The sequence below is a fragment of the Dasypus novemcinctus genome, chromosome 1 (genome assembly GCF_030445035.2).
Source record: "Dasypus novemcinctus isolate mDasNov1 chromosome 1, mDasNov1.1.hap2, whole genome shotgun sequence".
Taxonomy (NCBI): Eukaryota; Metazoa; Chordata; class Mammalia; order Cingulata; family Dasypodidae; genus Dasypus; species Dasypus novemcinctus.
In genome coordinates, this window is record NC_080673.1 from 205,055,238 (window position 1) to 205,124,742 (window position 69,505).

General features: G+C 59.6%; 1 protein-coding gene across 2 annotated transcripts; it reads left to right on the plus strand.

The window, feature by feature from the left end:
* The first annotated feature begins 393 nt into the window (after window positions 1-393).
* Window positions 394-24,302, plus strand: CPZ (carboxypeptidase Z). 2 transcript variants are annotated; one of them, XM_058301309.2, is made up of 11 exons: window positions 394-496; window positions 5,636-5,668; window positions 6,999-7,373; window positions 10,607-10,819; window positions 12,306-12,502; window positions 13,133-13,294; window positions 13,766-13,924; window positions 17,415-17,550; window positions 18,606-18,745; window positions 23,144-23,243; window positions 23,869-24,302. In XM_058301309.2, the coding sequence occupies exons 1-11, from the start codon at window positions 409-411 to the stop codon at window positions 24,228-24,230; spliced, it is 1,965 nt and encodes a 654-aa protein (XP_058157292.1). In that variant the 5' UTR covers window positions 394-408; the 3' UTR covers window positions 24,231-24,302. The 2 variants fall into 2 exon arrangements, with proteins under 2 accessions (XP_058157292.1, XP_058157293.1); XM_058301310.2 differs by lacking the exons at window positions 394-496; window positions 5,636-5,668; window positions 6,999-7,373 and adding an exon at window positions 9,694-9,842.
* Window positions 24,303-69,505: the final 45,203 nt, after the last annotated feature.

Genomic DNA, 69,505 nt, shown 5'->3' on the forward strand with positions numbered 1-69,505 from the left:
CCAGGCCCTTTGGGGTGCCATTCCATGGGGCTCGCCGCCACTGGGTCAGCACTGGGGTCGGTGGCCTCAGCCTCGGGACCCCAGACCCACCCTGTCCCTGAACCCAGCTTCTAGGCAGGAGCAGCCGGGAGTCCTGCGATCAGCTCCTCAGAGCCCTCGGGTGGGAGATGGGGAAACTGACACGCGCGGAGGACGGGACCCCCAAGGGCAGGTCCGGGGGCGGCGCCCCGGCGGGGAGGCCGCGGCTATCTGCCTCCCTCCTCCTCCTCCCAGCGCCGGCCTGGGCGGCCTTTGTAACCCGACTCCGGCTGCTTGGAGGCGCCCCCCCTGCGCCGGGGGCGGGAGCCGAGAGCGCAGCGCCCCGCGGCCCGAGTGCCACATCACGGGGCCCTCCGCCGCGCTCCCACCATGTCGCCGCGGGCGCCGCTGCTGCTGCCGCTGCTGGCCGCCCTGGCCGCCGCCGGGCCCGAGTGCGAGCTCGCGCGGGACCCCGCCGGTAAGGCCCGCGCTCGCCCCCGGCGCGCTCCCCGCGGCCCCGCGCCTGCGCCCCGGGCGGGGGCGTGCAGGGGTGGGTGCGTGTGACCCCGGCTGTCCGCCCCAACCCACCGAGGCTGGGACTCCCGGCCGCACGCAGCGGGCGCGGAAGGGCCGTGGAGAGGCACTAGCCCTGGCGGGGGGCCTCTGTGGCCAGGACACGGCCGGGACGGGGGTCCCAGCGACAGGTGCCAGGAACGTCCCGGGTCCTCCAGGAGCGGCGCGGCCCGTGGGCAGCTGAAGGCATCGGCCCCCTGATGAGGACGGCAGGGTCCCCGGAAGCGGCCAGAGGGCCTGGGGGGTGGGGGCTACTTTCCCCGGGGAGGGGGCGGGTGCTCCTGGAGGGCTGGGGGCGCGCGGGCGACCCAGGGACGCTCGGGGGCGCGTCTGCTCACAGCGTGGGGTGTGAGGCGGCGCCGGCGCACAGCCCTGGGCTCCTGCGGGCTCACACCTGCCCGGGGGACCCCAGCGAGTCCCCCCGCCCACGGAACGGGGCTCGGTTTCCCCGGGTATTTAAAGGCGGGGCGCCGCTAGTGCGCCGCGCTCTCCGCCCTTATCGCCTGCAGACATCTGCGCTCCAGGAGGGCGGGGGTCCCTCGGGGCGGGGGCCGCGCCGTCGGGGTGCTTTGTGGATACCCGAGAACCTGCTGGGAACCACCGGGTGGAAACGCGAAGCCGCCGGCCCCTCTCGGACGAGCCGGTGCCAGCCTTTTCCTTGTCTCTCCCGGCCGGCTTCCCCTGTCCCCTGCGCGGCTGGCAGTTTCTGGGGGCGCGTGTAGATGTGTGTGCGGACGAGCCGTGTGCGGGGCAGGTGGGCGGGCCCCCCTCGGACCCCCGGACCCCGGAAATGTCTGGAATCAGGGGCTCCACAGGGTCCTGGGCCCCTGCCTCCGGGAAGCTTTCCCTGACCTGCCCCCTCCTGGGGAGAAGCCCAGCCGCCCCCCTCTGAGCTGGTGTGAGCCCCCCGCAGGGAGGAGAGGGTGCTCGGCCCTGGCGCTTCTCTGCATGGAGCTGTGTGGGCACCAGCGACCGTCACAGCCTACGCCCTTCACCCGGGCCCCTGTCTGTCCTTCCGGCCACACTGTGAGGTCTGTGGGCGTCCAGGGCCCTTTCCAGAGCGACGTGGCCAGGACTGGACAGCTCGAATCCAGGCCCCCGTACCCGAGGTCGGCTCCCTGCCGTGCCCGTCGCAGGGGCTCGGAGCACGTGGGGCCCCTCTCCACCTGCCTCGTCCCCTGGTCTAGCAGAGGACTCTCACGGGGGTCAGCCCGGGAAACCTGGAGTCTGCGGCGACTCTAATTCTCCCGGGGCCAGGCGGGTTTGGGTTCAAATCCCGGCTCCTCTACCGTTAGCTGTGCGGCCTCGGCATGGCCTCGTTCAGGTTTCTCATCTCTTAGAGGAGGGCTAAAGGCCCCCCCCCCCCGGGTCCTGGCCAGAAGGGACAGTCCACTGTTGGCTTAGAGGGAGGGAGGGACCGAGGCTTCCAGACTGGACCTCAAGGTTGGAGAAGGAAATGCTGGCCACAGCGCCCCCTCGTGGCCCAGGGCTGCCACAGCCACGTGTGCGCTTCCAGAAGCTTTCAGAGCAGCGCCGGCCAGCCCAAACAGGCCGCGAGCCGCGTCCGTAATTTAATGTCTTCCAGTAGCCACGTCTAAAAAGCAGTTTAAGAAACAGGTGGACTCTATTATTGCTTTTCTTTTTTTAAAGTTATTTGATCTTTTTTTAAAAATGTATTTCTATCCCCCCCCCCGCCCCCGTTGTCTGCCCTCTGTCCATTCGCTGTGTGTTCTTCTGTGACTGCTTCTATCCTTATCAGTGGCACCGGGAATCTGTGTTTCTTTTTATTGCATCGTCTTGCTGTGTCAGCTCTCCGTGTGGGTGGTGCCATCCCCGGGCACGCTGCACTTTCTTTCACGCTGGGCGGCTCTCCTTACGGGGCACACTCCTTGTGTGTGGGGCTCCCCTACGCGGGGACACCCCTGCGTGGCACGGCACTCCTTGCGCGCATCAGCACTGCGCATGGGCCAGCTCCACACGGGTCAAGGAGGCCCGGGGTGTGAACCGCGGACCTCCCATGTGGTAGACAGACGCCCTAACCACTGGGCTAGGTCTGCTTCCCTCTATTATTGTTTTGACAATAAATTTTAGTTAACTCCCTAGAGCTGCCATATTGTCATTTCAACCTGTAATCAGTACAAAAACTACTACTGCGCTGCTTTACAGTTTTCAAGCACAGAGTCTTTGAAGCATGGTGTGTGTTGGACACACTCCTTGAGCTTGGACGGGCCGCGTTTCAGGGGCTCGACAGCCACCGTGGCCTGCGGCTAGCTTGCTGGACAGCGTGGCTCGAGCCCCTCGAGGACGCCGTCTTCGCCCTTTCTGTGCGTTGAAGGCTGCGGGGGCCGGGTCTCCCTGGGGGCCTCTTTGAGTCTGGGGGAGAGGCCCGGGCAGTGGGTGAATAAACAGGCACCCACATGTCTTGAACTTTGGCGTTCTCTGGCCACCAGGGCAGGTGGGTGCTGAGGTGGATGGAGAGGGGACCTCGGCGGTGTTGGTCCGTCACCTTAACGTACGGATGGAAGTCAGAGGCCAGGGGGCCGCCCGCATCATCATGTGGCTGGCTAGGTGGCCTTGGGCAGGTTCCACAACCTCTCTGGGCTGTCCTCTCCGTCACTTGCTGCCTCCAATGCAGCTGGAGCAGCTTGATTCCCCTGCAGTCCCCGCCCCTGCCCCTGAGCTCGCCCGGGATTGTCAGGCTGTCCTGGCGTGGGGATGGCCCCTGGCCACCCTCTTGTCGGCACCCTCAGGCACCGTGGCGTGGGGAGGGGCGTCCCAAGGGGCAGCCCCTCCTCTTCCTCGCTGTGCCACCCCCAGCTGCGGCTGGCTAAGCTCTTCCTGGCACCAGCCCTGCCTGGCACTGCCCCATCCCATCCTCAACCCATGAAGTGGCTTCTTCTTAGCGCCGAGACACGGGGCAGTCCGTGAAATAGGGAGACTTGGGCCATGTGACACCATGGGGCGGGGGCAGCTCGGCAGTTCCTTGCGATGGCCCAGGCGCCTGTGCCGGCCGAGAAGCAGAGGTGGGGCTTGCGTGTGCTCCCCATTTCCCGCCCGCACACCTCCCTGGGGACAGGCCCTCCCGCTCCTGTGGCGGAAGATCTGAATGCGGCAGGGGACCGAGCCCAAGGCTCCTGGGCTCCCCGCCTGGGGCGCAGCCTCCGCTCGCTCAGGGCTCAGAGCTCGCGACGAGAGCCCGGGGTGGGCCGAGCAGTGCCCCAGGGAGACAGACCCGCAGAGCGCCTGGTTTGGAAAGGGGTGCCGGCAGGGGCGCTGCGCGGACGTGCCGTCCTCGGTTCCCACCGCCGCCACCCAGGGGTCCGCAGCTGCACAGGGGGCGGATGGAGCAATCCTGGGACCCCCGAGGACCACGAGGGCCGGCGAGTCACCCGAGGGTGCCAGCGAAGGCGCTCGGGCCCTCCAGGCCTGCTGCTGATCACAGGCGGGGGTGCGCCCCCGGGGAGGCCGTCGGCGTGGGCGCGGGCCCCTCCCTCCCAGCTTGCACGGCGGCCCCCGGGGGCCCAGGGCTGGGCGCCCTGCAGCTCTGTCGGCTCAGCGCCCAGACGCAAAGGGGCAGGGGTCTCGTGCCAGGGGCAGCTTGGCATTCCTTCACGCCGGGTCTGGAGCCCGTCGCGAGTGCGCAGGTGAGCTCTTGTTTACGGGGCTGGAGCGTCGGCCTGCGCCCGCCCTGCGCCGGGGACTCACTGCGCATCACCTAGAACCCTCAGAGTATCCTTGGAAAGCGAATGTCATGGACCCGGTGCCAGTCAGGGAAACTGAGGCACAAAGAGCGACCTGTCCAGGTCTCCTGCAGTGATGGGTGGGTTTGAACCGAGAGCCCCGGCCTTGGACGCCCCTTCTCGCCCCTGTAGCCCACGCGCCTCACGGGCAGAGCTGTCCTTTAGGGTGGGGAGTGGGGGTGAGCCCAAGGGAAGCGCACCTGCCCAGCCGCCGGCTCCGCGCTGCAGAAGCGTGTGCGCCTGTGCGACATTTTCATCACCAGTCGTGATGGTCCTTGCACTTCTCCGTCCCACACGAGCTTTGTGGGCAGAGGGCTCAGGGGTTACGGCTCATCAGCCCACGGTGGGGAAACTGAGGCACGAGGAGGTGCCCGACAGGGGCGACTGGCTGGCCGTGGCAAGTCCACGACCCGGTCCCCTGCATCCTGGGCCCGCTTGGGGCACTGTTATCGGCGTCCCGTTTTCCTGCCCCCTCCCCTGAGAGCTCCAGATCAGTTCCTGAGAGCAGCCTGGGCCCTGCCACTGGCCGCGCAGGCTGGACTCGGCCGCCTTTCCCCTCTGCTCCAGCCATCGCCCCCGCCCCCGGCCTCCCCCACATCTGCGGCGCTTCTGCACCTGCCGGCTCACCCGCTCCGCGGCCCCCGGCCCCGGCCCCAGGCCCGCCCTCTGCTCCAAGCTCAGCTGAGCTTTCGTCCTGGCGCGACTTCCCTCTCGGCGCCGGCCCCCTCTGGTGCCCGCAGAGCCCAGGGGACCCGCTGCCCGTCGAGGCCTCAGCGGGGCCCCCAGGGGTCCGTTTCCTTGGCCCTCCCGGGGGGTCTTACTGTGGGCCCACATGCCTGCGCTTTGGGGGCACGGCTGCGAGGATAGTTTCATGTGCTGATTTTTTTCCTGGGGAAAGGGTCCCCGGCTCAGGAAATGGGGAAGCAGCCCACCCCGGGGAGCGCTCCTGAGGCAGGGGCTTGCCCGGCTCCTGGGGGGAAACTCGAGCAGCGTGGGGTGCCGGGGCCCCCTGCCGCCAGCTGCTCAGCCGTGGGGCTTGGGCTCGGGCACGGGGGGGGGGGGCCTGGTCACAGTGCACCCCCCGGGGGCAGCCCGGCACGCCGCACCAGCGCCCGGGACCCTCCCGGGACTCGGTCTCCTCTTCTGTGAAGCAGGGGTGGGGCGGTGAGCGTCGCGGAGCCCAAGGTGGTGGCGAGGCGTGGAGGGGAAGCTCGTGGGGGGCCGTGCAGAGGCGGCGGACGCTCCGTGAGCTCGGGGTGTGCTTCCGGGCGGCCTGGTGGCTGATGCCTGTGTCTCTCTTCCAGGTGATTGCCGCAGGAAGCCAGCTGCACACAGCGGTACAGTACCCGGACCCTCCCGGCTTTGCTTTTAGGAGGGACGCGGCCCCCGCGTGCGGCAGAGGCCTTTAGGGAGAGAGCCCCGGTTTCCGACGGGGGTAATGAGGGCGCGGCCCCCAGGCGGATCTGGCGCAGGAAAGCCGAGCCCCCCTCCGCAGGGCCACCCACCCGCCCCTGCCCCCCGCGCCGCAGGGGTGCCCTCCCCATCAGGCCTCCCTGCCCCGTGCCCAGGGTTGGCACGCGCGGCGCCCGCTCACTGGCAGGGGTGGCTCCGCCATCGTCCTGCGGCTCAGAGAGACCCTCTTCCTTTCCAGGCTGCGGGGTCCACCTCTGTAAAACGAGGCGGGGGGCGGCTCTGATCTCATGAAAATTTTGAGGGCTCTGAAACGGGTAGACCCCTCTGGCTGCTGCCGGGGCCCGCGAGAAGCGGCTGCCAGCTCTGGGCCTATAGCATATTCCCAAAGGAGGGCTCAGCTTAAAAAAGCAGGGGACAGTTTCCCAGGACAACAGTCAGTGGCTCCTACAGAAGGTTCTGAGCAGAGAAAGAGCAGGAACGACCTGTCCTTTGACACGGGAAAGTGGCCAAATCTTACGAGCCACATCTTGGGACGCTGAGTCCCCAAAGTCTGAACGAGGATCAAGGAAGTGGCAGGAGGGAGGAGAGAGTGGCCACAGCAGTGGCAGGGCCCCACGCCACATCAGAGGGGCTAGAGGCCAGCTGCTGGTCAGCCGAGGCCCCGAGTGGGGACAGTAGAATCCGTCCCACGTCCCCTCCTGGGCTGGGAACAGAGCGTGTCAAGGCCCAGTGGCGGTGAAGCCCCGCCCCCTGCACCTGCCCTCGACAGCTCCTGGCGAGGGCAGCGCGGCGCAGGACTGGCCCCCGCCGTCCCGTTCAGACACCAGCCCACACTGGCCAGCTAGGGGTCAGCGGGCTCCCCCAGGGACGAGCGACGGCCCAGCCCGTGCACCACAGGGGGGCTGGACGGCGGCGCGGCCGTGCCTTCTGCAGGGCTCGTGCATGTCTCTGCCAAACTCGATGTGCCAGAGAGGAGACCCAGGGTCACTTCCCGCGCATCCCGCGATGCCAGGCTGGCCTTCCGGTGCCTGTTTTGCAGGAAGCTGAGGCTCTGAGTGACCTGCCCCCACTCACCTGCCACGAGCACCTGAGCCTGGCCAGGCCTCGGCGCCCCGTCGGGGTCTCCCCCAGGCCCCGGCTGCCCCCAGAGGAGCCCTTGCCCCGGCCCCCGGCCCCCGCAGCCCCCCACACTCAGCTGCACCTGGCCCGCGGGTCCTGGCAGAGGCGGTGACGGGCGGCCCCGCCTCCCCGCAGCCGCATGCGTGGACCTGCAGCTCAGGACATGCAGCGACGCCGCCTACAACAGCACGGTGTTCCCCACGCCGCTGGAGTACGGCTCCCGGGCCGCGGTGGAGGCCAGCTCCGAGTACGTCCTGCTCGGCGTGCTGCACCACCTGCTGCAGGGCCAGTGCAGCCCCGACCTGCGGCTGCTGGGCTGCGCCGTGCTGGCCCCCCGCTGCGAGGCTGGCCGCGCGCTCAGGCCCTGCCGCCACGTCTGCCAGAGCCTGCGCGAGGTCTGCCAGCCCGCCTTTGACGCCATCGACATGGCCTGGCCCTACTTCCTGGACTGCAGCCGCTACTTCGCCACGGAGCAGGAGGGCTGCTACAACCCGCTGGAGGGGCTGCACCGTGAGGAGGGCCGGGGCTCAGGGCCGCGCGGTCAGGAGGGCGGGGGGCTCGGGGCTGCACAGTGAGGAGGGCCGGGGACTTGGGGTTGCACCGTGAGGAGGGCGGGGCTCGGGGCCGCGCGGTCGGGAGGGCGGGGGGCTTGGGGCTGTGGGGTCAGGAGGGCTGGGGGCTCGGGGCTGCACAGTGAGGAGGGCCGGGGACCTGGGGTTGCACCGTGAGAAGGGTGGGGGCTTGGGGCCGTGGGGTCAGGAGGGCCGGGGGCTCGGGGCTTTGTGGTCAGGAGAGCCAGGGGTGTTTGGGACTGGATCATCAGGAGGGCTGGGGGGGCTTGGGGCTGCATGGTTAGGAAGGCGGGGGAGGGGCTTGGGGCTGTGTGGTCAGGAGGGCTGGGGGCAGGCTCAGGGCTGTGCAGTCAGGAGGGTGGGGAGAGCTCGGGGACATGTGGTCAGGAAGGCTGGGGGGGCGGCTAGGGGCTGCACAGTATGGAGGGTTGGGGGCCTTGGGGCCGCATGGTCAGGAGGGTTGGGGGGCTCAGGGCTGTGCAGAGGAGGGCCGGGGGGTTTGGGGATGTGTGGTCAGGAGGGCGGGTGGGGGACTCGGGGGACCCAGCGGTGTTGAGCTGTCAGGTGTTGTGGTCCGTTTTGACATGGAGCCGCGTGACAGTGCAACCCCCCTGCATCACCCACTGCTGTGCCGCACATGAGCGGAGTGAGAGGTGGTGCCCCCGCCCCCCTCTTTTCCCCACTGACGACGCCGGGCCGGGGTGCATCAGGACGGGGGGCTCCAGCTCCCTACCGCCGAGCCTGGGCACCGGAGAGGGGGTGGGAGGGGCCTGGAGGGGGAGGTGCTAAGTCAGAGACGGGCAAGGGGCCTCCCCAGGCCCCCAGGGGGAGACGCCTGGGCTGGATGCGGTGGGGTGCCTGGGCAGGGCCGGGGGGCCTGAGGCTGACCCGCCCCCTCCGAAGGTGCCGGCTGCACCCTGAGCCTGGAGGAGGCGGCTCCCCCAGGAGCCCGGCCTCTGCACCTGCGGCAGGCGGGCTGAAGGAGCACAGCCGGGGACGTGGCCGGGTGCACCTCCCGGGGTGGGCCCACGTGCGCAAGGAAGCAGGGAGCGGGCACAGGGCGCGGGCGCAGGGCCACCGGCCGGTTTCTCCTGAGGACGAACTGGTGGAGGCGGAATGGGAGGCCCTGGCCTCTGGAGGTGGCCGGCAGGTGCTGGGGGTGGAGGTGGGGGGGCGCAGGCCTGTGCGGAGCTGTGCACCCGGCCGTGCACCCGGGCAGGGGCGCATACAAGGGTGTCGTGGGTGCCCACCCTCCGGAGGCCGCCCGCAGGCTGTCCAGGAGGCTGCGGTGAAGCGCCGTCCAGGGCCTTCGCCGCTGCTCACCCGCGGCCACTGGCGGGTCATGCGCCCGCTCCCTTCGGCCCCCGAGGACCCCGTGTCAGGGCTCACCCCTGTTTCCTGGAGGAGGGGGCACAGGCTCCGGGAAGGCAGACGCGGCTGCGTCTTCAGCCCCGCGCTCGCTGCGCGGTGCATCGATGTGTCCGGTGGCCACCCAGCTCTTGAGAGCCCCCTGGGTACCTGGCTCCACACTGGACACGGCGGATGGGAGGGGACCCCGGGATGTGCTCTGGGAACAGGTCCAGCTGGCCTCCCGCTCGCCCCGCGCGCTGGCAGTGTGGGGCTCAGAGCTAGTCTGGCAGCTGCTCAGAGCCTCAGGCTCCTCCTCTGAGAAGGGGTGCCTGACTCCGCGGGCTGCTGTGCGATGCCGCGGGCAGTGGACAGGGGCTGCCCACCAGGAGGGCTTTCCTGGGGCAGGAAGTGGGCAGTGGGGGCGAGGGGCAGGAGAGGAACAAACCCAGACGGCCCCCCGGGGCCCAGCCCGCCCGCCCGCCCGGGGAAGCCGGGGGGTCTCCCAGAGGCAGGGAGGTTATTTTGGGCACCTCCGCCACCAAATTGCTGCTTCCATCCGCTCTCCTTCCCCTCGAAAACCATTTTGAGCTGCAACCAAACCACAGGCCAAGCCGAGACGTGGGGGAGAGCGTTAACTCTTCCTGCTCCCCGGGGGGAGGGCGCCGGGCTGGGGGGTCCCCGGGTGGGGCGCGAAGCTCCGGAGAGAGGATGGGAGGCGCAGGCTGCGGCTGCATCGTTAGACGTCCCTGCCGCGCGTCTAGGAGCTTCCCTGTGAGGGACTGATGAAGTCAGACAGCCCTGCCCGCCCCTCCCTCCTCCCTCCCTCCTGCCCCCCCCCCGCCCCCCCGTTGAATCAGCAATCACACAAAACACTTGGAAGGTGCCGCTCTACGGAGTAGGGGAGAGTAAGGAGCTTTCGGAAGGTCTTGTGACTGATTCAAAACGATGTTGAAACTCTGTGCCATGAAGTTCAGTAAACAAAGCAGACCGGAAACTGCCTTGGTACATGGTTACAGCGAGATGTTCAGGATGGAGCAAGAAAGACAGAAGAAACAACGTAATGGGTTTTTTTTTTAAAAGATTTAGTTTATTTATTTCTCTCCCTTCCCCCCTCCCCAGTTGTCTGCTCTCTGTGTCCATTCCCTGTGTGTTCTTCTGTGTCCACTTGCATTTTTGTCAGTGGTCCCAGGAATCTGTGTCTCTTTTTGCTGCATCAGCTCTCTGTGCGTGCGGTGTCACTCCTGGGAAAGCCATGCTTTTTTTGCATGGGGCGGCTCTCCTTATGGGGTGCGCTCCATGTGAGGGGGCTCCCCTACATGGGGACACCCCTGCATGGCATTCCTCGCGTGTGGCAGCACTGCGCGTGGGCCAGCTCCACACGGGTCAGGAGCCCTGGGTTTGAACCCTGGACCTCCCATGTGGTAGGTGGGTGCTCTATCAGTTGAGCCACATCCGCTTCCCCCAGCGGGTTTTGGGGTTGAAGGCACTGACCTGTGTTATGCTTCATATTCTACTGTCCTGCATTTTAAAATGTTCCAAATTTGCCCACAACGGCGTCGGGCGCTAGCATCCGCTGGGTGTTTGTACCAGCTGTCGACCTCGTTCTGAGTGTTACAAAGGAAAGTTTAATTAGAAATGTAAATGGGAGTGGCTGGAGGGCTGTGGGGGCGACACGGGGACGGGACCCCCTCGCAGCGTGGTGGGCTGGGAGCTGCGCGGCGCTGGGAGGGGTCAGCCGGCCTCGGGGGCCTCGCGGGGCGGGGGCAGCCGAGCGGCTGGGGCGGGCAGCGGCACCCTGACCCAGTACCCGACCCTCCCCAGGAGACCGGGAGGCGGAGGACGCCCTGCCATCGGGGCTGCCACCCACCTTCATCCGCTTCGCCCACCACACCTACGCCCAGATGGCGCGCGTGCTGCGGAGGACCGCCGCCCGCTGCGCCCACGTCGCCAGGACCTACAGCATCGGGCGCAGCTTCCACGGCCGGGAGCTGCTGGTCATCGAGTTCTCGGGCCGGCCCGGCCAGCACGAGCTGAGTGAGGCACGGGGCGGCTGGGCGGGGGGCGCGCTGGGCCTCGGGGTCTCCAGCTGGCCTGGCCCTCGCCAAGCCCTGGGTGTGGGCGGGGGTGCAGGCGCTGCCCCAAACATGGGGCAGGGGGCTCTGGGGCCTGGCGAGCCGCGGGACGTAAACACGGGCCCCTGAAGAGCCGTTCGACCTGTGAGTTTGCGGAGACTGGATTATTTCTCGGGTCCTCTGAGAGGACCCAGCAGGTGTAAAATGAAGGAGGAACCTAAGTTCAAGAGAAACCTAAATTCAAGCCTCCCTACGGCTTGCGAGGAGGTGGCTGCATGGCTGGGGAGCCTTGGGGAGCCCGGGGAGCCCCGACGGAGGAGCGGGGGCCCTGAGAGGACGGCAGGAGCTGGGCTTTGCCCCTCTGCCATGAGAATGTGTCTTCACGGCCTTTTCTTCACTCATGGACCCCAGGAAAGCACGCGCAGGGCTGGGTGGCCTCAGCCACGGGGTCTCCGGGAGACCTGGGCAGTGAGAGGTCAGCGTGACATCGTGCAAATAAAGCCCTTACCCCTTCAAAAGCCCAAGTCCCCTTCAGTTCACACCGGGTGCAGCGGTCCCGTTTTGAACTGGGAGGGAGGACCGTGGTCAAGCGGACGCTTGTCCCTCCGGGACCGTCTCTCTGCAGGGCCAGTCGCACAATTTAACTTCCCTGCAGTCGCAGTTTGCTAAACTGCGGACGAGCCGCTCGGGCTGGCTGCGCCGCTGCTGGAAAATGGTCGGAATGTCCTGCGTCCGGGGACGGGTGCAGGGCCAGGCAGGGCACTGGGCGAGAGCACGAGGCCAGGGGCCAGGCTCGCGGGTTGGATCGGCCCAGCCCTCCCTGGCTGGGCAGACTTGCGGCTCTCCTGGTTTCTGTGCCTCGGTTTCCTCCGTGGCGGCGAGGATGATGATGCAAACCATCAGGGCTACCAGAGCTGAGTCCCGGCCTCCTCGGCCTTGACCCCAGCTCACCCTGACCCTAGAGCGTGGGGTATGCCAGACGGGGGCTTCACTTCCCCAGCCGCGGGTCCCTGCAAGCAATGGCAGGCTCAGAGAGGTGAGGCGACTTGCCCAAAGCCACACAGCGGGCAAGGCTGCCAGGCCCTGGGCCCATGCGCCTTCCCACAATTCATTCATTCATTCCTTCATTCATTCCTTCATTCCGTGCCAGCTGCCCTCCCATCCAAGCACACAAAATGAACGTCACCAATACCTTATGTTATGTTCCATTATTACTATATATATAATACATAAATAATATATAATAATATTATTATTATATTGTCCTTGGTTCATAATCAGGGTTAAACAAAAGAAAAGAACTGAACAAAACGATGACCTTGACAAAACCCCCACGGGATTACAAGCCAACCCCAGCCCAGCGCTCCGGGCCCTTGCTGGGGGGGGTCCCCTGGGCCCTGGGGGTCCCTGGGTCTCAAGACGACGCCCCGGGTCTCTTGTCCCCCCAGTGGAGCCCGAGGTGAAGCTGATCGGCAACATCCACGGCAACGAGGTGGCGGGCCGCGAGATGCTGCTGTACCTGGCGCAGTACCTGTGCTCCGAGTACCTGCTGGGCAACCCGCGCGTCCAGCGCCTGGTCAACTCCACCCGCATCCACCTGCTGCCCTCCATGAACCCCGACGGCTATGAGGTGGCGGCCGCCGAGGTGCGCGCCCCCCCCCCCCCCCCCCCCCCCCCGTCCTCCCAGCCCCTGGGCGTGGCCTCCCCTCCCGCCCGCCGCTGGGGCCCAAGTACACCTGCGCTGGGGACTGCGTGCTCAGCCGGCCCCGCCCCCGGCTCGGAAGGCACACGGGGTCGCCCTGCGATGGGCTAGGGCGCCCATGGGTGGGTGGGGAGGGGGGAGGAGTGCCTGCGAGAGCGCGTGCATCAGCTGGGCAGTGGGGGCCCTTGGAGGAGGGGGTGGCGCGCAGACCCCCCGGGAGGAGGGGAGCGAGCCATGCGGGGAACCGGGGAGGGGACGTGGGGGGCCCTGAGCAGGACCCAGCGGATGAGGTGTTGGCAGAGCAGCGGCGGGGCGGGGAGTGATGGGAGGAAGGTCAAGGTGAAGGTCAAGGGGCAGCCATGCTCCCGAGGTCGTCAGGCGGAGCTGGAGAGGAGCCTCCATCCAGCCCTGCGGCCCCTCTCCGGGCAGTGGGGGGCGGTCAAGGTCAAGGCACCCCGGGTGGCCACGCTCCAAGGTCATCACGCAGAGCTGGAGAGGAGCCTCCGTCCAGCCCTGCGGCCTCCGTCCACGCAGTGGGGGGCGCCGCGGCCCCTAACGGGGGTGTGTTTTCAGGGTGCCAGCTACAACAGGTGGATGAGCGGAAGGGCAAACGCCCAGAACCTCGACCTGAACCGCAACTTCCCCGACCTGACGTCCGAGTACTACCGGCTGGTCAAGGCCCGGGGCGCCCCCAGGGACCACCTGGCCATCCCCCAGGACTACTGGTCGGGCAAGGTGGGGGCCCCTCCCCGCCCCCAGCGTCAGGGTGGGGCTTAGCCTTAGCTCCATGCCTCAGTTTCCCCCCCTGAGAACTGGCGCCCACTCCCCCTGGGCTCTAGGAGCTCCCTGAGGGGGGCCGAGGCCATGGTCGAGCTACCCCGGCCATTCGGAGCCCCGGCCTGGGTGCTGCCTCGTCACGGAGACCTTTTCCCCCGCCGTCACGCACGGCTGAGGGCCCGCTCTGCGGCAGGCACGCCCGGCAGAGCAAGACAGAGGGGCTCCCCTCTGTCCTGGGGGGGCCCCTGCCGCCGACCTCGCCAGAGGCCCCAAGGAGGCTCCCGGTCTGCCTGGGAGTCAGGGAGGACTGCCTGGAGGCGGTGACGGCCCCTGAGGCAGAACCCGGATGGAGGGAGGCTGGCGCAGGGGTCCCGGAGGAGGCCGGGGACCCCGTGGTGGCCCTGAGAGCCTCTCCTCTGTCCCGCGCAGGTGGCCCCCGAGACGAAGGCCATCATGAAGTGGATGCGCGCTGTGCCCTTCGTGCTCTCCGCCAGCCTCCACGGCGGCGACCTGGTCGTGTCCTACCCCTTCGACTTCTCCCAGGACCCCGAGGAGAGGAGGATGTTTTCCCCCACGCCCGACGAGAAGGTAGGGGGCGGCGTGGGGGCGCGCGAGCGGGGAGCTCGTGGGGTCCGAGGCCCCCGGGGCCCGCCCCTGTCCTGCCTGTGGAGCCCTGCACCCGGCCAAGGCCCCTCCTCCAGGAAGCCCCCACCCCGCCCCGAGCCGCCGCACCCCACCTCGCAGCGGCGTCGCGCCCCGGTGGCTCCTAGGCGGGGCCACGGCCGAGCCCCCTCTGCCTCCCAGGGCCCCCACTCGCGGCCGGCCTGGCGGGGGCTGGCGGCGGTCCACGTCCAGGCGGGTGAGGCTGTGCGCGGCCGGCAGAGGGCGGTGCTGCCGCGTCCCGGCCCCTTCCTCCGGGCGTCTGCACCGTCGGTGTCGCGGGGTGGGCTGGGAACTCTGGCACCTCCAGTCACTGTCACGAGGCCTGGGGCGGCCGCAGCCACACAAGGAGCTGGGATGCGAGGGTGCGATGAGGGCGGGACCCCTGCCCACCTGCCGTCCCCCTGTTCCAGGCCCCCCTGAGCCGGCCCCCTGCCAAGAGGGCTGCAGCCACCCCTCCCGTGACAGACGCGAGCACAGGGAGGAGGGAGGTGGCGGTGGGGACGGCGCCCTGTGCGCTGGGCTTGGCTGGCGCCCCCAGGCCGGCGCGCCCTCCCCGGCCCCTGTGCGCTCTGCGCTTCCTCGCCACTGCCCAGCCTCGGGGCTCAGGGGGGGGCTGGGGGCCAGGGCCCTGCCGCGCTGCACCCCGGCGCCTCGCCCAGGCTTTAAGGGCGGGAACCGGGGGTGGTCGCGGGGCCCCCGAGAGCCCTGGCAGCTCTGGCAGCACCACCCGCTTGCCGTGCCCGCACCCACTCCCGCGGTCTCCCACCCATTGCTCCTTAACTGCCTGCACTCAGTCATCCTCTCCTCGCCCTTCCTCATTCACTTAGTCACTCCTTCATCATCCCCGTGATCACGCACCCCTCTCGCTTGTTCACTCGTCCACTCATTCATTCATTCCCTCTTTCATTCATTTGCTCTCATTCACCCAACCATCCCTCCATCCACCCACCCAACCATCCGTTCACCCACCCATTCATTCCCTCACCTCCTCCTCATTCCCTCACCTCCTCACTCATTCACTTACCTCCTCATTCATTCACTCACCTCATTCATTCTTTCACCTCCTCACTCATTCATCATCTCCTCATTCATTCTCTCACCTCCTCATTCATTCCCTCACCTCCTCATTCACTCACTCACCTCCTCATTCACTCACCTCACTCACTCACTCACCTCATTCATTTCTCACCTCCTCTTTGATTCACTCATCTCGTTCATTCACTTACCTCCTCTTTCATTCACTCATCTCGTCACTCATTCACTCGCCGCCTCATTCATTCTCTCACTCGCACACTCACTCACTCCTGCGTCCAGCACATGCCAAGGGCCTGAGGCACGCCAGGTTCTGTGCTCAGAGCTCAGGAAATGCCCCTGGGGTGGCTGGGGCTCTCCACGGCAGGCCTGGCCCGGCCCCCTGTGCTGCCAGAGCGGGGGCAGCATGGGGCAGCAGGGCCCCTCTGCCTGCGGCTCAGCATCTCCGAATCAGACCCAGGGCTAGCGGTGTCCCTAGGGGAGCAGTTTCCTCAATGAGTCCCACCAGAGCTGGAGAAAAACGAGAATCTTCTCCCCCAGCCATCAATCAGCGATCGATAATCCTTCCCCCGCAGCCAGCGGTTGTCTCTGTGGAAACCAGAGTCCCTAGAGAGGTGCTGGGTGGGGGCAGTGGGAGGAGAGGGGCTGGCCGTGGTGCCCCCAGGTGACCCCTCCCCACACCTCCTGGCACCCCCGACCTCAGGCAGGCCCGCGGCTGGAGCCGGCTTCGGGGCACCCCGCCTCGCCCCGCCTCCGCTGCCCCCCTGCTGAGATGCTGCTCCCCGCACGGCCTTCCCGCCAAGCCCTTCCCGGCCCACCCACGGCCCCACCCATTGGGGTCTCGAGGGCGCCCAGGTCCCCGGGCCTCCCACCTCGGCTCGCCCGGCCCCCGGCGGCTTTCTCCCCAGGACGCTGGGTCACCTTTGCCCCTTTCCCCCGGACCCAGCCGAGCCCCCTGGCTGACTCGCAGTTATTCTGTCTGGATCTGCCCTCACCCCACAGCCGGCAGCAGACCGGGCGCCCGAGGCGTCCCTGCCAGTCCACCTGCCCCCTCAGACCTGCGCTGAGCCAGGTTTGGGGTGGGTGCACCCTGAAGTTCGGGGGCTGACATTGTCTCTGCTCGCCGAGAGCAGGTGGATCGGCAGCCACCTCCCAGACTGAACCCAGGGGGCCGACTGGTGCTGGTGGGGGCAGGGGGCGTGAGGCGGAGAGGTGGGGGGTTGAGAGGGACAGAGAGGTGTGGGCCTCGGGGACCACCTGGCCCCACCTACCCCCCCCCGGAAGCCCCATCCCGCTTTGCAGGTGGGCAGTGGAGGGCTGGAGAGGTTAGAAACGCCAGCCAAGTTTGAGCAGAAGCAGCTGCTGTGGCTGGAACCGTCCTCAACCTGCAGGAAGAAGGCTCTCCCTGGCGCGATTCTTCCCGGATGGGGACCCCCTGGAGGGACCGTGGGGGGGCTGGAGGCTTCTCCCTTTGGGTGGTGTCAGCGCTGACCGGCCAGCGGGGGGCAGGGGCTGCAGCTCCCTGCCTTTGGGGACCAAGGGGCGTGTGTGGGACGCACTGTGGGTGCTTGGACTGTGGCTGCGGCACCCAGCCTCACCAGGGAGCAGCCGGGCCCGTCCCTGCCTTGGCCAGAATCCCCCCGCCCTGGGCTCTGAGTGGCCGTGACCCCCGCTCGGGCCTGGGGCAGCTCCCGTCGCTGAGCCCAGGCCCAGCCTCATCCTTGGGCTGTGCGGCTCCCGGGGGACCCTCCGTCTGGCCCAGAGTGGGGGGCTCCACCCCCGGGCCAGGCCCTGTGTCCAGCCCTGGCAGGCCCAGATGGCCGAGAGGCAGCCGCCAAGGGAGGGCCTGTGGGGGGAGTGGTCAGTGATGGAAGGGGCCGCCCACGCCCCCAGCCCGCGCCCGGCATGCCCCTAGAGGCTCCTGCCGGGGGGATGCGTGCCCCTGAGCCACCGCGGAGACCTCAGGCAGCCTTGGAGCGACAGCTCTTCATAGTTTTCCCACCCCGGCCTCCGTCTCTCCGACGGCCCCCCGCCTCCTGCGCGCCCCCAGCGTCCGGCGCCCCCCGTCCTCTGCTTGGCCGCAGGGAGCACGTCACACGATCCAAGCTGACCGCCATGCCCCGTGCCGCCCCTTCAGGAGGACGCCCCTCTCCTCACCAGGTCCCACGTGCCCGAGCTCCGGCCGTGCCAGGCCGCCCGCGGGTCCTGCCCCGGGCACTGCCGTGTCCTCCGCCGGACGCCGTGCCCCTCTCGCCGTGGGCAGCAGGAGTTCGCTCCCCCGGCCCCTCGCCCGGGAGGCTTCCCGACCCTGCACCCCCTGCTCTGGGGGCTCCCCGTCTCCTGGCCTCAGCCCCCAGAAGCCCCTTCCGCGCCCCTTCTGCAGATGTTCAAGCTGCTGGCCAGCGCCTACGCGGACGTGCACCCCATGATGATGGACCGCTCCGAGAGCAGGTGTGGGGGCAACTTCGTGAAGCAGGGCAGCATCGTCAACGGCGCCGACTGGTACAGCTTCACGGGAGGTGCGGCCCCGGCTGGGGGGCGGGGTGCTGGCGGGCGCGCAGGGGGAGGAGGCCGGCCGCGCGCCCCCGTTCCACAGCTTCTTCCGGGAGACGCGCTTCTGGGGCGCCCAAGAGCAGCAAGGACACACGGTGCACCCCGCGAGTGCTTCCTCTTGGGGGACGGGAACCCCGGAGGGCCGGCTTCGCCCTGGGTGGTGCCCGCATTGGAAAGGGGGCCGAGCCCCGGTTACGAAAGTGCGCGGCTGGAACCGCCGCGTCCCCGTCTCTGCGGCTTGTTTAGAGAACGCTGCACCGCGCTCGGCCCAGCGGAACTGGTTCTTTTTTTTCCTCCTGGGATTTAGGAAGTTGCCAGATGAGACGCTCAGGCAAATGTGAATTTCAGGCGAACAACGGGGCATCATTTAGCACTGCATGAGCGTGTCCCAATACGGCCAGGGGTCTACTTAACGCTACAGAAGTACTCGTCTGACTTTCCCTGGGTGGCCTGCCTTTTTACCTGCTCCATCAGGCCCCCGCCCGCTCTCCCGCTGCCCGTCGCCCCTCCGCCGCCTGCCCCATCTTGCAGAGGAGGAAAGTGAGCCCAGCCGAGCACAGGCACCTGCCCGGGGCCCCGGGGCCGCAGGAGGCGTGGCTGGCATTGGCAGGTGCAGGCTCCTGGTCCCCCTTGCCAGGAGGCCTCTGCCCGCTGCTCACCTGGCCGTCCGTCAGGCCACGGGCCTCTCTGGGACATGGAGTGACCCCTCCCCAGGCTGTTGGTGGGACAGAGTCTGGGCAAGTGGACTAGGTATCTGTGGGGGTCTGAGCTCCCTGTCTCAGGTGGGGAGAGAGCTGGGGGCATGCCCACCTCGTGCTGGAAACCAGGAACTCTTGGCACAGCAGGCCACCTAGGAAGGCGGCCAGGCCACGGACATCGGGGCCAGGCGACCACCTGGGTTTGGAGTGGTGACCCGGGGACGAGCCGCCACCACGGGGTGGCCCAGGCGCTGGGCACGGCGCCGTGGTGGCCGCTGGCGGAGCCCTGCACCTGCCCTGCCCTCACCTGGGCGCCCCCGCAGGCATGGCCGACTTCAACTACCTGCACAGCAACTGCCTTGAGATCACGGTGGAGCTCGGCTGCGTGAAGTTCCCGCCCGAGGAGGCGCTCTACCCGCTCTGGCAGCACAACAAGGAGCCGCTCCTGCACTTCCTGGAGATGGTGAGCGCTCCCCGGGTGGGCGTGGGGCCGAGGCTGGTGGGGGCCCCCCGGCCTGCCCCTCAGGCCTCCCAGCCCTGACCTGGAGGGGTGTGGCCCCTGAGTTGTGTGGCCACTGCGTTTGTGTGGCCACTGTCCTCCGTTTGCTCGTTCACCGGCTTTGGCCGCCTCCCCTCCCTGGGGACACCAGGGGTCAGGTGTTGGGGACACCTACGGGGACACCACTAAATGAGGGGGAGCAGAGGGCTCGGGCAGCGCTGCGGAGGTGACAGTCTGGCCCCTGAGACCACGGAGGGCTTCCTGGAGGTGGTGGCACCTGGGCTGCATCTTGGAGAACGAGCAGGAGAAATCAGGCAACGGGGCAGGGAGCCCGGGGCAGAGGGGCTGGCGCGTGCTGGAACAGGGCCCTTGGGAGATGGCGGCCATTTGGGACTGCGAGGGCCCTGCGCCTGGAATGAGGGGCGGGGTGCACTGGGGAGGGGGCCGAGGCGCTTGGCACCAGGGCTCCTGTGTGGTGAGGGCAGGCGCCTCGGGGCAAGGCGGCCCCTCGGGCAGGGAAGGCTCTGGCGGGAACAGGCTGGCAGGGGTGGAGGGGGCAGGTGCGGCCAGGCCAGGCTGTCCCGGGGCCACCCCAGAAACAGGCAGAGGGGCAGTGAGGGGGCAGCTGAGAACCTAAAGTGCCCCCTCATTCACCCCAGAGAGCCAAGGCTTGCGGCCATTTGGGGACAGGCACCCAAGGTCCCCTGCCTGGCCCAGCCCTTCCCACACCTCTTTTTTTTTTTTTATCTTTTAATTTTTTTAATTCATTTTGTAAAAATATTACATTCAAAAAATATGGGGTCCCATTCAACCCCACTGCCCCCCCCCTCCCCCCCCAGCAACACTCTCTCCCATCATCATGACACATTCATTGCATTTGGTAAGAGTATCTCTGAGCACCGCTGCACCTCATGGTCAGTGGTCCACTTCATAGCCCACACTCTCCCACAGTCCACCCAGTGGGCCATGGGAGGACACACAATGTCCGATAACTGTCCCTGAAGCACCACCCAGGACAACTCCAAGTCCCGAAAACGCCTCCACATCTCATCTCTTCCTCCCATTCCCCGCACCCAGCAGCCACCATGGCCACTTTCTCCACACCAATGCCACATTTTCTCTGTGGACCTTGGATTGGTTGTGTCCATTCCACATCTATGTCAAGAGGAGGCTTAGATCCCACGCCTCTTTTGAAGTGAGGCAACACATGCAAAACGAAACAAGGCCGTAGTTCTGTGGGCTGCTCTGCTCCTTGGCGCTGGGTATCTCCAAGATTCGCCACCTGTGTGTTGGCACCGGCGTCCAGTGCCCAGCAGGCCCTGAAGGAGAAGCAGGGTCACCCCGAGGCAGCTGGGGGTGGTAGGTGGGACTGCCCACTTTACAGACAGAGGGACAGAGTGTGCTAGGGGAGGCCAGCACGTCTCAGGGGTCGCTGGGCCACAGAACGGCTTAGTTATCAGCTCAGCGGCTGTGAGGCAGCCAAAGAAGAGACAGAGGGTCAGAGAGGAAGAGACGCGGGGCGTGGCCTGTCCAGTGTCACTCAGCGGCTGCGCAGACTTCCAGCCCAGCTCTGCCTGGAAGCCTCAGCTCTGTTTATGAGCCCCTCGTTTCTAAAAGGAGCACGATCTCTGCTCCAGGCAAGGGCCGAGGGCGGCTTCCCTGACGCGACAGCAGCTGCAGTAGGAAAAAGAAGCCTAAAGCCCCAGATGCTAATTGCCGGCTAAGAGCGCTGCTCCAGCTTCCCTTTATGGGCGCGGCCCTGCCGCTTGGGGGATCATCATCATTCAATCAAGCTCCCGGCCAGGGCCCGCTCGTTTCATTTTACGGCTGTCTGGTGAAAAATGAGCTTTAAGGAGACTTAAGTGGAGCTGGGAGCGCCTGCGGATATCGCGCGTGACGTCTTGGGGTATAAAGATCTAATAGGGAGCGCGAGGCGAGGGCGCTGCGGCCGCCGCGGCCACCGGGCCTCCGGGGCAGCCGCGGGGCTTCGATAAGGGTTGCGCCTGTCCTGGCCAATTGCGGCTCCTTCGCCGTGATCCTGCGCAGTCCTGCGGGCGCGGCCGGCCCCCTGCCCCACTGAGCTGCTGCCCCCACCATGCGGGAAGCGGACCCTGCACCCCAAAGCAAGCACCCAACGAAACCTCCCCATGTCAGCTGATGCGGAGAGCGGGCTTGCCCCCTGGCCACCTCCACCCTCAGGCCAGGCGGGGGACCCCCGGGGAGGCCCCAGATGCACCCTGGCAGCAGGGAGGGTTTCCTGGGGGAAGAGGAGGGTGAGCCGTGTCTCGGGGTAGGGGGCACGGGCAGGGAGGGGTCTGGAGGCCCGGGTGGGATTCCTGCATTCTGGTTGCTGGGTCGGGGAGCCGGGGGGCGGGGAGAGGACACAGAAGGGAGGGGCGGCCCTGAGGGCCAGGCGGAGTCCCCAGGGAGCCAGAGGGGGGCCCCGCAGCTCCCCAGCGGGCCAGCCCTCCCCTCCGCCCACCGGGAGAGCCTTATTCCTAGGCCACCCCCCCTCAAGACTCGCACGGGGTTGCTCTAGAGTTTAACTGCGTGCAGCAGCCGCCCCCACGCGGTGCAGGGCCGCCAACGGCCAGGCGATGGCAGGAGGGCGGCGGCCAGCCCTTCGCCCACCGCGTCGCGGCCGCGTGCCCGCGTGGAAGGCTCTGGGCACCGACAGTGCCCGCTGTGGGAGCCCGCCCACGGGCGGCTGACTTCTGGCCCTCGAGGGCAGGAACCGCGGCTCGAGCCTCCTGGGCCTCCCCCTGGCGCCTGCCCCGGGCTGGCTCCGCGGCCTCGGCTTTCTCATCTGAAAAGCGCGGGCGCCACAGCGGGGATCAGGTGAGCTGGTCCCCGTTAAAACGCTAGAGCCACCCAGGAAGTCCTGCAGGAGCGGCTGCTGAACCCATTTGACAGGGGAGGAAACCGAGGCACAAGAGGCAAGCGATTGTCCACGGTGCCCCGAGCGAGTCTCCCTCCCAGAGGACGGCAAAGCCCCTCGAGCGCGCATGTCCTTGGGGGGGCGAGGGGGGATGGCTTCCGCGGGCTCCGGGCACCTCTGCCTTTGGGAGCCCCTTCCTCCTTCAACAATACTAAAAACTACGATGATCAACACGAAGATGGGGTGTTAGCGTTACGAGGCATCGTATTTTCTTTGGCCCGAAATATTGGGTTTCTTGTCTGAGTTTAAAAGAAAGGAAACCGTTCTCAGGGCTCCTGCTGGAGGGGTGGCCCGACGCCCCGTCGGCTGTGCCCCGCCTCGACCTCCGCTGGAGCCAGAGCGGGGGCCGGCGGTGTAGACGCGCCATGGAGAGCGGGCGCCCGAGGAGGGCGCGGCGGCCCTAGGTGCAGGCCGGGCGGGTGGGCTGCCGGGAGAAGGCCTGGCTGGCCCCCCTCCCTCCCGCTCTGACGTCCTGGGTTCGTCGGACGGGCCCCAGGCTGACCTCGGCCCAACAGGGCAGGGCAGATCGCCTTGTTCCTTGTCGGGTTTTCTTTTTAGGGACGAAATGGGGATGGTGTCAGGCAGTCCTGGAGGTGCTTCCACCTGGAGAGTGGGAACCCCAAGACCGTCAGACAGGCTGGGTGCACAGGCTGGCTCGTGGGGCGGTCAAGCAGGGCCGCTCATGGGGCAGTCGAGCCCCGCGGCTCAGGGCCTGGACAAGCCGCACAGCTCAGGGGGACGGTCAAGCCGGCAGCTCAGAGAGCAGTCGAGCCCCGCAGCCCAGGGGCTGGGCAAGCCGCACAGCTCAGGGGGACGGTCAAGCAGGGCGGCTCGTGGGGTGGTCAAGCAGGGCCGCGTCCCAGGGCTGTTGTGGCTCCTCCCGTGAGGCCCTTCCTGTCCCCCAGCAGTTTGTGGGGAGGGGGCTGCACCCCATTTGTAGGCAGGGAAGTGCTGAGAGGCGGGCAGCTGGCCCGAGGCCGAGGGCTGGCTGTGTCCAGGTTCAACCCCCAGGCCAGGGCCCCCGGCTGCCCCTCTCCGCCGTCCTGCTGGCGCTGGGCTGTGGTCACCAAGGCTGGAAGGGGCTCGGGGTCTGGGGTGGGCTTTTCTGCTCAACGCTCCCGACCCTGGAGGTGGAGCTGGCCAGACCCTCGAGCAGAATGCAGGGTCCCTCGTAGACCCAGAACGTTCTAGGGCTGGCTGCTGGGGGCGGAGAGGGGCTCACCCGCCACCCTCGATTCCCAGGTGAGGAAACCGAGGCGGGGGAGATTTATTTAGAACCGCAGAGCGACGGGTGGCGGAGCCGGTGGCCCAGTGCCAGGTCTCTCGGAGACCCGGGGCTCCCGGGGGGTCGAGGGGCCCGGCTGGGGCGGCGTGGGCGGGTCTCCTGGGAGGACGCGCCACCTCGCCGTCCTGGGTCTCTCCAGGCGCACCGAGGCATCAAGGGCGTGGTGATGGACAAGTTTGGCAAGCCCGTCAAGAACGCCCGCGTCACGGTGAGAGGCATCCGCCACGATGTCACCACAGGTGAGCCCCGTGCCCGCGCTCACCGCGGCCCCTTCCCCGCAGCTGCCCCTCAGGAGGCGCTGCCTCAGTCCCCGGTGCCCCCGCCGCCCGCGACGCGGGAGAGAGCGTCTCGGGTGCTGGCCGGCAGTCGCGGCACCTTCTCTCACCCCCGGGCTAACTACGGGGGTGCCCCCGCCGCACGCAGGGGAGAGCCGGCTCCGGGCTGCGAGCCTTGAGTTTATGCCCCGGACCTCACACCCTCTCCGTCGGCGGGTGTGTCCAGCCCAGTGCGGGCTCCGGGACCCTTCGGGGATTTCAAGCCGATTGCTCAGCGCGCTGTGCCCCGTGTTACCGGTTAGAGGCGCGACCCAAAGCGGGGAGGCATTAACTAGTGCCCTGTGAGTCAGGGATAGGGACAAGAAATTCAGCAAAGGCTTGAGAGAGAGAGGAAATGCTGTCCAATTGGGGCTTTGAAGGCTGAATAGGAGTTCAACCAATCAACAGAGGGACAAGATGGGACATAGGCAGATGCTAAACCAAGCACAAACTTGGGGTCTGCCTGCCCCTTACCCTAACCCGTCCCCCGACCCCACCCATCCCTGTGTTCAAGCTGGAGCTAAGAAGTGTTTTTATGCTCTGTCTGCAGCCCCCGGCGGCGACTACTGGAGACTGCTGCCCCCGGGGTCCCACATCGTCGCTGCCCAGGCCCCTGGCTACTCCAAGGTCATCAAGATGGTCGCCCTCCCCGCCCGGATGAAGAGGGCCGGCCGCGTGGACTTCATCCTCCAGCCGCTGAGCACCCGCCCCAGCCAGTCCCTCCCGGGGCCGCGGAGGGCGGGGCCCGGGCGCCACGACCCTCTGGATGGCGGCGGCGACCCACTGGGGGAGCCCCGGGAGCGGGGCCCCGAGGCGCGGGGCGCGCCGTCCGCCGGCGGGAGCAAGCCCTGGTGGTGGTCCTACTTCACGTCGCTGGGCCCGCACAGGCCGCGGTGGATGCTCAAGTACTAGGACGCGGCCCGCGGCCCCGCGCCTGCGCTCGGTTTCCCCACAGAGCCGCATTAAAGCGTTGTTACCCCCTTCGGCCGCCGCCAAGGGCTTTGTGCGCCGCTGGACTGCCCCAGGGGCGGCGGCGGGCCTGGGGGGCGTGCCGGGGCGGGGGTCAACTTGGGGCCCTGGGGCTGGAGGGCGTGTGCACAGGGGGGATGGGGCGGGTGGGGGCCAACGAGAAAAATGGGGAGACCTGGCTGGGAGCGGTGAAGTGCGCGGCCGGTGACCCCCACGGCGGGGTCAGGGCTCAAGGTCGCGGAGCGGATGTAGTTCAGGGGTTGAGCGCCTGCTTCCCAGGTGTGAGGTCCCAGGTTCAATCCCCGGTGCCTCCTAAATACAAAAAACAAACAGATGAAAAAACCAACTTTCACTGGGGAGTGGATGTAGCTCTGTGGTTGAGCGCCCGCCTCCCACGTGCAAGGTCCTGGGTTCAGTCTCCAGTACCTCCTAAAAATTAAGGCTCAAGGCCAGGCCTGCTGCTGGGCGCCTCTGCCCACAGCAGCTCTTCGCCTGGGGGCTTTGGGCTTCTGTGGGGTCCTGAGTCCAGCAGGACGGGCCTCCCTCTGCTAGCCCCACTCCCGGGCGGGGCGTTCCGTGGCCTCGTTCTGGAAGGCCGGTGGAGAAGACGACCTGTGAGGTGGGGGCTCTGCCTTCCCTCCTGCTGGACCATTGGTTCCCTGTGGGTCCCAGTGTCCCCCGCCTGGCCAAGGCCTACCCCCCAAAGGAACAGGAAATCAGCTTGAACAGTGCTTCCCGCCCGCCCGGGCCTACTGCAGCTGCTGCAAGCTTCACAGCTTGTCCAGAGCAGCAGGTGGCTCCTGGCACCCGGGGAGGGAGAGGGGAAAGGCTGGGGCGGCCCAAGCTAGAAAACCCTGCGCTGAGTCAGCCTCTCACCGAGGCCGGCGGGCGCCCCGTAATGCCCTGGCGCGTTCGCCAAGCGTCCCACCCCTTTCAGGGCCCGTCCCTCACCCAGGTGTCTGGTGACCCCCGTGCCAGCATTTACTCCGCCCTGCTGTGCACCGGGTGCCGTCCTCGGCCCCCCGCGGGCCCCGGGAGCAGGGGTTGCCTCGCCCACCCTGCAGGAGCGGGGGCCGCCACACCCGGCTTGGGCACCCAGGACCGCGGAGCGGGTGGCGGCTGGCTCAGCCCGCTGGCGGGACGCGCGCGCGTGTGGCTATGGTTTTCCCTGCAGTTTCACACCTGCACGTCCCCAGGTGTGTAGAGAAGAGGCTGCCTGGAGCTGGGGTGGAGCTGGCGCAGGCCGGGGGCTGGGCGCTGGGCGCTGGGCCCGGGGCTAGAGGCCGGGCCGGGGGACCAGCGGTGGGGAGGGCACAGGAGCGGGGAAGTGTGGAGGGACAGGGGGACGGCCGGGATGGGGCATCCTCTCCACAACAGCCCCTTCTGCGGGCTCACTCCACCCAGATTTGGGAGACGCTTCGGGCCGCCTGTGAGCCCTCTAGACTCCACCCTGGGGTGCCGGCTAGCTGGTCTGGCCATGCTACAGGCCCTCCTGCCCATTCACTCTCTCTCAAGTTTCCTGGCTCTGCTGTGGAGACTCTGCATTTTATTCTATATTCTATTTGGGATACATAAAGGGGGCTCTAGGCCATTGTTTCTAGACCCTTCGAATGGATAATACAGGAAATGTGTCTTTTTAAAGGGAAAATACAGCATGAGTCCATTTTGACACTTCCAATTTAAATTCAGCTTTTCTTTACTCCTTTCCCCCATGTTGCAAATTCCAGTTTTCAACAATGCTGTTTGTTTTATCACATACTAGACATGACACACGTAGTCTCAGAATGACAATACCAACTCTGCTGCCACCAAAAACTATGTGAGAATGTTTCTTTTCCTTGCGGTTGCTTTTGTCCTGCAAAATAAACCATTAGCGATTGTTGGGGATTGAGTTGTGTTCCCCAAAAGACGCATTTGAATCCAAACCCCAGATCCTGTGGTGTGGACTCAACTGTGAATAGGATCTTCAGAGATCCTGTTGGGAAGAGGCCAAACTGACGGGCGTCCCCACAAGCAGAGGGCTTTCGGACATGGAAGTAGAATCAGAGGAGGAGACAGAACGAGACAGCGGCGCGCGACGTGCTGCCAGCAGCCAGCAGACTTCAGAGAAGGCCTGGAACGCTGACACTTTGCTTCTCCACTTCCAGTCTCCACCTCGTGAGCCAGTAATTTCCTGTTGTTTGAAAGCAACCACTGTGGTATCTGCCGGAGAAGCCCTGGCAAGCCGAGACAGGAGGCCAAGTTGTTAGCTTTTGCTATTCCTGGTGGCCGAAGAGGCCAAGCTCCACGAAGCAGCAAAGAGCCACAACCGCCTCCAGAAGCAGGCCCTGTGGCCAGGGAGAAACGCAGCGGAGCGCGTGCCTGGAGGTGCACCTGCTGCCCACACGGGCCTGCGGCAGGAGAGGGGCCACCGCTGGAAACACAGCCGTGGAAAGACAAAAGCACAGATGCTAGAGCAACGGGCAAACTTTCTGGAACTGAAAATCAGTCTGTAAACCAAGACTCATTTATTAGCTGGGGTAAAGGAGAGAAGAGCCTCTCTGAGTTCTGGATTCGTGTCTGGGAAGACCAAGTAGAAGAATGCGGAGCAAAAATAGAGCCACGAGGAAATCAGGAGGGAAAAGAGAATTTAAGGACACATCCAGCAGCCCCGGTGTGCAAATAATTGGGGGGTGGGGATAACAGGAAAAAAGTGCTTTTCTAGCTACAGAAGTTTTCGAGCCTGCAGACGGAATGGCCCGTGACGTCCCAGAGGGGGCTGGCATAGAAAGACACCGAACCGGGCACGTCCTGGTACAATTCCTGAATCCTGAGGAGGGAGCAAAACTCTAATAAGCGTCGTAAAAAAAAGAAAGGAGGATCTGCCAGACAGACACTGGACTTCTCGTCTGTAACTCGGCGAGCCAGAGGCAGGGGTCTCGGATTCTGAGGGCTGCTGGGACAAAGGACCACACTTGCAGCCTGAAACAACGGCTATTTGTTCCCTCACGGTTCCGGAAGCCGGAAGGCCAACGTCCGGCAGGGCCGAGCTCGCCCCAGGGCCCCAGGGGACCCCGGCCTCACCTCTCTCCTGGTTTCCGGGGCGCCGCGACCCTTGGCCTTCCTTGCCTTGTAGCCGCCGCGTTCCCTGCCTCCATGTTCCTGGGGAGATCTCCTTTGGGGGGGTCTGTCCGTGTCCCGCTCTGCCTCCCCCTCGCCAGGGCCCTTGTGGCATTTGGGGCTCACCTGACATCCCAGGGACAGTTCCCATCTCGAGATCCTTGACCTGCAGAGACCTTTTTCCCGAGGAAGGTCAAACGGGTCCCAGGAATTGGGAAGTGGGCATATCTTTTTAGGGGCCACAATTCTACCTCCACGAAGGTGGGCTGCTGTCTGCAGAGCGCTCAGAAGACAGGGCGCAGCGCTCCTGCAAGCCCGGGCTGGATTGTAACGACAAACGATCGTCTTAAAGGCCGACACCCACCGAACCTTTGCCCTCTCTAGGCTCAGAGCGCTTGTCATGTATCTGCTCATTTAACTCTCACACAACTACAGGAGGGAGGCACTGTAATTTCCCCCGTTTTAAAGGTACAGAAAGGTTAAGTAACCTGCCTAGAGTCACACAGCAGGGCTGGAACCCTGAATGGCTGGCTTCAGGCGGGCTTGTACTCTGACCACTACCTGCTTTTTTCAGAGCGAATTCATGAGACATAAAGAAAGAGATGTCCAGATTTGCCAGAAGTGGGAAGTATATTACCTCATCTAGGAAGGATTCAAGAAAGAATCTTGAGCAAACAGCCATTCAGCCCAGGGACCCAAAACAGGGCGCCGAGGGGGAGGGGAGCAGGACCAGCCTGCTGCGCCCCTGATGAGACAGATGGACGGACGCCGCCGCGCGATGGGGCACGGGTTCAGTGCTGGTGGGCAGCCTGGGCTGGCGGGCTCCCGGGGGCTGAGCTCAGAGCCGCTGGCCGCAAAGCCAGCTCGGGGCTCCTCCAGGGCAGTTCAGGACACGGAGGGGAGAGAAGGGGTGCTACAGGCAGCGAGGGGCAGGGGAGGGGTTGAGCCTGCAGCCAGGGGTTCTATGATAACGTAGAATCTGGAGTTTGATCTCCCGATTGGAAACGGGAAGGTGACCCCTGGTGGAACGGAAAAGCCTGGAGCACTCACGATCCCAGCAAGGAGGAAACAGCCACGCGAGCAGGCAGGGAAGCGAGGTGCTGGTCTCACACGGTGCCCCCACCAAGATGCGTTCAAGCCTCGGTCGCAGCCCCTTTGTCGACAGGACCCCTGAAGGTGCCACGACGGGTAAGCTGTGGACCCGTTTGTGCACGTGGAGGGGGGCCTGGCTCCACAGCTGAAGTCCTTGGAAACAGAGGGAATTCCACACGAAGTGGAAGCAGAAGTCGGGGAAGCCGGAGGAGCAGATGCAGCGAGCGCCCTGGCCCCGTGCCGGAGGGCGGCCGGGACGCTGCGGAGCTGGGGGCCACCCTGCCACCCTCGTGCAGCTGACTTCCAGCCTTCAGAACCGCGCGACAGTGAGTTCCCCTGTGGAAGCCACCGGGGTACGGCATTTGTCATAGCAGCCCTGGTGGATGGACTAAGACACAAGAAAAAGGTGAGAGAGGACACAGCAAGGAAAAAGAAAATGGACATAAAACCAAATGCAATAAATAAAACAAAGACCACCAAAATGTAAAGGGCTGCATTTGCCTATTAAAAAATTCCCCTATTAACCCAACCAGGTTGGGTCGAAAATCAAAACTAGCAACATTTGCTTTAAAGATGTACGCTTAAACTGCTGGGATAAAGAATGCTGGAATATCAACGACTGGTGAAGGAAGCAGAAAAAATACACAAAAGGAAGGGAGGGTTTTATTTCTAGTACAGAGAAGGTGGACTTAGAGATCGAAACACTAAACAGGAAAGAAAGACATTTTGAACAATAAAAAGAACAGCTTATGAACAAGATACAAGAATAAATTCGTATTATACACTAATCAACTTAGCAGCTAACCCTATGAACCAAGCTATTTAAACATACAAGGAGAACTTAATCAAAGCACAATTCCGGTGGGAACTGCAATGGACCTGGTAAAGACCCAGATCATTCTATGATACAATAAATCAATCAATTCGGCTTTAGAGAAATTGAATCATATAATCAACAAACTCCATTTAATAGCTGTATACAAAACATCTCATACTCCAAATAGGCATTATGTATTTTTTCAAAGACCGCTGGAGCACTTATAAAACTTGATAATACATTTAGCCACAAAGAGAACCTTAAGGAGAATTTTAAAGGTAGAGAGTTAGGCCACTTTCTCTAACCATATTTTAGTAAAGTTAGAAATAATAGGGAAACGGACTTGGCCCAGTGGATAGGGTGCCCGCCTACCACATGGGAGGTCCGCGGTTCAAACCCCCGGCCTCCTGACCCATGTGGAGCTGGCCCATGCGCGGTGCTGATGCGCGCAAGGAGTGCCGTGCCATGCAGGGGTGTCCCCTGCGTAGGGGAGCCCCATGCACAAGGAATGCGCCCATAAGGAGAGCCGCCCAGCGTGAAAGAAAGAGCAGCCTGCCCAGGAATGGCGCCGCCCATACTTCCCGAGCCGCTGACGACAACAGAAGCGGACAAAGAAACAAGACGCAGCAAATAGACACAGAAAACAGACAACCGGGCGGGGGGGGAGGGGGAATTAAATAAATAAATTTTTAAAAATCGTAAAAAAAAAAGAAATAATAAGCCAGATTTTACCCAAACAAAAGCTTTACACTTGGAAAGTAAGAAACACCCTCTTAAATTAAGCTTCGTGGTAGAGGGGAGGTTTAGCTGCAAGGCAGGGAGCAGAGAGGACAGGGTCACCCCCTGGGGGTCATTTCTAATTCAAAGCCTGGGCTGAGCCTCGCCAGGTCGTCAGGCTCAGGATGCTCCATGGGAGTCCCAGGTCGTCCATCTGTGGCTCCGCTCTTCCAGGTCCCAGACTCCTCACCAAGGCACCTGCCTTCCAGCTGAAGGAGAAGAGGAGGGCAGGGCTCCCAGGCTGCCAAGGCTTCTGCTCACACCCCATTGGCTAGAACTTGGTCACATGGTCCTGCCTCTTTCAAGGAATGCCGGGAGATGTAGTTTTTATCCTGGGTGGGGTGGGCTCAGAATCTGGGGGTTCTGTTTCTTTAGACTAATGGGAGAGTGAATTTTGGAGGACTGTTGGAGTCTGAACTAATCCTTGGAGTAGACAGGAAATGAAAACTGAAATTAGAAACTGTTCTGAGAGCAGTGGAAAGGAAAACTCTTCAACGGGGCCCAATGAAAGGTGTGTCCAGGGTAATCTTTTTTTTTTGGAGGTGTCTGTAATTGAACCTAGGACCTGGTACATGTGAATCCGGCGCTCTACTACTGAGCCATAACTGTTCCCCTCCAAGGAAATTTTTAAGCCTTCAAAACTTCATTATTAAAGAAGAAAGACTGAAAATAAAGGGACTCATTTATCACCTTAAGATGGAAGAAGATCAGAGGAGGAAAATGACAGAGAAAAGAGTTGAAATATAAGAAATAGAAAGCAAACAAACCAAAATAGTAGACATGATTAATAAACCCTAAAACTTGGTTCTCTAAAAAGACGAACAAAATAGACAAATATCTTATACACTTGATTATGGAAGCAGAAGAGTAAAAGAGACATGATTAGGAATGAGAAGGAGACATAACTAAAAAAGTGGAAGAGATTTAAAATAATTTTTTAAAGAAAACTTCATGCGATTCCATGGCAGCAATTTTGAAGACCTGTAGAAAAAGAGATGGTTTCCTAGCAAAATATCAATTACCAAAATTACCCCCAAGAAGACATAGGTAACTTGCACAGATCATGTGCCACAGAAGAGATGAAAATGTGATTCCATCTCTACTTGGGACTAGATGAGTAAGAGATGACTTCTAGCTCACCTTTAAAGAGCGGATAATGCCAAAGATGCTTAAACAATTCTAGATCCATCGAAAAAGATGGGAGTCTATCCATTTTATGGAGCCAGCACAACTCTTCCTCCAGTCCTTGGTGTAAATTAGCCATGGGCTAATTTCTCTTACGAACAGAGACACAACCTTTTAAACTAGCTTTTATCTGCATTACACACAGCCACGAGTCAAGGGCCAAGAGATTATTAAACTCTAATCAAGTAAAGTTTTCTCCAGGGATGGAAGTATATTTCAATATCTGGAAATCTGTAACATTAATCCTAACATCATTAAATTGAGAAGAAAGCAAATGGTTATATTGCTAGAGGGTACAAAAGCATTTGGCAACATTTAGTAGGTGTTTCTTATAAAAACCCTAAATATATAAGTACAGAAGCAAATTAATTAAATATTATAGTAATTAAGTATCAAAAATGGCAACAACATTATTCCAAATGGCTATATGCTAAAGGCATTGCCCTTAAAATGAAGAACCAAAGAGAGAAGAGGAAGACTGGTATTACTAGTATTTAACATTATTTTGAAGTTCCTGAAATAGGCAATAAAAATACTAACTCATTTTTTTCTAATGTTATGCTTGTGTACCTAAGAGTCCTAAAAAGTACTGTCATAAAACTACTAGAAATAAGAGAACTTGGTAAAGTGGCTGAATGATGATAAACACGCTGAAACCAGTTGACTTTCTCAATAGTAGCAACCATAAGCTAAAATAGTCATGGTGAAAAATTTCATTCACCATAGCAAAATAACCTGTGATTTTTTTTAGAAATACATTTATAAAGAAGTGCAGTAGATACATAGAGAAACTATAAAATCTTACTGAGCAAATGGAAAGGCATGCCATGTTCTTTCGGTGTAGCATGAGAAGTCAGTTCCCCCGCCTGGTTCCACGAGCAGGGAGAACAGGCTGGCAGGATGCCCAGCAGATGCTGACGCCAGTGCCCTGGGTCAGGGAAGGAGAGGATGTGGGGAAACAGGGCGGAGAAGAGAGGAAAACCTAAAAACTTCACACACAGGCAGGGACTTTGAGCAAGTACGTGAGTTAAAAACCAGCCCACTGAATGGGAAATGGTGCAGCCGCTGTGGGAGACAGTGTGGCAGCTCCTCAAGCCACATACAGAATTGCCATTTACCCAGCAACCCCAGTCCTAGGAACACACCCAGAAAAACCGAGAGCTGCGCCTCAAGCAGATATGTGCACCCCGACGTTCACAGCGGCCCTGTCCCCAATTGCCAAAAGATGGAAGCAACCCAAGTGTCCGTCAGCCGATGACTGGATAAACAAAATGTGCTATCCGTACCGTGGAGTATTATTCAGCCAGTAAGAGGGATGAAGCCCTGATATGTGTGACAGCAAGGATGAACCTTGAGTGACATAAAACAGACTGAAGGACAATAGTGCACGTCTCGCTGATAGGAAATAGAATAAGCAAACAGAGTGAAAAACTGGAGGATGATTACCAGGGATAGGGGGGTAGAGACTGGAGAGTTAATGTTAATTGGTACAGAATTTCTGTTGCGCGCTTGATCATGGATGGCAGCGCTGGTAACACAACACTGTGGCAGAGTTAATTGCAACAGCACCGAACTATAGATTTGTGGTTAAAAGAGGAAACACTAGATTGTAAATACGCTATTAAAATAAAAACTTAATTAAAAAAACATTGGCCTGTACAACACAGTGAACTGTAAAGTCAACTTGGGGCTATCGTTAGTACAATTATACTCACGTTCTTTCATCGGTTGTAAACGTTACCTGACTAATGCAAGATGTTCCTATGGTGGGGTATATGGGAACTCTGTATGTTCTGCATGATTTTTCTGTAAACCTACAACTCCTCTAACAAAAATAAATAAATACATAAATTAACCCACCAACTAAACGGCAGCAAGGATTGTCCCCCAGCTCTTCCCTCGCTCTGTGGATTGGGGGTCTTGGGAGCGCCCCGCGAAGGAGGCCTCAGTGACTGGTACCTCCCGGGGCGCAACCTTGCCCCTTGGCCATCTGCACTGAGGGCGTATGAGGAAGGAAACCCCACTGCGCTTCTATTAGTCAGCCAAAGGGGCGCTGAGGCAAAGTACCAGACCTCTGCTGGCTTTTATAAAGGGTATTTGGGGTAAAATCTCATCGTTACAAGCCCCTAAAGAGTCCAACTCAAGGTACTTTCTCACCCGAAGTCATTGGCCATGTGTTGAAGCAAGATGGCGGCCACGTCAGGCCTCCTCCTTCCTCCTGAGGCTCCGTGGCCCCAGCTCCTTCCGCTCTCAGCCGTAGGCTGGCAGAGGGCTCGTCTCTCTCCCTGGGGCTCGTTTCTCTCCGGGCTCAGCGGCTCTGCTCTCTCCACAAGGTCAGCTGTGGACTCTCAGGCTCGTCTCTCCTCCCGGGGCCTCTGCCACGTCTCTCCCTCTGGGTTCTTCTTCTCTGTGTATTTACTTCCATTTTATCCCCACGCGGGCTGGGACTCGAAGCGGCGTCGCACTCTAATGACATGTTGGATCAAAGCCCTAATCTTAACATAAATTAATCTGACGTCTCAGCTGAATCAAATACAATCAAATGATCTCACGCCAGAGGAACCGACCAGTTTACAAACATAATCTGTGTTTCTTTTTGGAATTCATGATAATATTGAACTGTTACAGCATTCTAAACTCGCCCAGCTTCCCCGACAGCCCCATACCTGGCAGGTGTGCCCCTTCCTCGTCGGCGTCCCCGAGGCGTGCTCCCTGGACCTTGTTTGCAAGTTCTTGCGCAGGGGCAGGAGAAGACTTGGCGGCGGGGAAGGTGGGTCAGCAAAAGGGGAGGAGACCACGTTTAGCACAGTAAGTCACTCTCAAGCAGGGTGGAGCCCTTCAGCGTGGCAGGTGGGCACGCTGGGAGGGGTGGGAGAGGGCAATGGGGCCCCCGAGGGCTCGGCCAGGCCGCGGAGGACGTTCTCCTGGAGAAAGCTCAGGACAGGTCGTCTTGGGCCCTCCTCAAAGCTGCTTTCCTGGAAGGGGCCCCAGCACGGGAAGAAGATGGGGGAAGGCCGCGAGCCCGTGGCCGGGTGCCCGGGGAGCAGGCGAGCTCGGGGCCAGGCCGGAGGGGTGGGGCCTGGGGGCAGAAGCCCGAGAGGCATCGACGTGGGGGCGGACGGCCCAGTGGGCGGGGGTGGGAGTGAGCTTGGGTTTGACCCGACGCCCTCCCCAGGGCTGGGCCCCTGGAGCGTTGCCCGGGCTGGGGTCGGTAGCGCGTGCTCCGCTGCCCGGCCCCGGGGGCAGGGAGTAGGATCACGGGGGGAAGTGGAGGGGGGAGACGCAGGTGCCAGGCCCAGCCCAGGGTCCACGGTCTCCAGCAGGTGGCCGGGGGAAGGCTGCGTGAGAGCAGCACGGCGCGAGCAGGGTGGGAGCGAGACCAGCGTGGCCCTGGCGGGGCCAGTGTTTAGAAAGAACCCGGGGAAGCAGATCTGGCTCAATGGATAGAGCGTCCGCCTACCACATGGGAGGTCCTGGGTTCAAACCCCGGGCCTCCAACCCGTGTGCAGCTGGCCCATGCGCAGTGCTGATGCGCGCAAGGAGTGCCGCGCCACGCAGGGGTGTCCCCCGCGTAGGGGAGCCCCACGCGCAAGGAGTGCACCCCGTAAGGAGAGCCGCCCAGCTCAAGAGAACGTGCAGCCTGCCCAGGAATGGCACTGCACACACGCAGAGCTGATGCAGCAAGATGACACAATAAAAAAAAGACACAGATTCCTGGTGCCACCAGACAATACAAGTGGATACAGAAGAACACACAGCAAATGTACACAGAGGGCAGACAACTGGGGGAGGAGGGGAAGAGAAATAAATAAAAAATAAAACTTAAAAAAAAAAAGAAAGAGCCTGGGTGTCGCGGGCCGCTCGTCTCACTCCTTGCGGTGCGGGTGCTGGCGCTGGCTTCTGAGCGTGGTGGGGAGGGCGCGGTGCGGGGCATCTTTGCTCTGGCCCCCGGTTCCGGCGGGGGCCTGGCGGATCGCAGGGGCTCCTTGAATGGCGACCGATGACGGGTGAATGAAAGCAGGACAGGAAATAGGACGGACACGGGAAAGAGGCCTTTTGTTTGGGGGCGGGGGGCGGGTAGAGTTCCCTGGTCTGGAGCCGAGCTCAAGTCTCCCCCTTCCAGAAAACGAGAACCCCCGTGACCCCACCAGCCAGGGCAGGCGCCCTTCCCCGCCTGTGTCCCAGGGACCCTCACCAGGCCCCACACCGTACTGGGCACTTGTAAACACGTCACACCCACGCCAGCTCGTCCCCACCAGGACAACGTGATCGTGAATTTCAGTTCACGCTCACGGGCCCCTGGTTAGAGCTTCTTCTCCACTCCAAACGCTTCCTGAGCCCCCACTGGTGTTGGTTAGTTTTCCAGGGTCTCGGACAAGGCAGGGACGGGGGGGACGTGCGGGTGCCAGGCGGCGGGGGCCCCGTGACCCCTGCGAGGCGGGGCTGGGGCCGCCGGCCGGGGGAATGGCGGGACAGGGGTGAAAGCGGGTGCGGCTGCAGAGCCCAGGCGGAGAGCGGAAGGGGTGGCCCTGCACGCCACGACCCCTCTTTCTCTGAAGGACGAGACGGGCTGTTTGCTGAGGGAGGAGAGGCAGGAGGCCAGGGGCTGTGGAAGTCACCCTGAAACGGGCCTAGACGGGCGCAGAAGGGAGGACCCTGCAGGGACAGTCCCGGTCAGTGGAATGTTCTAGAATCATAGACTGGCCATTTGGAAATGACTTGGAAGGTCCTCTAGAGACACTGCCACCCAACCGGACTCCCCCTCCTCCAACATCGGTCCTAGCATCTTTGTATGCCTTCGGGGACGGGCCGCTCACCCCCTCACGGGGAGGCCGGCCCGTGTGGGATGGTTCTCCCTGTGAGAAAAGCCGTTCCTTCAGTGGGGCCCGTGTCCACCGAGTGAGGGCGGCCCACGGGAGCTGCGCTGGCCACCGCCCCCAGCCCTTCCGTGCGGTGACTCCTCCACCAGCGCAAGGCGGCCCGAGGGCCCATTGGCCTCTCCCCCCTGCTAAACGCCAGGCGGCCGGGGCCCCCGTCCTGCCACGCAGGGAACCAGAAACCACTCTCAGATCGTTTATGAGAGTCATTTGTTTCCTTCCATTTTCAAATGCCAAATCTAATCTTTGGAGAGCCCTCTCCCTCCTAACTCACATAGCACAGGCTTCCATCAATAATAACGTACGATCAATTACTCAAATGTAATTGATTCGTCGAGGAAGCCATGTCCCCCCTCCGTCCGTGTCTGACTGGGCAGGAGCCACGGCTGCTCCGGGGACGGTGGACCAGCCTTTGTCTGTCTTTACCTTTTAGCGGAGATTAAATTTCATACAATTTACTAATGCGAGCCTAGGAAAAATTCAGAGGGGCATGTTACGTCCCCGCTCCACAGATGACACCGTCGCAGGGCGCGATAAGGCGTCGGTGCGGTGGATTAGCGGCCGAAATGGCCTTCCGCGCTGGCCCTGCGCTTCGTTCATCTTTATTTGGCCGCACAGGTCATTTTTTTGTCATCGGAAAGCTGAGTTCCATAAATCCAATAGTGGTCAATTCAATAAAGCGGGCCAGAGCCTGCTTCAGCCAGTCTGCCCCTCGTGCGGCCGAGACGAACCGTGGGCGTTTGCCGAGACGGCGGTGATGTCCTGAGGACGCCAGCCCCGCGAAGCCGGGCGCGGTGGACCTTGGGCCGGGACTCCGGGCTGTCCCCCACGCCCGGGGGAGCCCAGGCTGCAAGCCCCGCATGCCTCTCTCCACGAAGGACCGGAACGCCCAAGGCCAGAGCTGGTATGAGCCAGTTGTTCCCTCGGCGACGTGGCCGGCCTGGACGAGTGGTATCGTCGGGCCGGAGGGTCCGCTCGGGGAAGCAAGAGCTCAGACCTACACAACTGATGTTTCGGGGGCGCTTGCTTCCTGAGGTGGAAGTTTCCGGAACGAGGTGGAGGGTGGGCCACAGGTGCTGGGACGAGATGTCTGCAGGCAGCCGTGTTTGCTGTCAGCTCCGGGCTGAGCGAAATTTAGCAGAAATCAGGATTCCTCCGAAGCCCTCGCCCACCCTTCAAGCCCCAGCACAAACCACAAACGCCATCTCCTCCTTCACAACGTCCTGGTCAGAATTAATTTCTCCTTCCCCTCGGACCCCACAGAACGCAGCCGACACCCCTCCTGAAGTCCTCGTTTAATCCTGATGGGAAGCGGACTTGGCTCAGTGGATAGAGCGTCCAGCTACCACATGGGAGGTCCGCGGTTCAAACCCCGGGCCTCCTTGACCCGTGTGGAGCTGGCCCATGCTCAGTGCTGATGCGCGCAAGGAGCGCCGTGCCACGCAGGGGTGTCCCCCGCTTAGGGGAGCCCCACGCGCAAGGAGAGCACCCATAAGGAGAGCCGCCCAGTGCGAAAGAAAGTGCAGCCCACCCAGGAATGGTGCCGCACACAGAGAGCTGACACAACAAGATGACGCAACAAAAAGAGACACAGATTCCCGGTGCCGCTGATAAGGATAGAAGCAGTCACAGAAGAACACACAGTGAATGGACACAGAGAGCAGACAACTGGGGGAGGGGGGAGAAATAAATAAAAATAAATCTTAAAGAAAAATAATAACAACGAGGAGGAGGAGGAGAAAGGAGAGAAACGGGAAGCCGGCGCCCGGCCCCTCAGGAGGTCCTCTGGTGGTGGTCGCGAGGTCACCGCCAGGCGGGCAGGCCTCCCTGTCTTGCTCTCTCCCGCCTTCTCCTCAGGGCCAAGAGCCAGGAAGGGTGCGTGCCGAAGAGAGACGGCCCCACCTTCGCCCTTCCCCTCGTCTGTCGGGGTTCCCCCACCTCGCAGGCGAGTCGTCCTGGGGCCTCTGGCAGGAGACGCGAGCCTCCGGGTTGGACGACGCTCGCCATCGCAGCCCAGTACGCGGCCCGAGCCCTCCTGGGGTTGTGGGGGGCCGGCGTGGAGGGGGACCCCGACGCCGGGCGGGCTGGCTTGGGAAGACCACGCCGGGGTGCTGCTGCTTTCCTCTGCAGCTCTTGGTGCCTGGGGGAGGCCCCGCCTGGCCCCTGGGGTGCCTGGGCCCTGGGGAAGCAGCGGGCACCCTGCCCTGCGGGCCCACACAATGCAGGGGGAGCGTGGGGCGCTGGGCCCGAGCCTCGCCACCCGCTGCGTCTGGCCCCCTCCCCGCTGACCCCAGCCAGCCGCCTCTCCCTGGGGGTCCGCCTTGCTCCCGCTCGGCTTCTCCTCGTCTCCTCGAGGGGTCCCTCCTCAGCTCGGCACTCAGCGCTGGCCACCCCAGGGCCCCTCCCTGCACGGAGCCGTCCGCTGCCAGGATGGGTGGCTTGGCCCCGCGGGCGGGGTGGCTGTCCCCGGGCTGGCCGCGGCTTGTGGCATTCGCCTCCTTGTCTGACGCCCGCAGGCCAGGAGCCGCCTGGAGGAAGGAGGGAAAGACGGCGCCTGTGTGTGAGTCCGTGCACACGCAGGGCACACGCGTGTGCACACCCCGGGATGGCGCGCGCCCGGGGAAACGCTGCTTCGGCGTCGCCGTTGGAATGACCGAGTGGACTCTCGGCCGCCCCCAGCTGCTCGTCGTGAAGAGTGGACGGGGTAGCCCACGGGCGCGCCCCCCTCAGCCGTGGGCTCTGCTCCCAGCCGGGTGGGGAAGCGGCCGCCGCCCCCCGCCCACGCAGCTTGCTCCCTGCAGCGTCCGCGAAACGCAGCCTCCGGGGAGCCCATCCCACAGCCTCCCCGGAGAGAGAGTGGACGGCCCCAAAGCCTGTTCCCAGCACCTGCCCCCCAGAGCCCCCGAAAGGGCCCTTAATGAGAAAGGACGGGTACGGGAGCTCTGGCTCCCGGGGAGAACGCAAGACCCAAGAGAGCCTGTGGGCTGGGGACACTCAGCAGCGGCCTCCCGCTGTCCCCTGCTCCTACTGGACTCGCGCTGCTGCCCGGGAAGGGCAGCCCCGGGGGAGCGCCCCGCATCCTGGCCACGTTTCCAGGCTGGCCTCCCCGTCACGCCACGGGCCCGGCGGGTCGGGCCACGCTGCTGCCTACGAGGAGCTGAAAAGTGACCCTGTGCCCGGCCTGCTGGGCCCGCTGGGGCAGCGCCGAGGATGCCCGCGGGCTGACCAGGGACGCCACCCCACCTCGCTCTGTGGAGGGCCCCGTGGCTGACCTCCTGGCGGATGGCGCCCGGCCTTGGTCGCGGCCATGAGCAGCCGTCGCGCAGGGCTGCGCATCCCGGGCCTCAGCTGGTCTCCCAGGCCCCCCAACCCACCCGCCCTCTCTCCCTCCGTCGAGTCCAGTGTCCCGGGGCCTCTGGGCGGGGCTGGGCTGGGGCGAGGTGGAGGGACTGGCCTTGACACTGGCGAGCTGGGGGCACTCTCTCAGACCCCAAAGGGGCCTGCGGCGGCCCTGCGACGGCCCACCACCGACACGCCCCCCGGCGCAGAGGCCCCACGATGGACCCCCAGTGGGCCTGCGTCCACCCTGGGCTCAGGCCCGGGAACGGGTCACCGACGGCCCCTTCTCGGCTCGTGCCGGGGGCGTCCCAAGCTGCGCAGGGACGGCTCTCCCACCGGCGGCCTTCGCCCCAAGCAGGAGGAGGCCCCGGCTGCCCGATGGAGAGGGCGCACAGTGGGGCTGCATGTGGGTGCCACCCGCCCCCAAGCCTGCTGCACCACGGGGGGCGGAGGCCCTCCGCGGGTCCCTGGGGGAGCCAACGGCCGTGCACGGACGCCCAGGGCCTCGAGTCTGGGGCTCTTGGTCCCCACTTGGACGCGGGGCCCCAGTCCAGCTCCGCCGTGGCCCCGTTTTCCCTCCTGCGGAGGGGGTGACGGCCACCCCGCCCTCATGGAGACCCAGCTCCTCCAGCCCCGGTGCCGGTGTGGGCGGGGTGGTGGCATATTCTGCCCACGAGGACTCGGACCCTCACTGGGCGGACTCTGTGTCCACAGACACCCCCAAACGCGCGGCTCGGAGGAAGGCAGAGCCCGGGTCCTCGCAGGGGCCGGCAGGGAAGTGGAGGGAGAGAGGCCTCGGGGAGCCCGGGGCTGACCCTTGGGCCATAGGAGGGGAAACTGAGGCCTGGGCCGGGGGACAGCACAGTGTCCTGGCCTGCTGGCAGCCAGCGGGCCCTGTGGGGGTCAGCACCCACGACGGCTGGCTGCACGGGGACCGGTGACATTGGGGGAGGGCCCGTGGACTGGTGCAAAGGGCTGGCCAAAGCCCAGCGCGGCCGCCCTCACCGTGAGCCCTGGGAGGCCGCAGGGCCCGTCTCCAGGGTGGGCCCCCCCCTCGCAGGGCCGTGGCGGGGCCTGGACGAGAGCTCCGGCTTCACACGTCGTTTTGAGCTGGCCTCTGCCCTGGCCCGGCCGTGCCGCCTGCCCCTGAGCCTCCGCTGGCCCTCCGTCCATGCAAGGCTGGTGCGACCGCCCGGCCTCCCTCCCGGGGGGACCCAACGAGGCAACGGCCAGGAGAGCCCGGGACGTGCCCGGCACCCTCTGAGCGGCGCAGGGGTGCGCCTGGGAGGGAGAAGGACTTGGGAGCTCTGCTCGGAGCCGCGGCGTCCACAGCGGGGAGGGTTGTCGCCTTTGCAAGGAAAGTGGAGGGAGAGAAATCACTCTGGACGCGCCGGGTCAGCCGATGGCCCGAGCTCGACGGGGCGTGGGTTTGCTTCGCGGTTTCCCCTCCATCGGCCGAGGCCAGTGGACGCGTGCGCAGGCAGGGGCCGTCGCCGGCGGCGGCTGGTGCGTCAAGATCGCTGCGTTTCAGAAGGGCCTTTTCTGGGGCGGCTGGCAGTGGCGGTCAGCCACCCCCTGGTGAGAACAGGCCTGGAGGAACCTTCCAGAAGGCTGCCAGGCCCGGTGGACCTAGAGGCTGAAACTGTCTAGGGCCTTTGCTGACTGCAGCTGCTTCTGCAAAACGGCTCCTCCTTGCACTGCCCCCCCGGCAGCTCCCACACGGTGATGCCGTGGGGACGCAGAGGACCCTGCCATCCTCCCTGGGACTGCGGCCTCCTGAAACCAGACGTGGCACGTGTTCCAAGGAAGCTTTAATAAAACAGCACCCATGGGAAGCGGACTTGGCCCAGCGGTTAGGGCGTCCGTCTACCACATGGGAGGTCTGCGGTTCAAACCCCAGGCCTCCTTGACCCGTGTGGAGCTGGCCATGCGCAGTGCTGATGCGCGCAAGGAGTGCCCTGCCACGCAGGCGTGTCCCTGCGTAGGGGAGCCCCACGCGCAAGGAGTGCGCCCCGTAAGGAGAGCCGCCCAGCGCGAAAGAAAGTGCAACCTGCCCAGGAATGGCGCCGCACACACGGAGAGCTGACACAGCAAGATGATGCAACAAAAAAAAACACAGATTCCCGTGCGCTGACAACAACAGAAGCGGACAAAGAAGATGACACAGCAAATAGACACAGAGAACAGACAACCGGGGTGGGTGGTGGGAGAGAAATAAATAAATCTTTAAAAAATAAAATAAAATAAAATACAACAGCATCCAAATGACCTGGGAGTTCAGTGTTCAACAGGGCGGAATGACAGGAATGAGAACCAGCAGCGGCGGCTGACCTGGGGGTGCGCTGGCCCCTCTGGCACCCAGGTCCCGCCAACATCCCCCCCACCGGTCCCGGGTGCAGGCCCTGCTTCTCCCTCGGGGGGCGAGGCAGCCGGAAGTGCCTCTGGGGTTAAGTTAAGGGAGCGCACGGTGCCTGCCTCGCGGCTCCGCGGGAAGAGCCGAGTGAAAACACGGGTGGCTTTTCTAAGAGACGCTGGCGGCGTCTCTCTGGACCTAGCAAGGTGGGTGCCGCTCATTCTACTATTTTTCGGTTGCTCTGTATTATTATAGAAAAATAAATCAATTGCCCGATGGTTGTGTCGACTCAGTTATTTTGGAAAAAACTCGTCTCCGTGAGCGGGAAGACGGGAGCTGGAGCGCCACGCGCGGCTTGGCCAGGCACGTCCCCTCCGGGGTCTGGTTTTTCTTCGCGTGAACCTCGCCGCTGGGCTGGCTGGGGGCGGCAGCGCCCCCGGCCCGGGCTGTCCACGGCGGACTGACCAGCGGGCAGCGCTCTGTCCCCTGTGGGCAGGGGCTGGCAAGACGACGTCGGCTGCAGTCCCCACCCTCCCGCTGCCTTTCTGGGCGGCCGGAGAGCGAGCCGGGGCCCCGTGAGCCTGTTTCTTCCCCGACAAATGGGCGTTGTTTCCCACTGATCAAATGCTTGAGGGTCCGGCACACAGTAGGTCTGCCCGGCGCGGCACTGCTGACCGCTCTCGAGGCGGCAGGCACCTGCGAGTGTCCTCACGCCTCTGGCAGGTTCCTAGCTTGAGCCTGGTAGGGTTAAGGAGGAAGGCGGCCGCTGGATTCTCGGGGCCTTTGGTTTCATTTGTTTCCCTTTAATCCAAGCGTGTGCTCGGAATCCGCTTGCCCTTGTGGAATTGATTCATGTGCTTTTCAAACACCCTTCCCAGGTCGTAAACACGTGCGGCAGCTGATGAAGACACAACAAAGCAGGACAGAATTAATAGAGGAGGGGCTTTGGGCAAAGGGGAAATGGGACCGGGAACATAAGGTGGCGTCTGGGCTGAGGGGGACACGCAAGCCGCAAGCCGGCGGCTCCTGTTTGCTTTTGCGGTAGACTGGAATCAGCCTGGGCTCTAGCGGCCAGAGCAAGGATGGAAATGGGCTGATGCCAGGATTCCCAGCGTCGGCCGGGTTACAACAGCGATTGTCCAGAGAGACGGGCAACCTCACACGGAGGCCGAGAGAGACTGGCGAAAGGGAAGGAGGGGACGGGGCCGCCAGATGCCCACGGGGGCCCGCGGCGTGGCCTGGGGTGTGGCCCCGTGTCTGATTGTTACCTGCCTAGCAGGTGCGGCTCCAGCCACACGCATCCGACGGGCGCAGGTGACGCGCGACCTCCTCGAGCCACGCAGCCACATGCGGCGGGCGTGGGGCTGGGTGCAGCTGTCGGCCCACAGGGGCTCCCCCGTTGCGGGGGCCCGCAGGTCCCCAGGGCTCAGGGGGGAGGCTCCTGTGCTTCGCCTGGCAAGGTCTCTCTTGGTCCTTCCGGTGGCATCTGGCTCAGAGGACGCTTGGGGAGCCTCGGGTTGGACACCAACCAAAGACTCAGCCAAGAGCCGGCTCAATTCGAAAACGGAATGTAAGGCGTCTGGAGCAAGGACGGATCTCAGCGTCTCGGGCTGCCCCAGCCATGTACAGTGTTTCTTACAGCCAAGCACCCATGAGAGGCCAGGCTTGGGTGGGAACCCAGAAACACCTGATGAGGGAAAGGAGGGAGGGAGGAGGGAGGGAGGGGAGGAGGGAGGAAGGGGGAGGGAAGGGGAGGGAGGGAGGAGGGAGGGAGGGGAGGGAGGGAGGAGGGGGCAGGGGGGAATTGCTGGGAGGAGCTGAAGCCCGTGCTCCTTTGCTCACCTGCCCTGCAGAGGCCGGAGCTGCGTGTCCTGGGCCGTGCCCTCAGGCCCCGAGTGACCGAGGCAGAGGGGCTGGCCTGGAAGAGCAGCGGCCGCTCGCGCCCTGGAATCAGGGGTCGCGCATTCCCCGGGCCGAGGCCGAGTTGCCGGAATTAATCCCTAAAATAAACAGAGCAGGGAGGGCCGGGCGCCGTCCCAGCCGGGTCAGAGGTCCGCGTGTAGCTGTGAGACGAGGTCGGGGGCCACGCTCAAATATGTGCGGCCCAGACGGCTGGCGAGGGGCCGGGGCCGGGGCTCTCCCGGGCGGGGGACGAGAGGCGCCGGGGTGGATGCAGCGCTCCGAGAGGCCCAGAGGGTTGTCTGAGCCGCTCTCGCCTGCCTGAGCTCATCAGCGTCAGTGCCTCGCCGCGGACCCTCAGGCCCCTGCTTCATGCCCCGTCGCCTCCAGCCCCTCACACTTCTGGGCGAGGGAGGGTGACCCCCGGCGGGTGGGGCAGGAGGGCTGGGATCCAGCTACCGTGCCTCTGGCTGGGGGCCTACCAGTCCCCATGACGGGGAGCTCACTACCTCACAAGGCACTTTGGGTAGTGCTGATCGTCTGTGACGGGGAGCTCACTACCTCGTAAGGCACTTTGGGTAGTGCTGATCGTCTGTGACGGGGAGCTCACTACTTCACTTTGGGTAGTGCTGATCGTCCGTGACGGCCGGACCTTACTGGCTTTGTCCAGCGGAAGCTCTCTCCCACACGTGACCCGAGCCTCGGGCCTGGCCGCTGGGAGGGGCAGGGGGGTGTGTTGGTCCCCGCCTCACAGCCACTTAACCTTGGAGCCCTGCTTCCTCATCCGTGAAGCAGCAAGGGAAGGGGCAGTTGTGTCGGCTCCCGGCTGAGCTTCCCCGGGCGGGGGGCCCAGAGGGACCCCAGCAGGGCTCCAAGGCCCTGGCTCCACAGTCCTCGATTCGTATAAACATTGAATTAGCCGGTCCGTCCCCGTGCCAGCCTTGGGACTAAACGGTATAACACGAGTAACTGCTGCGATGGTGATGGCGACGTGGCCGTTTTCCCTCCCATCATTCCGTAAACACGTCAGAGCGTCTTCACGGGGAGAGAGAAAGGAGGCCAATCCCCGCGAACACTCGTGCTCCTGCGCGGAGCTGGGCCCAGACAGACCGACGCGCGCGGAACGCAGGCCGCGGTTCCCATCGCAAGGGCATCCCAAGATTTTCCCGAGTACGTGCAAAGTCAAGTCTCAGGCTTGGGTCGGGCCCCGGACCCCGTGGGCTGGAGAATGTCTCTTAACCACGGCGGAGAGCGGAACACCCGCGACGGGCCTGCTGCGACGTGACCTGTACCTACCGCGGCCCTTCGTCGTCTGCCCGCCAGGTCCCTCTCCCGTCAGATGCTCCCCAGACGTGCTCGCGGCTCTCGGCGCCCTGCCGAGGACCCCGTGATGGTGGGGGACGGGGCAGAGCATTTCTCTCCAGACGCAGTTGCTGGACGAAAGAGTGAGCCTCTGCCCCAGGGTGGCATGGGCTATTCTAGGAGGGCTTCCCAGAGGAGGAGGCACCTGCGTGGACGTTGAAGGCACGATAGGCACTGCCCAGGGGGCAAGTGGGGCAGGGCGGCCATGCAGGAGGTGCCAGGAGCGCGGGCCTGGGAGGAGAGTGGCCGAGGAAGAGGCAGCATCCTGGATTTTAGCTTCATTCCCGAGGCTCTCCGCTACGGGGGGGCAGCGTCAAGAGGCCCCGGGGAACGGCGGCAGAGAAAAGGGCCCCTTGGCCCAGCAGATTTGAGGGTTACCTCGGAGATTCCCGGTGCACGTTCTCGAGTTCAAGGCCCTGAGAAGTCCTGCAACGGGGACACCAGCTGACTCCGATGGCGCGGTCAGCCAGCTTACTCGGCTGCGCAGCACCTTTGCGCATGTCCTCCGAGGGAACCCTGGGGACTGACGCGCGGCAGATCGTGGCCCCCCCTCTCCGTGCCCCGGGGCGGGGGGCATTGAGACCTCCCCAAAGGGCTTGGAATCCCGGCTCGGACACAGGCTGCGCCATCTCCCGCCATCTCTCGCCTCCAGCCTCACGACAGCAGAGGCTGCAGCCCTCCTTGGGGTGCACGGCTTGGCGCGGGAGGACCTGCTGACCCCGGCGTCCTTCCTGTGTCCTGGCCAGGCCCGGCTGGAGCTGGGTGCCCGGGGCAGGGCTGCGTCACGCCTGCTGTGCCCCCTGCGGAGCACATGGCCCGTGACCTGCGGTTACCGCGCCCACCCGCCTGCCCGCCTGGGAAGCCCATCGGAGTGGCCCGCCCGGCTGCGAGCGGCCAGCGCGAGTGCCTCGTGCCCACGGCCCGGAACGTTCCGCCGCTGCCGCCCGCCCTGCTGCTGCGGAACGGGGAGCAGGTTTCCCCCCCACGCCGGGTATAAACGCTCAAGGGAAGACCAAAAGGCTTAAACATCACCCAGCTCCCCGAAAAGCCAGACCGGGGTGGGAGGGGCCGGGGGGGACACCTAACTCTCCAGGCCGCCCTGGATGGAGCCCGGTGTGGGGAGGAGGCCGCGTGGAAGGGGGGCTGCTAACGCGGCGGGTGGGGGACAAGGGGCTGACCCGGTGCTGGAGTTCTGCCCATGGGCGCTTCCGGAACCATCCACCCGCTCGAGTCAGCCTTGGCGCCAGAGAGCAGGGGACAGTGGCTGGGAGAGGAGGCCCCGCGCTGACACCCCCTCCCATCCTCCTGGAGTGTCCTCGTCCCCCAGGGGACGGCGACTGCGGCTCGTCCGACGTTAGCGCCGAGGCCACGGGGCTCAGCCGCTCGGCACCCTCGGGGTAGCTGCAGGGAGAGGTGCTGGGCGGGTCTCGCACTCGGAGCCTTGGGGTCATCCTGTCCGGACAGGCTGGGCCGTGGCTGTGTCCGCCTGCAGGGCCGGTGGCGAGGGCGGAGCGGCCCCCCGCACACCCAGACAGGCAGTCAGGGGGAAGGTCAGCAGCCCCGGGCCCCGGCGGGCTTCTGAGGCGTGAGGGCTCCCGCCAGGGCCGACGGCGATACTTGAACAACAGACTGGTACAGCCGGCGCGGCCGCCGTCGGCTCCGGGCACCTGCGTGGGACCCGGGGTGGCCCTGGCCGCCACCGCAGGGGGCGCTGGGCCTTGCTGCTGAGACACGATGCAAGGGCCGCATCGGACCACCGGGCGACGGGCGACCGGGGCTCCAGCTCCTGCCAACCCGAGGGCGAGGCCAGGCTTTGGGGGAAGGCACACGGCCCGAGCCGCCCAAGGTACGGCGCCCTCCAAACCCTGCCGCAGGGAGGCCGCGGGCTGCTGGTCCTCCTTGCCAGGGGGACGGGGCCCGATGGGACACAGCTGCAGGCGCCGGCGGCCGTCCAGGCCACATGAGTGAGGCGCCCGACCCCACTTCTAGACAGCGTCGGAAATGGGGCGTCTCGGGGTGGCCGCAGCCCGTGGGAGGGATTCGTCTTCAGAGGCCAGAGAACCGGGGTCCCCTCAAAACGCACTGTGTGGGGGGTCCCAGCCCCTCCCGGGCCTTTGGGGCCCCCTTGCCCCTGGAGTCGTGGAGCTGATGCAGCTCAAGCGCCCGTAAAGGTGGAAACACCGTTTTCTTTTTTTTTTTTAAGATTTATTTTATTTATCTCTCCCCTTCCCCCCCAGTTGCCTGCTCTCTGTGTCCATTTGCTATGTCTTCTTCTGTGTCCACTTGCATTGTCAGGTGGCATGGGAATCAGTGTTTCTTTTTGTTGCGTCATCTTGCTGTGTCAGCTCTCCGTGTGTGCGGTGCCATTCCTGGGCAGGCTGCACTTTCTCGTGCTGGGCGGCTCTCCTTATGGGGCGCACTCCCTGCGCGTGGGGCTCCCCTGTGCGGGGGACACCCCTGCATGGCACGGCACTCCTTGCGCGCATCAGCACTGCGCATGGGCAGCTCCACACGGGTCAAGGAGGCCCGAGGTTTGGGCCCTGGACCGCCCATGTGGTAGGTGGACGCTGTATCTGTTGAGACACGTCTGTGTCCCCATTTTCTTACTGAGATGGTGGAAGACTCTAAGGGGCTCCTTCTGCAAAATCCCGAGCTCCTCCTGCCCCCCCCACAGGCCCTGTGGGCTCAGGGGCCCCAGCCCGTGCCCACCCAGCCTGTGCCCGCAGGGCCAAGCCCGTGCCCCGGCCCCACCCGGGGGAGCCTGTGGTCTGGGGCGAGGCCGGGACAGCCAGGCGGGGGCCGCGCGATGGCGGTGAGCCCCTCTCCGCCGTGCCGGCAGGGCTCCCACGTGGAGGGCTCATCCGGGGGGCGGGCACAGGCTGGGCGGGGTCCTGAGACCAAGGATCTAGCCCTGAAGGGTGCGGAGGGTCCGGCGCTCATGGCTTTGGTGGCCACACTGCCACCCTGCTCATCTGATGGTCAGCGTCTGGGCCACGTTTTCCTCGCAGGCGGGTTCCTGCGGTCAAAGGCCAGGCCCAGGCCCGGCAGCGCTTTTTCCTGCTCCTGAGGCAGAAAGTTCTGACGTGCTCTCTACCCTGAGCTTCTCGGCTGCTCCACTAACCACTGCTGCGAGACCTTGGGAAAGTTACTTGGCCTCTATGAGCCTCCACTTCCTTATCTGAGCTATGGGTTGCTCCCAGAGTACTAGAGGGGGAAATATTTATAGGCCCTGGAGGCTGGAGCAGCATAGGTGCTCGACAGTGCAGCATAAATGCTCGGTGCAGTGTAGGAGCTGCATGGCTCAGCGTACGCCCTGGATGGCGCAGTGTAGGCGCTCGAGGGCTGTCTGCTGCGTGGGATGGCCAACGTCCTTATCGCCCTGCCTGTGGGTGACATACGCACCTCAGACCAGAGCGTCCCCCTTGGCAGCTGGAGTCAGCTGAGCTCTGCCGCCGTCACCGTCAGGTCCACCTCGGCGCGGGGAGGCAGAGCCCGCAGAGATCCCTTCTCTGGCGGCGGGAGGGGCGACGGGCGGGGCTCCCAGGAAGCCGGGACCCTCACGGGCAGCACACAGGAGCCTGAAGGGGTGCCCAGGACGGGGCCAGGTCCCCTCGAGTCTGCAGGGGCTTGGCAGGCGAGGGGCGTCTGTGTGTGGAGGGAAGAGCCCCGCTGGGTGCCCCCTGGCCCCCCGTCCCGGCCGCGTCTCGGCTCGGCACCTGCCTGCCGCCCCCTGCTCATGGGTCTCGGGGCATGCACGCCGCCCCCAGGGCCCCTCCTGGGTGTGGAAGGCCTGTCCCACCCCCACCCCTCGCCCCCAGCGCCTCTGCCCACCCTCCAGGCCCCACCCAGCGCCGCCGTCTCCCCCAGGGGGACGCGTCCCCGTGCCCTAGACAACTGTCCTCGGCACCCTCTGCACCCACCGTGGCCGCGGCACCGAACCCAAGCCTCGTCCCCGCCAGGGGGTCGCGGGCCTCCCCCCACGCGCTGAGCCTGGGGGGCCTGGCGCTGCCGGCCTCGGAAGCCACTCGGGGGACAGGGCGGGGTGTGGGGTTTGGGGTGCTCCGTGTCGGGGATTAAATCGCGTGACCCGCAAAGAAGACACATGCCGGTTCGAAACCTGCGCCGTGGTGCGACGCGTTCGTAAACGGGACCTGGGGGGGTGGACGCACCTGCGAGTGGGTGCTTGAGGATCCCCCTTCGCCAGGGCCCCTGAATCGGGGCGGCCCGAGGCCAGCAAAGGAAACGGGGTGCGGTCACCCAGCGGGGCCAGGCGGGGCAGATGCCAAGCCGCCTCTCCCCCTCCCTCCCCCCTCCTCCCTCCCTCCTCCCTCCCTCCTCCCTCTCCCCCTCCCTCCTCCCCGTCCCTATTCCTCCCCCTCTCTCCCCCTCCTCCCTCCCTCCCCTCCCCTTCCCTCTTCCCCCGTCCCTATTCCTTCCCCCTCTCTCCTCCCCGTGTCTCCTCCCCCTCCCTCCCCCTCCATCCCCCTCCCTCCCCTCCCTCCCTCCCCCTCCCTCCCCCTCCCTCCCCCTCCTCCCTCCCTCCCCTTCATCTACCCCAGTCCCTATTCCTCCCCCCTCTCTCCTCCCTCCCCCTCCCTCCCCCTCCCTCCTCCTTTCCCTCCCTCCTCCCTCCTCCTTTCTCTCCCCCTCTCCCTCCCTCCTCCCTTCTCTCCCCCTCCCCCTCCTTCCTCCTCCCTCCCTCCTCCCTCCCAGGCAGGGCAGGGTGGGGACGGGTTTCCCTAGAGGGGACAACATGTGCTGCTGGCCCGCGGCTCCTGGGCCGTCCGTTTCCCTGCCGCGCCCCGGCCCCCCGCAGCACCCCAGCCCCCGCAGCACCAGCGCCCGCGCCTCGTGCTTGGCCCGCGCTCCGGCTCGCGCACAGCCCACCCCTCCCGGCAAGCGCCGCCTAACGGCGCTGATTCCGCCCCCTGCCTGCCCCCAGCCCCCCCTCGACTCCCAGCCCCCCCCTCCCGTCCCTCGTCCCTGGGGGCCTCGGCGGATGCGCGCACCCGAGGTGGAGAGCACCTTGGACTCCCGCCCGGGCGCCGACGCAGCGCGTGTCCCTACAGGAGGCGGGGGCGGTTCCACCAGGAAAGCCGAGTGGGCGAAGGAGCCAGGCGGCCACACCAGGTGCCCAGCAAGCGGCCTCAGGAGGGAGGAGCAGGGGCCAGGTCTCCCCGAGGCCCCGCGCAGCCAGCCCCGCCCACCCTTGATTTTCACCCCCTAAGACTCGCTTCCGACTTGGACCTCCAGAACGGCAAGAGAATAAACGTGTGTTTGTTTTAAGCCGGTTGGTGGTGGCTTGTTAGAGCAGGGACGGGACACTTTCCTGCCTCTGCGCACGCTGTTTCTATTCCTAGGATTTCTTTTCCTAGTAAACTCCTGCGCAAGCTTCAGAGCCCCACCCCAGCGTCACCACCTCCAGCCAGGCGTCCTCTGCCGTCTGCGTGACACAGGGCTTTCCTCATTGTGCGCAGCTCACTCGTAGCGCGCTTCAGGCCACTGCAGACAGTTGATAAGCACGTGGCATCCCCGTGCGCGTTGGAGCCCAGGCTGTGGGGGTGGATGAGGTGTTTCTCGCGGCCTCTCCCGGCGACAAGCCTGCCGCTTCCTAAGTGCGGTGCGAATTCCGGCTTCCCTAACAGCGAGCACTTGTGTGGCCCCGCTCTCGGCCACCAGCGATTACGGAGGGAGTGTTATGGGGGCTTTCGAAGGGGGGCCCCTTGAGCCACAGGTCAGCACGGGCTGCGGTCCCCCACGTAGAGGTGGCGCGGGGCCGCGGGGCCAGGGCGGGCCAGGAACCCCTCCCCAGGCTGAGCCGGGGCTTCCGGGCGGGCGGGAAGGGGCCACGTGGGTGTCCGCGGGACCCTGAGCAGCACCCAGCGCGCGGGACTCTCGCACTCACCTGTGGAGGGGCCAGAGGGCAGCGGCCCGGGGACAGTGATGCCAGAGCGGTGACGCTGCGGAACAAGGCGTGTGGCCGCCAGCAGGGGCCGCTCGGCGCGGGCAGGGCCGCTCGGGCTGTGTCTCGCGTCCTTCTCTCTCCAGACTTCCAGGTTGCCAGGCTTCCCAGCGCCCCTCGGACACACCTGGAGCCCAGGAGGCGGGGAGGGTGGGTCCCTGTGGCTCCAGGCTGGAGGGAGACCCCCATCCCTGCCGTCGGCAGACTCCTGAGGCAGCCCTGCTCGCCGGAGCCGCCCCGGGCAGGACTCGGGGCTGGACGGGTCGCAGATGGGGAAACCGAGGCACAGGGCTTCCTGAGCCCTGCCCACTGCACCCCTGTCCCCCGGTGCTCCTCCTGGTACAGGCCCCGAACGACCCGTGCCCAGGCTCGGGCAGGGCAACGAAAGCTGACACCCCTAAACCACGTGCCCCCAGCGGCCCACCTTCCTAGCACCTGCTCCCCCCACCCGCCACGGAGGACACAGGAAGCCACCCTAGACCTTTCCGTGGAGGTTTGTTTTCTTTTCTTTTTTTTGTCTTTGTTTTTTTAATATTACATTAAAAAAATATGAGGTCCCCACGTCCCCCCACCCCCCCTCACCCCACTCCTCCCCCCATAACAATAACCTCCTCCATCATCATGAGACATTCATTGCATTTGGTGAATACATCTCTGAGCACCGCTGCACCTCATGGTCAATGGTCCACACCATAAGCCCACACTCTCCCAGTCCACCCAGTGGGCCATGGGAGGACACAAAATGTCCGGTAACTGTCCCTGCAGCACCACCCAGGACAACTCCAAGTCCCGAAAACGACTCCACATCTCATCTCTTCCTCCCACTTCCCTACCCCCAGCAGCCACCATGGCCACTTTCTCCACACTCAATGCCACATTTTCTTCTATTACTAATCACAATAGTTCATGAATAGAATATCAGTAAGTCCACTCAAATCCATACTCTATTCCTCCATCCTGTGGACCTTATAATGGTTGTGTCCACTCCACATCTATATCAAGAGGGGGCTTAGATTCCACATGGATGCTGGATGCAATCCTCCTGCTTGCAGCTGTAGGCACTCTTGGCTCCCTGGTGTGGTGTTGACCTTCTTCACCTCCCTGTTAGCTGAGTGGGGTAAGTCCAGTAAACCAGAGTGTAGGAGCTGGAGTCTGTGAGGCTCAGGGCCTGGCTATCACATAGTCAGCCCAGAGATTCAGGTCCCCTGGTATACACTAAACCCCAGCACCAACTCCAGTTCTGGTAAAAGTAACAGGAGAGGCTTTTGAACAAAGATCACATCTGAGTCCAGCTCCATCACACGGAACACCAGCTCAAAGAAGGGCCAACTGACATGGCCCTGAACTCCATCTGCCAGGACCCTAGAACGTGTAGGTCTCTGTAGCCCTCAGAAGAACTAAATAAAGAGCTGTGGCCCCGCGGTCCCTGGACGGAGGGAAGTGGTTTCCTGAAGCCAGAGTTCACCGTGAGAAGAGGCCCTTTCGGGTTCGCTCACCCCATCCCAGGAGCACCGCGGCACGTGCTCCCTGCTGAGCCACTGCTCCCCCAGAGAGAGCCTGGGGGCGGGTGCTCCGGGGGCCCCTCTGCCCGGGGGCCAGGTGGGGGCTTGGCGAAGGGGAGTCGGAGAAGAGCCAGAGCTCAGGCTGCTCCCAGGAAGTGGGGCCTGGGCCAGGCTCAGCCCAAGTGGCCCCGGGGGATGGGGGGGGGCGTCAGCTCTCCCAGCTCTGGGCCCCCACCCCTTGTCTAAGCCTAACTCCCCTCCCCAGGCGGTGCCAGAGACTCCCTCCCCGGCCACCCCCTGCAGCCTCAGTCCCCTCTCCCCAAAAACACACGGTTTCAGCCAGACAAGGGGCACCTCCCTTCGCCCCCGTCCCCCTGCCGCCAGTCCCCAGCTCCCACCAGGGCACCCACCCCCCCCCCCACAGGGACTGCGAGGGCGGACCACCGACCCCAAGTCCCGGCTTTCTCCCTCCCCACGCAGGCCGAGGGCAATCCCTCCGCCAGGGCCCGTGTGTGCAGGACACAGAAGCCACCAGGCCGCCCTCCGCCAGCCGCGGCGCTTTGCGCAGGAAGCAGGTGCCACCCCCAGCCTGGAGGGGCCTCGCGAGCTTAGCACAGCCCCAGGCTGGGCGCCGCCCCGCGACCTCAGGACGTTCTCCTCGCCCAGAAACACCCTCCTCTGCGCGCCGCAGGCTTTCCTGTCCCGGGCACGCCCCGGCGGGTCACAGCACGACGTCCGCGCCGGCGGCCCTCAGTGCGCTGGTAATGTAGATTTGAAAATACAATAGTCTGAAATCCAGAAATCTCACTAATCTTGCTCTTAATGCTAATAGTTTACCTATAGATTATCTGGGGATTGAAAGAGGCACTCTTGCCTTGTTCCTGATTTTGAAAGGGATGCTATGTCACCTATAAATACGCTGTTTGCCTAGGTTTGCTAGATATTTAATATTGAGTAAGGAATTCTCCTCTATTCTTAGTTTGCTGAGTTGTTTTTTAAAATAACCAATGGATGTTGAAAAAGTGGTTATGATTCTTTATGCATAGTAGTTTATTTCACCTTTCCCAACAACCCATGAAGTGGCTATTATCTTCACATCATAGCTGAGGCACAGAGAGGTCAAGTAAATTGTCTAAGGTCACACAGCTGGAGACAGCAAAACTGGGATTTGATCCCAGAGCCCAGGAATACTGGTCTGTCTCTTAACAGCAAGAATGAAACAATTTGAAAACAAAAGTAGTGCAAATAGCAACAAACTCCAAAATCTGGTTCTTTAAAATCAGAATAAAACAACTGAATCTTTACTAAGACTGTTCAGGAGAAAAAGATAGAGGGCAGGAATAAATAATCCTGGAAGGGGCACGGGGGACATAGCTAGAAATAATGACAGACATTGTACAATCATATCAAACTATCAGGAGCAACTTTATACCAATATATTTGAAAAATTAGAAGAAATAGGTATTTTTTTTCCAAAAAACATATTGAGGTTTATTTAAGAAGAAATTAGAAAACCTACAGCCATGAAAACATTGGGTAGCTCCAGAACGTTTTCCAGGTTTTAACACATCTTCATCTAGCAGAAAACCTTACCTTATTCAAGCTTTCAGGAAACAGAAAACAGAAGTTGCCACCTCATTGGATAAGGCTAAGGCACCTGACAGCACACCTGCCAAGGAGAGAAACGTGTGGGCCTATGTTATTTAGGCACACACAAAAAACAACCTTAAATGAAGAATTAGCATGTCAAAGTCAGCAGGTTATAAGGAAAATAATACCACAAGAAAGCAAGAGTTACCTAGGGATGTAGTTACAACAAAAACTACATCCATGCTTCCACAGAACTTCTAGTTGGATCAAAAATCTCAATGTGGGAAACAAAATTATTAGAAGAACATACGTGAGGCCAGCGTCAGAACCTCAGGGTAGGAAAATTCTGAGTCAAGATACAAACAGAATAACTCATAAAGGAAGAGTGATGTATTTGATTACATGGACATTTAAATTGCCTGAAGGACAAAAGACACATAAAGATAAAAATCAAGCCACAGACAGACGTTATCTGCAGCGTCTAAAACAGACAGCAGATTCGTATCTAGAATATATAAATTGCTGCTACAATTCAGTGAGGAAAAAGGCCAATGACCCGGGAGAAGAGGGGCCAAAGGCGGAGGCGCGCCAGTGGCCGGTGAGCGTGGAGACGCTCCGGAAGACGTGCAGGCGCCGAGAGGGTCGCCCAGCCTGGCCGCGGGCCACAGCCAGCGGATGAGGGTGTCACGTTGAGGGACCCTGTCCCGGCACCCGAGGACACGCCCAGGGGCTTTGGGTGGCTTTACTGGTCATCTCAAAATCCTGGGAGCCGCCTGTGGGACCGCACAGTGACCACGGAGGGGCGGTTCACGCAAGGAAGTGCGGCGGGGCCGCCGCAAGCTCCAGCGCGCCCTGTCAATTTTAAGGCAGGCACTGCAGTAATTTCTTATCGACAAACACCTATGAGGCAGATGAGAAGCGAGAACTGGGATGGAAAACAGCGTTCTAGCAGCACGGCCTTGCGGTGGGGACGGGGCAGGAGGCCTTCAGACTTCATCTGGCTTTTATTTTTTGAAAATCTATCTATAACTGCAAATGAGAACATGGGTTGATTCTGGGGATGGGTACGTGGTTTTTTTCTGTATTCTCGGAAAGCTTTGAGAGAAGCACAGGAGGGCAGAGGAGAGCAGTGGGAGGACGGGGGGAGGAGCTGCCCGCAGAGGTGCCCGGGTTTCCCCGGCCCCGGGGCCCTGGCGCACGCGGCAGCGCAGGCGGGAGGCCCCGTGCGGTTCTCGTGTATTGATCTGAGATTTCATTCTCTGGCCGCAAGCTCCCCGGGCGTCTGCAGCAGTAACCTGCATCCTGAGAACTGCCACAGGCTCCCATAAGCCCCGTGGGTGCCCAGAAAGCGTGGTGGGAAGGGGGGCTGGGCCTTGGGTGGCCTTGGGCAGGTCACAGGCCCTTTCTCAGCCACACGCTGGGAAGGAGGGGTTGACCGACCTGGAAGGACGTCTCGGAGGCCCCTGAGTGTCCACATCACTGCCGTGTCTTCGAGGAAGATTTCCAGAGAAAGGGGCATCTGCTAAGGGTCTTGAGGGATGAGTAGGAGTTGGTAAGCTGGAGGAAAGACGGGCATTCCCAACCAAAGGCACAGCAGGGAAAAGGCACAGAGACACGAAAGGGCCTGGCAAGCTCCGGAGGCTGCCAGCTGTCCCCTGAGGCACTCGCGCCCAGCCCACCCTCTGCACCTGTAGCTTCACTGGGGGTGGCATCCCAGCACCTCCCGCTTTTAACCACCTCCCGCCAAAGAGGTGGGACTTGTGTGGATGGGTACGGATCTGCCCTGCATGTTTTTTACCTCTGGGTTCCAGGACGGGAAGAGGCAAGAGTAATCCACTTCACAGAGATATACGGCGGCTGCCAACGACAGAAAAACCGACGCGGCTGTGTCCTCCATTATCCTTCTGGACCAAATCAATATCAAAACAACCCAAGTCTAGACGCATAAATGTCAGCCTATTTAACAAGGAGCAGTGAGTGCAGAAAAAACACTTAACTGGCAATTGAGGGGCCTGATGAGCCGTAAAGTAGCTTAGGAGGATTTATGGAAGATAAAAGCCGTTTAACTAAGCCTGGAGCCGCGCGGAGCCCGGCCTGGGAGGGCCACGGAGCCGTCCCCCCCGCCAGCGGGCCCGTCAGGGCGAGCGGCCCTCGTCCTGCTCCCTTCCGCCTCGTTCTGAGCCTCAGGCTGTTCTCTTCTCAGTGGTACCGTAATGGGGTGCTCCACGGCGTCACGGGCCCTGATGGCCGCGGTGCTTTACAGTTTGGAGCAGGTTCCCGTGTCATTTGGTTAAATACAGCCACCGCTACGATGTATCTCGTGGCCTGTCCTGCAGGCTCAGCGTCCCTCCCCTGGTCTGCCCAGCCAGCCTCCAGGTGGGGATCTTGCTCAAGGTCACCCCCAAGTCCCTCTGACCCCGGGCTGGTGCCCCCACCCGCCCAAGGCTGACCCCTGCCCCGTCCCGGTGCGGGTGACCCCGGGGTGAGCCTGACCGTCCCCAGGAGGGAGCGGCCTCCCAGGAGGGGCATCTCGAGTGCCCTTAAACTGCCCGCTTGCTGGTGAGTGGGATCAATGGCGCTGCCGATTGTCGCTAATGACTCCAGGTCCATCCAATTACGGCCGCACTTAACGAGGGTCCGTAAATCACCCCCAGCCCTCGGCGGGCGGAGGAGCGGGGAGGCTGAAATGCCTGGAATTCCCCCGCACGGCCCCGCCGCCCTCCCGCACCCCCGTCCTGCAGGGAGCTTGGGCGGAAGCGGCACATGCCAACTTCACGACACCTCGGGGTGTCCTGACGCGACCGGAGCGGGGCTGGCAGCTCTTCGAGCGGCTCAGCTACGGGTGTCCCGAGGCCGCCTCCGGCTGAGCCCCCTGAGAGCGGGGCGCCCCCCGCTTGCTTCTCTGCCTTCGTCGCCTTGGGTTAAATGAACGCGGGAGCCCCAACCACACGCGGCCCCTCTGCCGAGTCTGTCGTGGACCGGCCTGTCCCCGCCCCTGGACTGGAGAGCTCTCTGGGGAAGCTGCAGCCCTTGGTGCCCTGCCCCGTATACAGTCGGCACTCAGTGGGTGCTCTCTGTTGAATGTGTGCGAATTCTTTGAAATTAAGGCCTCCCTTCTGTTTCTGGCAATGTGCCCACCTTGATGTCTGGGGAGGGCCCACTCAGGGCGCTGACACCTGCCTATCAAACCTTTGCAAAGGCGTACCTGCCGTAGCAGGAAAGAGAGAGAAAGGTCGACGCTGGAAATGGCGGGGAGCTGCGCAGCCGGGAAGCGAGCACACGCCGAAGGCAGGAACAGCCCCGAGCCCGCGGCCGCCCTGGAGCTGAGCTTCAAAGGCCCCCTGGACCCGGGGGTGGGGGCAGGAAACAAGCCAGGGCCCTAGCAGGGTCTTAGGCTGGGCGCGGGGCCCCTACCCAGGGCAGCAGTGCTGAAAGGCGCCAACTAGGATGGCCCCGACCTGCGGAGGGAAAGAGCGGAGAGAGCCTGCTCCAAAATAACTAAGCGGAGGAGGCTCATGAGTCAGGTACAGGCACAGGTGAGTGTGAAGCCTGCCCAGAACACCTCTAACCCAGGTCACAAAAACTGCTTTGCAGAACTTCCAATTACATAAACTTTCCACTAAAACCGATAGCCGAAGAGTCAGCAAATAGAGCAAAAAACAAACTGCAGAATTAGACCCACAAAGACTGCCACAGTGGATGCAGCAGGTAAAGAAGACAAAATAAGTTTTTAAAACATTGTTTTAAAAATTAAAGGGCGATGTCAAAAGTTTGGCCAAGGAGCGGAAACTATCAAAATTGCCCAGTCTGTTTTGAGAGAACGGAAATTGAATTCGAGAAATGAAAATGCGAACTTTGAAATTAGAACAACAATCAACCAGCAGTCAATGCAGCTAAATGAGTGGAAGCAAAATAGCTGTGAAGAAATCAAGCAGAATAACACAAAGAGACAGTGACATAGAAATACGAAAAGAAGTCAAGAAGCCTTGAGAAAAGAGTGGGATTCTAACAGACATAAAATTGGAGGTCCAGAAAGAAAGAAAGAATCAGGGAAAATACTTGAAGACATATGAGCTGAGAATTTCCCAGAGCTTCTAAAATACTCCAATCTTTAAATTCAGGAAGCCCCACCTCCCACCTCCCCCACAAAAAACACAGAAGGATAAATAAAGTTAAATCTCTACCTACACCCACGACAGTGAAACTCAAAATGTGGAGAGCAAAGGACTGATCTTGAAAGGACCCAGGATAAAAGGCAGGTTCTCGCAAAGGGGGTCCTGGCGGGCTGGCAGCAGCTTCTCACGCCGACACGGAATATCAGAAAGAGGAAGACCATGTTTGGAGAAAGAGGAAATGGCTGTCAACCTTGAACAATATTTTAAGAAGAAGGCAAAATAGAGATATGTTCAGGTTTCTAAGAGAAATGAAGAATATTATTTACCCATAGATATTTAGCTAAGCTGTTGCTTCAGAAAAAAGCTAACTGACCCCAGGGGAAGGTCTGCGATGTGAAAGACGCGTGAGCAAGGGGCATTGCATGTACGCGCGGAAATCTAAGCAATCTGAGTGCACATGGATATTAATACCTGGTGTGTAAAAATGAAAACAATGGAACTAAAATGGCAGGCAGCAGGTACAGGAGTCCACGGTCAGGAGGAAGCGAAAGATACTCATTAAATGTTTGAAGTTGTTAGGTCAAATACGCCTGTGAAATTTCTGGAGCATGTACTGACAAAAGTGGAAATAGCATAGGGGAAAAGTTATTGGGGAAAAAACTTAATCCTAAAGAAGGCAAGAAGGGAAGAAAAAAGAGACATGGGATAAAAGCAGGACCAAAATCGATGTAAATCTGTCAGTAATCGCCATGCGTGTAAATAGACATGCTCTCCGGTTCATGACTCAGCAAATATTTCCTGAGTTTCTATTGCATGAGAAGCACTGACCTGGGTGGTGGGAACACTGCAGTAAACCATATGGGCAAAAATCCCTGCATACATATTACATACATATGCACTGGCTACTTACATACTACAGATGGACATACATATACACCTAGACATAGACATACATTACATGCAAATGCACTATACACACACACTAAAAGCATGCATGCAGCATACATATGCACTAACCGTGCATACACAAGAGACACACATGTACACACGCCTGCACAGTACATGCATATGCACACACTACTGTGCACTTGTGCATGCTTCCATGTACACACATGCATCCTACATGCATGCACACACACATGCTATACACATGGAGTACACACATATACACATTCTGCATGCGTACATGCATACACAGACGTCCACTAGGATTGAGGCTGTGGAGAAGATCACTTAGGTAGGGGCATGGCGCGACAGAAGCAGGTTGAGGACCCGTTTAAATAGATTGGGAAGGTTAAGAGGTTAAACTGAAACATAAAGTGAAGTGGAATTGAAAATTTATATGTGTGCTGTTTATGAAAGACACGCTGATAACCTAAGGACAGAGGAAGACTGAAAGGAAAAGATGAAAAAATATACCAGGAAAATGTTAGTAAAAAAGACAAACAAACTGAAATGGCTATAATATTAACTAAATAGACATGGGAAAAAACATTACTACAGATAAAGAGAGTCCCTGCATTTACACAAAAATTTCAATTTGACTGTAATTCTAAACTTGTTTATACCTAATAATGACTTGGGAACATGTAAACTTTGTCAGACAGCACGGAGAACTCCAATAAAAGGACAAATCTTCTGAGGGCTACAGAGACACACAGGTTCTATGGTCATGGCAGATGGCTCTGGAGTTCAGTGCCTTGTTAGTGGGTCCTACTTTGGAGTTTGTGTTCCTGAGTGTGATGGAGCTGGACTCAGATGTGACCTTTCTACACAGGCCTCTTCTGTCACTTTCACTGAACCTGTGGTTGGTGCTAGGATTGTGTATACTCAGGAGACCTGAATCTCGGGTCAGGCCATGTGCCAGCTGGGCCCTGAGCCTCAGCAGAGTTGCAGCTCCTACTCTCCAGTTTGTTGGACTTACCCAGGACAGCTAACAGGGAGGTGAAGAAGGTCAACCACCACACCAGGGAACCGAGAGTGCCTACAGCTGCAAGCAGGAGAATCGCATCCATCATCCATGTGGAATCTAAGCCCCCTCTCGATATAGAGGTGGAGTGGACATCACCATCTCAGGGTCCACAGGATGGAGGAATAAAATATGAATTAGAGTGGACTTACTGATATTCTACTACAGAACTATTGTGACTAGTAATGGAAGAAGTTGTAGCATTGATGTGGAGAAAGTGGCCACGGGAGTTGGTGAGGGCAAGGAGAGGAAAGAGGTGTGATGTGGGGGTATTTTCGGGAGTTGTCCTTAATGATACTGCAGGGACAGATGCTGGACATTATATATCCTGCCATAACCTCCTGAAAGTACTGGGAAGAGTGTAAACTACAATGTAAACTATTATCCATGTGGAGCAGCAGTGCTCCAAAATGTATTCACCAAATGCAATGAATGTGACACAATGACAAAAGAAGTTGTTGATGTTGGAGGAGTGGTGTGGGGGTGTGTGTGGGGATATATGTGACCCTCTTATATTTTTTAACGTATCATTTTTTGTGATCTATGTAGCTTCAAAAAATATACTTAAAAAATGATGGGGATGGCGGGTTGGGGAGTGGGGTATATGAGAACCTCTTATGTTTTTTAATGTAACGTTTTGTGTGATCTATTAACTTTAAAAAAAGAATTAAAAAATTTAAATTAAATTTTTAAAAAATCCCATCATGGAGAGATATGTTAAAACAGAATTTGTAGTTACTCATAGAAGTAGGAGACAAAACTATATTTTAAAAATACAATCAACAAACTTAATCCCATAAACATATATAGAAAACTGAATGCAAATTCATCCTCTTTTCAAACAACCATGGAACATTTATTAAAAGAAAAAAAAAAAAAAACTAGGCCATAAACAATGCAAGCCTCAACAAATTTTAAAGAATAGTTATCAAAGTGACCACATTCTCCTACCACAATGCAATTAAGTTAACATCAATAAAATATCATACATGTGGAAACTTAAAAGTGCACTCATTATCTCATAAATCAAATAAGATATTGCTTCTTTATGAAAATTAGAGAGTACTAGCAACAAATGATAGAAGAAATCCTTCATATGAAATGGGAGCAGGCAGCTAAACCAGTATTTCAGGAAAAAATTACAACCTTAAATCCATATATTAGAAAAGAAGAAAGCTTAAAATGGCCAAAGCATCAGAGGTAGGACAAAGTGCCAAAGTAAACCCAAAGAAAATAAATCATGACGAAAAGAATAGAAATAATAAAAGGAGGTGGAGTGTTCATCAGGTAACTAAAGGCCTTATAAAGAGAAAGGAGCTGGGAACCAAAAACAGGAGGACACAGGGAGAAGTGGAAGTCAGCAGGGGCCTGGGAAAGAAAGGAGAGGACAGCAACATGTGACAGGAGAACCAAGGAACCCAAGGATTGCCAGCAGGCAGAGCACAACCAACCCTGGGGGAAACAAGCCTTCCAGCTTGATTTGGACCCCTGCCCTCTGAAACTCCCATTGTTCAAACCACCCATTGTGTGGCATGTTTCATAGCAGCCTGGTAAACTAAGAGAGGAACAGAATCCATCTCATCTTTTGATATGAAATTAGATCAGTTAGGGTAACACCCCTCATGGACACAGATCCAATAAAAGGCACGAGTAAGCCAAATTCTACAACACATACAAGGAATAGGTAACGATTAGTTGGGGTTCATTCTAAGAATGCAACATTGTTACAACATTAGAAATGTTAACATAATTCATCAGATTAACAGATAAAATGAGAAAAATTGTATGACCATCTTAAAAGATGAGGAATATTTTATAAAAATTAATGATTAAAATCCATTCATGGGGAAATGGGCTTGGCCCAGTGGTTAGGGCGTCCGTCTACCACATGGGAGGTCCGCGGTTCAAACCCCGGGCCTCCTTGACCCATGTGGAGCTGGCCCATGCACAGTGCTGATGCGCGCAAGGAGTGCGCCCGCATAGGGGAGCCCCATGCGCAAGGAGTGTGCCCCGTAAGGAGAGCCGCCCAGCGCGAAAGACAGTGCAGCCTGCCCAGGAATGGCGCTGCCCACACTTTCCGTGCTGCTGACGACAACAGAAGCAGACAAAGAAACAAGACGCAGCAAATAGACACAGAGAACAGACAACTGGGGGAGGGGGGAAATTAAATAAATAAATAAATAAATAAAAAAGAGTCGCAAGAGAAAAGAGGAAACTTTAAAAAAATAAAAAATAAAAAATAAAATCCATTTATGTTTTTTAAAATGACCTTAGCAACTCTGGTTTGCTAGAATTGAACTTCTGCAATCTGATAAAGGTATCTACAAAACAGAAGCAAAAGCAAAACTAAACAAAGAAATGCTATTGCAAACATCACACTTAAAGATGAAACAATAAAAGCAACCTCTTTAAAATCCAATACAAAACAGGACCCCTATTATCTCAACTTTTGTTCACCTCTACTGAAGATGCTAGCCAGTGCAATAAGACATGAGAAAGGAATAAACAGTGTAACAAGTGCAAAGGAAGAAAGAGACCTGTCATTATTTTCCCATGGTATGGTTAGCTACATAGAAAATACAAAATAATCAATCTACAGAGAATCTATTAAAATTAATGAGAGGACATAATAAAGTTTCTAGATATACCATTGATAAACTAAAATCAAATGCATTTATATGCCAATAACAGAAAGTGCAATTAAAATATCACTGGTAATAGGAAGAAAAAATTAAGCATTCAGGAAGGCATCTAACAAAAGATGTGCATGTCACTGGAGGAAAATAATTTTTAAAATTTACTCAACAAAAATTTGTAAGATCTAAGGAGAGATATGTTTTTGAATAAGATCAATACCATCAAGAAGTCAAATATTCCCAAATCAATCTATAGATTCAATATATTTCCAGTCAAATCCCAACCGACTTCTTTTCTGTAGGGCTGTGCAAGCTAATTCTAAAATTTAAGTGGAGTGAGAAAAGGCCAAGATGATTACGCAAAAACACTTATAAAGAACAAGGCAAGGGTGGGAGGAATTCACCCTTGATATAAAAATTCTTTAAAAACCATAGTTAGATTGACAGCATGATATTTGTGCATGGTTAGACAAGTAGATAATTAAATGGAATGTATTGCCCAGAAACAGACCAGTGCATATGTGGAACTTTACATATGACAATCTACCGACAGAATCTAAATTGATAGAGCTGCTTTGGAAAGCAATGCTTAGTACAGTTGGAGAGGCATACAACCACCTGGCCCAGATTCCACTGTCATGCATACACCTTATCAGAATCACCCAGAAATGTATTAGAAATGCAAATTCTCAACCTTGTGCCAGACCCACTGAATCAGAAACTCTGGAAGTGGGGCTTGGTGTTCTGTGTTTTAACAAGCCTCTGGGTCACTAAGATGCACAGTCAAGTTAAGCACCCTGCCTTGGAGAAGTTCATCCATATTCATCAGAGCTGTGCACGCGCTGGTTCACCATGGGCTCCTTGCTGATCGAGCCCCGACCTGGGGTTGAAGTGGGATGGGAGGATCACACTCTCCTTGCATTCCACTTCCTGGCAGATGCTGCTGTATGTGCTGGGGATACATCCATGAAAAACAAAGTGCAGGCAAGCATTCTTGCCCTCGATAAAGCTTACAATTCAGTTGGGGAGAAAGAGAGCATATCTTTTATGTATTAAGGGGAGGGGAAAGATTACAGGCAGGTAAAGAAGCACAAATGTATGGAGGAGGAGTTACAGTTTTAAACTCCACATCGAGGGCAGACCTCACAGAGAAGGAATATTTGAGCATGGATCTGAGGAGGCTGAAGGAGTGAACTGTCCAGAAATCCGGGGGAAGAGTGTTCTCAGCCAAGAGGAGGGGCAGGTAAGCTGTGTCTGGTGTATCAGGGGAGAGCACGGAGGTCAGATGGCTGATTGAGTGAGTGAGGGGAGCCAAGCAGGGGCCAGATGGGGAAGGATATTTTCAGACATTGTGAAGACTCTGGCTTTTACTTTGAGTGAGATGAGGAAGCACTGATGACCATGGAGCAGAATAGAGAGGTGATGTTTACGTTTACAGTCTTTTAAAGAACTATCTGGTTGCTGTTTTGATAACAGACTCTAGAGGGCAATGGTAAAGCAGGGAGAGCTGGAAAGAGAGTTGAAATGATCCAGTCGGAAGATGATGGTGGTTTAGGATGGTGAGAAGTGCTCAGGTTCCGGACTTGGTGCCTTTTTAAATTTTTATTACAGAAGTTATAGGTTTACAGAAAACTCATGCTGAAAGGACAAAGTTTCCATATATCTCCCCACATACACACAGTTTTCTCTATTGTTACCAATTTGCATTAGTTTGGTAACTTTGTTATAATTGATAAAATGATATTATAATTATATGATTTAACTACAGTCACTCTTAGTGTTGTACAGTTCTGTGGGCTGTTTTTTTAAAATTTTATTCTGCTATACATATATACTACCTAAAATTTGCCATTTACACCACTTTCAGCAACACAGTTCAGCTGCATTAATGACATTCACAATTCTGTGCTACCATCACCACCATCCATTACCCAAATGTTTCCATCACTCCAAACAGAAACTCTGCACCAGCTGACAACAACAGAAGCGGATGAAGAAGAAGACGCAGCAAATAGACACAGAGAACAGACAACTGGGGTGGCGGTGGGAGGGGGGGAGAAATAAATACATAAATAAAATAATAAATCTTTAAATCTTTTTAAAAAAGAAAAGAAACTCTGTACCAAGTAAGCATTACCTCCCCATTCCCGACCCCAACCCCATCCTCTGGTAACCTGTATTCTAGTTTCTTACTCTATGAATTTACTTATTCTAATTATTTCATTTAAGTGAGATCACACACTATTTATCCTTTGGTGTCTGGCTTATTTCACTTGACATGATGTCTTCAAGGCTCATCCATGTTGTCATATGTAGCAAAACTTTGTTCCTTTTTATGGCTGAATAATATTCCATTTTATGTACATAAAACATTTTGTTTATCCATTCATCTGTTGATGGACACTTGGGTTGCTTCCACCTTTTCACTATGTTGAATAAGGAAATGATGAATATTGGTGTGCAAATATCTATGAGTCCCTGCTTTCAATTTTTTTGGGTCTATATCTAGAAGTGGGATTATTAGGTCATGCAGTAATTCTATACTTTACTTTCTGAGAGGCAACCAAACTGTTTTCCACAGTGGCTATGCCATTTTATATTCTCAACAACAATGTATGAAGTTTCTGATCCTCACCAACACTTGTTATTTTGTTTTATTAGTAGTAGCCATTCTAGTGGATGTGAAATGATATCTCATTATGGTTTTGATTTGCATTTCCCTAATGGCTAATGACGTTAGGCATGTTTTCATGTGCTTATCAGGCTTTTTTTATAACTTCTTTGGACAAATATCTATTCATGTCCTTTTTAAAAAATATATTTTTATTGATGTATATCACTTATACATGAACATACATAAACAATAAGTGTACAGCAAACATTTCAAACTTACAAAATAAACATGCATAACATCATACAGGGGTTCCATACATCACCCCTCCACCAACACCCTGAATTGTCTTGAAACATTTGTTGCAAATTATGCAAAAGCATTGTCAAAATATTGCTAACTATAGACCTTATCTTACATTTGGTGTATTTCCCCCAACCCACCCTATTTTTAAATATATATATATTTTTATTACAAAGGTTGTGAACTTACAAGGCAATCATGCACATATGTAGAATTCCCATACAACATTCCATTCACCAACACACCACAGCGTGGTAGAATATTTGTTACAGATTATGAGATAATCTCATCAGCCTATTACCACCAACCATGGTCCATAGCATACATTTGGCACACTTTTTCCATACCGCCCATTATCAACACAGTGCATCTTTGGCATTGATACAAGAATATTATAGTATTTCTGTTAACCATAGTCCATAGGTCACACCAACTGTGTTATTCCCACGCTTCTCCACATTCCCACCACCCTGCAATAGTGACGTACATCCCCTCTAGCTCACAGGAGGACACTCTTGCATCTGTACCATCAACCACAATCCTCATCTACCTCTGGGTTCACTGTGTTACTCAGTCCCTAGATTACTCTCTAGCTTTCTTTCAATGGACGTTTACATCCCTAGGCTAATCTTTTCAGCCACAATCCCTCTTATAAACCAGCTGCTACTCACTATAAAGTGTTACCACCAACTCTATCCATGTCCACACTTTTACAGTCAAGCTAACTAAAACTTCTACATGCATTAAGCATGAGTAGGTCTTCTCAACCCTCCTCTTAGCTCCTAATAACCGTAACTGTAGGTTTTAACTCCGTGCGTTTGTCTTTGTATTTAGTTCATATTAATGAGACCACGCAATATTTGTCCTTTTATGTCTGGCTTACTTTGCTGAGCATAATGCCTTCACGGTGCATCCATGTTATCACGTGTCCCAATTTCATTTCTTCTTACTGCAGCATAGTATTTCATCATATATGTGTTCCACATTTTGTTTACTCACTCATTGGTGGGTGGACACTTGGGTTGTTTCCATCTTTTGGCGATTGTGAATAACGCTGCTTTGAACACTGGTGTGTGGATGTCTGTTCATGTCATAGTTTTTAGTTCTTCTGGATATATTCCTAGTGGAGGAAATGCTGGATCATATGGCAGTTCTATATTTAGCTTCCTGAGGAACCTCCAAACTCTCTTCCACAGAGGCTGCACCATTTTACACTCCCACCACCAGTGAAAGAGTGTTCCTATTTCTTCACATCCTCTCTAGCACTCATTGCTGTTTTTTAAATAATGGTCATTCTATGCGGTATTAAATGATATCTTGTTGTTTTGATTTGCATTTCCCTAATAACTAGTGATATGCAACACTTTTTCATGTGCTTTTTGGCCATTTGTATTTCCTCTTTGGAGAAGTGTCCATTTAAATCTTTTGCCCATTTTTAAATTAGATTGCTTTCTCTTTTATTGTTGAGTTCTATGATCTCTTTATATAGAATGGAAATCAAACCCTTATCAGATATGTGGTTTCCAAATATTTTCCCCCATCGAGTGGGCTGCCTTTTCATCTTCTTAATAAAGTCCTTTGAATCACGGAAGTGTTGAAGTGTGAAGAGGTCCCATTTATCCATGCTCTCTTTCATTGCTTGTGCTTTCAGTGTAAGGTTTAAGAATCCACCACCTAACACCAGGCCTTGAAGATGTTTCCCTACATTTTCTTCCAGGAGCCTTATGGCTCTTGCTTTTATATTTAGGTCTTTGATCCATTTTGAGTTCACTTTTTTTTATTCTTCCCTTCCCCCTCTCCTCCCCCCCGCCCTGCTGTTTTTGCTGTCTCTGTCCATTCGCTGTGCGATCTTCTGTATCTATTCCTCTTTTTGTCTTCTCTTCTCCAGGATTCACTGGGATTTGATCCTGGGGACCTCTGGTGTGGAGAGAGTTTCCCCGTCATTTGTGCCACCTCAGTTCCTCATCTCTGCTGTGCTTCACCTTGACTCTGCCCTTCATCTCTCTTTTGTTGTGTCGCCATCTAGCTGCGTGACTCCCTTGCATGGACACGGGCTCACCGTGCAGGCACTCGGCTTGCCATGTGGGCACTGGCTTGCTGCGTGGGCACTGGCTCACCTCATGGGCACTAGCTCACTACATGGGTACTCACGTGGGCACCTGGCTCACCATGTGGGCACTGGCTTGCTGCGTGGGCACTGGCTCACCACATGGGCACTGGCTCACCACATGGGCACTGGCTCACCACGCAGGCACTCACGTGGGCACTCAGCTCGCTCACCACATGGGCACTAGCTCACTGCGCAGGCACTGGCTCACCACGCAGGCACTCATGTGGGCACTTGGCTCCCCACATGAGCACCCACACGGGCACTTGGCTTGCTGTGCGTGCACTCGGCTTCCTACGTGGGCACTGGCTCATTGCGCAGGCATACTTTCTCTTCTTTTTCACCAGGAGGCCCCGGGGATCAAACCCAGGTCCTCCCACATGGTAGGCAGAAGCTCTATCACTTGAGCCACATCCGCTTCCCATTTTGGGTTAATTTTTTGATAAGGTGTGAGATAGGGGTCCTGTTTCTTTCTTTTCACTCTGGATATCCAGTTCTCCCAGTAACATTTGTTAAATGGACTGTTCTACCGCAACTGGATGGGTTTGACAGGCTAGTCAAAAATCACTTGGCCATCGAGGTGAGGGTCTGCTTCTGAACCACCAGTTTGGTTCCACTGACCTCTGTGTCTGTCCTTAAGGCAGTACCACGCTGTTTTTACCATTGTAGCTAGGTAATATGATTTGAAGTCCAGAAGTGAGAGTCCTCCAACTTCACTTTTCCTTTTTTAGATGTTTCTGGCTATTTGGGGTCTCTTACCCTTCCAGATAAATTTGATAATCATGTTTTCCATTTGTTTAAAAAAGACTGGTAGAAATTTTATTGGGATTGTATTGAATCTGTATATCAATTTGGGTAGAATTGACATGTTAATGATATTTAGTCTTCTAATCCATAAGCATGGAATATTCTTCCAATTATTTAGGTCTTTTTTTTTTAAGTTTTCTTTCTTTCTTTCTTTCTCTCCCCTGGGCGGCTCTCCTTATGGGGCACACTCCTTGCCCATGGGACTCCCCTACGCGGGGGACACCGCTGCGTGGCACGGCACTCCTTACGCGCATCAGCACTGCACACGGGCCAGCTCCACACAGGTCAAGGAGGCCCAGGGTTTGAACTGCGGACCTCCCATGTGGTAGACGGACGCCCTAACCACTGGGCCAAGTCCGCTGCCCTATTTAGGTCTTTTAAAATTTCTTTTAGCAATACAATGCAGTTTTCTGAATACAAGTTCTTTAAATCCTTGGTTAAGTTTATTCCAAAATATTTCATTCTTTTAGTTGCTATGGAATGGAATCTTTTTCCTGACTACCTCCTCAGTTTGTGCATTACAATTGTATAGAAACACCACTGATTTCTGCATATTGATCTGGTATCCTGACACTCTACTGAAATAGTTTACTAGCTCTAGAAGCTTGGTTGTAGATTTTTCAGGACTTCCGAGATAAAGGATCAGATCATCTGTGAATAGAGAAAGTTTTACTTCTTCCTTTCTGATTTGGATGTGTTTTATTACTTTTTTGCCTGATTGCTCTAAGAGCCTCTAGCACTGCAGTGAGCAACGTGGTGACAGCGGGCATCTGTGTCTTATCCCTGATCTCACTGGGAAAGCTTTCAGTCTTTCAC

Bases quoted from the DNA above. Each gene is read 5' to 3' on its own strand.
- CPZ (XM_058301309.2), top strand. From the start codon at position 409: ATGTCGCCGCGGGCGCCGCTGCTGCTGCCGCTGCTGGCCGCCCTGGCC. The intron at 5,669-6,998 runs GTACAGTACCCG...GCCTCCCCGCAG, and splicing joins GAAGCCAGCTGCACACAGCG to CCGCATGCGTGGACCTGCAG. The intron at 17,551-18,605 runs GTGCGGCCCCGG...GCGCCCCCGCAG, and splicing joins CTGGTACAGCTTCACGGGAG to GCATGGCCGACTTCAACTAC.